The sequence below is a fragment of the Euprymna scolopes genome, chromosome 33, assembly GCF_053919585.1.
Source record: "Euprymna scolopes isolate OS-2025 chromosome 33, ASM5391958v1, whole genome shotgun sequence".
NCBI classification, from domain to species: Eukaryota; Metazoa; Mollusca; class Cephalopoda; order Sepiida; family Sepiolidae; genus Euprymna; species Euprymna scolopes.
This window is the reverse complement of record NC_136514.1, coordinates 72,480,851-72,552,939: the sequence shown is the minus strand read 5'-3', so window position 1 is coordinate 72,552,939 and position 72,089 is coordinate 72,480,851.

The window sequence follows — 72,089 nt, the reverse complement described above, 5'->3', positions numbered from 1 at the left end:
GAAACAACGGTTGTCAAAGAAACAACAACATATTTTGTCGGTTAATATGTTTATACGAATTTCAGGAAAGAAAAAGTAGTGAACCATTGTTCAAAATAGAACACAAAAGGGCCATCCAAATCTCGAAGAGAAAAAAACGTACAAGACATAAAGCGGAAGTAATTCTAGTCTGATGTTGCTAACTTATGACGTACCTTCTGCAATGATAAGGAGAAAGGGGTGGATATCCTTCAACCACAACCAAGTATTCTGCCATATTCGAATAGGTGAATTTCTATCCGAATATAGACGTTGAGTATATACAGGGTGTCCCAAAAGAAGCTGATGGGTAAAAAACATTCATAATTTTCTTAATTTTTATATTTTTCTGAAATTTTTTCAGATCATCTAGAGAATCCCTTCCAAGGTCATCATAAGTCGTTACACTACTGAGGAGCGGATATTTATCGTAGAATCGTATTTTTGGTTGAATTAGTCAATATCAGAAACTCAAAGAGAATTTCGACGAAACTTCAACACAAGAAATTCCCCTACTCACAATGCAATAAAAGCTATGGTGGCTCGATTTCATGAGCAAGGGTCTGTATGTGACCTCCCTATATCTGGTAGACCCAGTATGGCAAGAAGTGATGAGAATTTTCAGAGATTATCAGATAGTGTGGTCGAAGATCCATCTACAGCAGTAAGAAGGAGATCAAGTCAAATTGGGGTCTCTCGATCAGGTTCCAGCAGGACGGTGCAACGGCGCATACGGCACGAGAAATATTTAATCTGCTCCATGACATATTCAACAACCGAATAATTTCTCGTGGTTGTGAAATTAGCCACCTCACTCGCCAGATCTCACATGTGCAAATTCCTTCTTTAGGGGTTACTTTAATAAGCGGGTATACGCAAACAAACCAGCCACAATAAATGCCCTTAAAACAATATAGAGGAGGAAATTAGGAAACATTAATTGATGTACTGGACAATGGGTTGCAGAGAGCACAAGAGTGTGAAAATGAAAATGGTGAACATTTGAGTAACATCATTTTTCATAACTAAAATTAGACCTTGTGAAAAACATACCCTAGATTAAGTTGCGTAAATAAAATTAGAATAAGAAGATTATGATATTTTACTACATGTTAAAAAGACACGAAGAGACTCATCTACCTACACATGAAAATTGGTAAGCATAACTTAAATATTAAGGAAGTTAATCAAATTTAAAATCCGTCAGCTTCTTTCGGGACACCCGTATATTATTTAATTGGAATTCATAATTCAGATGAGTATTATTAATTAATTTATTTATTGCGGACGATTATCCTCATCTTTCTTAGTTGTTGTTTCACTGCGTATCGGCCAACTGTTCCCCGGGCCTTCGTCAGGTGGTAATCGCGACAGATAGGAACTCCGAATCTCATAACTAGAAAGGATACGGATGCTGGATCTCTACGGTTCCAGTTGAGAATTGTCAGAAGAATGCGGTTTCAATCCTACCCCAAGCCGGCCAGAGACTTACTTGGCCAAAGCATGGTGAGACGACATATATGGATGGCAGTAATTGCTGAGAATGCAGTTAGGAGATTCGAAGTTCCTATCCTGTCGCAGTTACCACGTGACGAAGGCCAGAGGTATAGTTGCCCGAAACGTTGTGAAACAATAACTAAGAAAGATTAGGTTAATAGTCCGCAAAAAATAAATTAATGAGACGTTGAGGTTTTATGATAAGGTGCAGAAACATATATGTAATTAGAGTTCGCTGTCCTTTGCACAATTTCTCTCTTGCAGACGTGATGTTGCTAGTCTCAGTCATTTATATATATATATATATATATATATATATATATGTGTGTGTGTGTGTGTGTGTGTGTGTGTGTGTGTGGCATGTTTTTTCATAATTGTCGTAACTATTTTCCGTTTCCTTTGTTTCATCTCGTTCGACTCGTTGGTCAAGTGATCAAATTGGTATATCTGATTCCTATTTTAGTCGTTTTTTTTTGTTGTTTTTTTTTTTAAGAACACCAAGTCTTTGGAACTTTCTTTCTGTCTATTTTTCTCCTGGCTATAGCCTTAGTGTTTTCAAGCTAGTACACATCTTCTTTTCTTTACAATGATTATATTTCGATCTTGTTAGCTTCTTATATCCAGTGGCTTGATATTTTGTCTGGAGCGATTATTATTAAAGAGTCGGAGGGAAGAGAAAAGGTATTTTCTATTAGAAATCACCACGATCCATGTAGGCAATCCTATATTTTTCTCTGTGTATTCGATATATAGTGGTTATAGCATTGTGCATGCATAATGGTTTCGGCTGTTTTGTTTTGCGACATATCAACCCTTTTTGGCTTACTTAATACCGAATCTGCTCATTTTGGTATTTTTTTTATGCTTCAAGTTACTTATATCTTCAAATATTTATTAATAGTGTTTTGTTTCGTCATTATGTAGATAAACACTGTTGCTTTTAGTTTTGCAGAACATGATTGAGTTTTTCAAAGGAAAACAAAAACAGTTTACAGGGAACACGAACTGGAATAGATACATTGAGAGCATTGCCAAGCATGCCGTGAAGAAGGTGGGCTCTCTACCGTGCTAGAAAACTATTTACGCCTGAAAGTATCCTGTACCTCTATAAGGCCACTATTCACCCATGTATGGAGTATTGTTGTCACATTTGGGCTGATGCATCTGCTACTGTACAGAGTTCAAAAGAGAGTCGCCAACCTGATAGGTCCTGAACTGTCATCTAGGCTTCAGCCTCTGTCCCATCGACGAAATGTTGCATTCCTCTGCCTGTTCTACAAGTATTTTAATGGGGAATGCTCTGAGGAACTACAAGTATTTGTATTCCCTCGATGTAAATACCACCGACAAACCCGAGAAGCAGCTAAATCCCACCCATTCACAGTAGAGTTGATAAGTCACATGTACCCATTCCCCTCCTCCCCCTTTTTTTTCAATGGAGAGTAGATAATACAGTGGATGTGTTATTGGCAGCTCCAGTAACTCTCGCTTCTCCTTTTTTGTCATTCAGTCCTCATTCAAATGAGTGATTTTTCTGACAAAGGGTAAGAAAAAGCTGCTTTAAAGGTCGGTAGTAGTTGATGAACAGTAGTCTGAGATGTCGGAAATTTTCTGTCTCTATGTCTATCCTTGTGGCCATGTCACTAGTAAGGGCGCTGGAGGTGAACGTTTTGTCTGGGCTGACGTTATCCGCCTGATAGTCAGGGACCCGAACCTTGGATTAACCACTAAGGAGGCTGTCCTATCAGCAGACGCAAAGTACTGGGACTGCTGTATTGTCATTTGGTGAATGGATTCTGGACCATGCAGTAGTCTCTGGTGGGGCCTTTCGATGCCATACTAGTGGGTAATTGTTACGGGTTTACCTTTTCATGTGCTACAAAAAAATTCCTGTCTTTTTCTCTCTTACTTTCCCTCTCTGTACTGCTCTAACCAAGTATGCCGACCTGTTCCACAAATCCCAAAACCTCAACATGAAATATCTCCAGAATAAAAACTCGATTAAACCTAGAACCCCATCTTTCAACGTAGACCCCTACAACCAGGCCTCCTTCTCCAACATCAGGGGTCTACATTCTAACCTTCCAGAGGTTGAAACCCAATTACAGGAGACGAAACCGGACATATTATTTCTAAGTGAAACTGGAATAGGGCCGACCACTTTCCTAGATGAGTTCATAATTAACGGATACTCTAACTTAACAGCTAAATCTGACCCCCAAGATCGCCATGGGCATGGAATATGTGCCTACATAAAAGATGGCTTCCCGTGTGGCAGGGATATCTCTAGAGAAGATCCTAATTTACCCTATATGTGCTTCAGGGTTGCACTTGCTTACACCACTGCGTTTATATTTGCCTTCTATCGGCCCCATAACAGCGGAGTTACTATCTTTAAGAGTATATCTGAGAAAATAGACCACATCCTGTCTGCACATCCCTCGGCTAACATCCACATCTGTGGTGACTTCAACGTCCATAACATGGAATGGCTGACCCATTCAAACAAGACAGACGATGAGGGGAGGTTTTGTCATGATTTTGCCATTGCTTATGACCTCACTCAGATGTTCGCGAACCCACCCGTGTGCCCGATACTACTGATCAATATGCAAGCTTCCGAGACCTTTTTCTCTCAACTTCCCCTGAGATATGTTCATGTTCTGTTCATTCTCCTCTAGGATCCTCCGACCACTCCGTCGTATCAGTTAAGATAAATATGAAATATAATAAGTCCCCAGACGTAGCCCTCCACCCTACTGTATACCGATACTCTATGGCTGACTGGGATAGCTTCCGTACATTCATATCTGATTTACCTCTGCACTCCATGTTTAAAAAGGATGTGTCATCTATAGTATCAGATCTGACCGAATGGTTAATTGTAGGCATAGACCAATTCATGCCATCTAAAAATTCCAACAAAAACCTAAAAGCCAGCCATGGTTCTCCCCAGAATGTGTTGCTGCTATCGCGCACAGAAATCACTTTTTCCATAACTACCAACGTAATAGATGTACTGAGACTAAAGCTGCTTTCAGGAACGCCAACAACCAATGTAAAAGAGTAATAAAGAATGCAAGAGAGCTATATGCCCAGGCTGTTAAATCCAAAATAGCTGATCAGCGGCTTGGTTCCCACCAGTTTTGGCAAATAACAAATAGGATCCTGAACAGAAGTGTGCGTTCTATCCCAACCATTATCAATGGACCAGAGGTCATCTCGTCAGAATCAGACAAGGCCAAACTATTTGCTAAGAACTTTGCAGCTAATTCTACCCTATGTGACGAAGGCCATCAACTCCCCATATTTCCTCCTATAACACAGAACACGCTAGGTAACATACACATATCTTGCTCTTATACTTACGAAACTGTTTAAAGTTGCCTTAAGGAGAAGTGCTTTCCGATTCCCTGGAAAACCTCATCAGTATGCCCTGTATTTAAGAATTCAGGTGATAAGTCATCTCCCTCTCAGTATAGACCAATAAGTCTCCTGTATGTTATGAGTAAGTTGCTGGAATCCATATTAAATAGAGAAATAGTAAACCACCTCAGCAGAAACGATCTTCTTAGTGACACAATATGGTTTCCGTTCTGCAAGATCTACCGCAGATGTGCTAACGGTTACATCTCACAGGATTAGTGAATCTCTTGAATAAAGTTTTTCTTTCTAGAGCAATTGTTCTTGACATATCACTACTGATGCAATTCTCTATCTATATAAAAGCCAAGTACGTCCAAGGATGGAATACTGCTATATCTGGGCAGGAGCTGCTAAAAACAACTATTCTTCCTAGACATAGTTCAAAATAGACTTCGTGGCTTAGTGGGGATGCCCTTTTCTCTACCCTGCAACCTCTCTCCCACAGAAGAGACGTTGCGAGCCTATCCTTGTTTTATCGTTATTTCCATGGCAGGTGCTCGTATGAACTCCAATCTCTGGTCCCCCCTCGCCAATCTTTCACGAAAAACACCCGTCTAGCTGAATCCACTGTGAAAAAATTTCCCCCACTCTTTATCTGTGCCTAAATCAAAACGTGGATTCCATAAACAAAGCTTCTTTCTTAGAACTGTACACCTGTGGCACTCTGTTCCGTCTGCCTGCTTCCCACCTGACTACAACTTGGATGTCTTCAAATCTAACGTAGACAAATTCCTAATGAACAGCCCCCTTAAGTAAACACTTCATCAAATCTCCATACTAACGTAATGTACTTGCAATAACCTTTATCCCTGAGTGGCTTCCGGGCCTTGATAAGTGGTTACCACCGTGTAAAAAAGTAGAGACCCCTAGGTGTAAGAAAGTTTTCTCCTCCAATAGTTTCTTCCCCAGAACTGTTAGGTTTTGGAACTTACTTCCTGGATTCTGCTTTCCCAGCTGTACTGACATGCAGAAGTTCAAGTGTAATGTGAACAAACATCTTGCTATTCATCTCCCTTCATAATATCCCTGCAACTCATGTCTCCGATAGGAACGTCCTACTTATAAGTGGCACTGTGCCTTGTTTGGGATGAATATTGAATTAAAAAAAATAACATGACTGTTTGGTGTATTTTATGTCAGGAAACAGATATCTTCAGATAGCTGTATCTGGTAACACCAGAGGAAATTTTTAAAAATAAACAAAAAAGAAGAAAGTATGGGGAAATAAAGGAGTGTGCGTAGCATTGTCTATGAAGATGATGTGGCATTGTCTATGATGAGAGCATGATGTTGTGCATGAATAGATGATAGTCATGAAAGGGGTTTCAAAATTATTCCTGTTTTTAAATTATGCCCTGATAATTTCTGACGTAGAAACCTATTTTTATTTTAATTGAAGGCATTTCATGCACTTTGATTTTTTAAACTCTCTTAACAACAACAATCATATCACACGTTTTTCTTCCATCCGCCCGGCTATTAACATCTTTTACAATTACATTACATTAAAAAACGACCCTGGTGTCTAACTCTGTCCCGTGGGGAGGCATTGTAAATAAGAACATCTTTTACAATTACACGTTTGACATGTACTCTTCATTTCTTTATTAGGTTTCTGATTTTGTTTTCATGAGGATTAGTAATTTATAGTTTTTGGGTTATTCGAACTACTGTTCAGCCTAGATTCTCATAGCATTCTGGTCTATATAACCTCCGATCTTCTGTAGGTGTACCTTGTAGAACTCGGGAATTTTTCTGTCAAACTAGGAAACGTGAACGGAATTTCAAACGGAACCTTCTATTTAATCCATATGAAGTATATGCTTCGTTGCATCAGCCATGACCGAGTAGAACTCGAAATTGTATTCCTTGTATCCCTGCACTAAAAAATTAACCTAATTTGTTTGAGAAGCATTTTTCCCGCCAATAAAGCAATGAAATTTTGATTGTTTGGATAATCAGCTCCACTTCGATACAAGTAATTTATAAACTAGTAATCCGATTAAGTTCAAAGTTTGACACTTGCTATTTGAAGATAAGTAATTAATAAAAAAGGAACACGTATCTTTTTATTCATGGTATTAACAGGCCCGGGTAGTATTGAAGTGTGTGAATTATTTGTATTAATGTAAAAAATTGGGTTAAATATCGTCTGCTTTTCATTCGCATATATTAATATTGAGACACTAGCAGTCCGCCCGCCCTTGTCTGGTCGTAAGATACGCTTAAATATGATATTTTAATTCATACAGATTTCGTATTTATTATTATGGAGACAATTCACTATCTATTATTATATTGAACCTAATATATAGTAGTGAGATATGGTTTCCGTTCTGATAGATCTATAGCAGACGTGCTCACAGTTATAGCTCAAAGGATTAGCGAATCTCTCAACGGAGGTTTCCTCTCAAGGGCAATTGCTCTTGATATATCAAAGGCCTTTCATAGAGTATGGCATAAAGGTCTATCATAATGGGATCCTTCTACCGCTCCAGTAGATACCTTCCTCCTGATGCAATTCTCTACCTATATAAAAGCCAGGTACGGCCAACTATGAAGTAATGTTGCCACATCTGGGCAGGAGTTGCTAGAAGCAGCTTATCCTGTCCTGAAAGAGTTCAAAATAGACTTCGTAGCTTAGTGAAGGATGCCCTTTTCACTTCCTTGCAATCTCTTTCCCACAGAAGAGACGTTGCGAGCCTGTCTTTGTTTTATCGTTATTTTCATGGCAAGTGCTCATCTGAACCTATGCCCCCCCTCGCCAAACTTTCACGAAAATACTCATCTAGCTAAAACCACTATCAATAATTTCCCACATTCTTTATCTGTGCTTAAACTTAAACGTAGATTCCATGAACAGAGTTTCTTTCTTAGAACTGAACACCTGTGAAACTCTTTTCCGATTGCCTGCTTTCCAGCTGACTACAATCAGATTGTCTTAAACTCCAAATTAAAAATGTTTGTAATGAACCGTCATCCTAAGAAACTCAATTTACAAAATTCCCATTACTTATGTTTACTACGTGATAATCACGTTGGCTAATGTATACCCATTACTCCCATCCTCGAGTGGCTTCTGAAGCTTAATAAGTAGCGATTCCTCTGTGAAAAAAGATCAAAAACTAAATATATAAATACATATATATATATATATATATAATATAAAGCTGAATGTCTTTGTGTGTGTGTGTGTGTGTGTGTGTGTGTGTGTGTGTGTGTGTGTGTGTGTGTGGTCACGAATAGGCTCCTATATGGTTGACTATTTAAAAAAAACTGATTACATATAATGATAGAAAATTTATCGAGACACATGACTGGGTATGTTTTATCCTGCAGAACGGTGGTTCATTAAAATTGTGGGGTCTGCGTTCGCACCTGGTCCAAAAAGTATAGAAATAAAAAAGTTAAAAATGAAAAAAAACATTTAAAAATGTTTTTTATACAGATTACATAAGAATACTTTGATAAGTATGTTTTAACTTAAATAGGGATGGTATAATAAAATTGTGCGGTCTGCGTTCGCGCCTGGCCTCTATAGAATGGAAATAGGCACACACTTTAATAAAGACTTTTCATATCTATCTGCGTAAGTATACTTTGATAATTGTGTTTCAGTTTGAAGAAATATGGTATAATAAAATTATTGGGTGTTCGTTTGCGCCTGACCTCCATAGAATGGAAATATGTCACATAGTTTAACAAGGTTTTTTTTAATATAGATCCACAAAATATTGTGATAAGTGTTTCAGTGTGAACAGGTATGGTATAATAAATTATGGGGCTTATCTATTTTATTTTTACTTTCATCATATTTTGCTTTGGTTTTGATACCTCCGAATTCGAAGCTATCACTTTACAACCCTTTCTTTTCATAACCTATCATACTTTAATAAATCAGAGTCCATTTTCTGTAGGCTGTTTTTGAACCCAGTCAACGACGGGTACTTTTTGCTAGTATATATATATATATATATATATATATATATATATATATATATATAATTCGGGTGCCATCAGTTTGAATCGAAACCAAAACATACAACTCTCAATCCTCATTCTTTAACTTTAGTCAATCACCCCCCCCCCACACACACACATATATATATATATATATATATATATATATATATATATATATATATATATATATATATATATTCACGGCTCACAGAATTTTATCATTATATAAATTATTAGCTGCATGGATAAAAACAAAACAATTTGATGACAACTAATTAAAATTTGAAACAGTGTCTATTTAAATTGAGACGCTAAAATATAAGAATCGACAACTGCAAACCGTTTGATTAAAAAGCAGTTAATTTTTCCATTTCAAATGTCGTTTTACCGATTAATAATTATTAAGATTACTTTTTCGGGTTTAGCTTTCTAGATTAGTTTTTGACACAGTTTCCTCTGCGCCTCTTTCTATATTTTCCAACAATCAATTGTGTATGTTTCATATTCCTTCATGAACGTCTAGTGAACAATATTTATTCAAAGTGATTACGTTATTTAATGTGCATAATAATAGCTAGTATATATATTCGGTTGGATTAGGTTTTTACTTACGATTACTGTGAAGAAGGAAGTTTATGTTAATTGGTCAGAAGTGACGTAATACATGGAAAACAAGGGAATGTTTAAGAACAGTTGTTATAAGATGTGCTAAAAACTTAGTAATATAAAATGTTTCCATGCTTCGCCACTCTCTTTCGCTTTATCTCTCTTCCCCTCTCTCTCACACACACTCTCTCTCTCTCTCTCTCGCTCGCTCTCTCTATCTGTATCTGTGCTTACCGCAGCATCATTCAATGTATTTTTATTTGTGGTCAGTATAATTTGTGTTTGTACGACCGAATTTCAAGTAGCTTCTTAACAACTCTTTTTGACAGATCAGAGACCCAATAATATTTATTTAGCCATTTCTTTGCCCGAATAATATTTCTCTCGCCAGAGGCACTGCTTTATTACAGCATGTAATTAGGATTTTGTTCTTATTGTGTTGAAAGTTGGAAAATGTAGTTGCGCTTACCTAACTGTCACTTATAAACTAATAATCCGAATGATGTAACAGAACGGTTATAAGCGCCTGTAAAGATATCAGCAGCAGCCGAAGGATGGATGGCTAGCGAAGCGATTAGCAGCAGCAGCCATTTGAGCATTATGCAAATTAGTAAATGTGCGTGGACTTGCGCCAGAAGAAAAAGAAAAAAAATGAGAGCACGTGGTCGAAGAGATGAAAAACCGGGCTAGATGGACCTGTGACCCAGTAACAGGGTTTTGTAAATCTTATGGCAGACGAAATGAACAGTAAAAAAATTGTTTGGAGAGTAACGCTAAAACAGAAAAAAAAAAGGCCGAGTTAACGTTATTTATTTTGTTTGTTTGATCGTTTGCGACGATACTGGACAGCGTGGGGGTTCGAGAGAGATTTAAACTGTAACAAACACGGTTTGAGTGTAACAGCCACGTTACGCGCAGATATAGTATTTATTGAGTGATTTGCTATGGATTGAATAAGGGAAACTGACTGCGTAAGAAAATTAGGTTTAAATATAGGAGACTATTATTATTATTATTATTATTATTATTATTATTATTATTATTAATAATAATAATAATAATAAGTAGAATGGATTATTGGAACACAATAGGTTGGAAAATATGAAAACATCTTTGACATTGACAATTTTTGTATGAGGTCAATCCACAGAAAATGGACGATCTGAATTAGATAGTTCAGCTAAGTGGGTCAGATAATTTATCATGAATTGGACAAATAAAATGATCTAAGAAAAAATCGAATTAAAACAAGCAAACATTGATGTATGGCCTTTTTTTCCTCGATTAGTTTCGCTTCATATCACAGACTCCGTAGATGTTAATTTGGCTTTTTAAACAACAAAGAAAACGACTAGTTTCGCTCTACAAATTCTCATCGAAAGATAATAAAACTCTTCTGTGTTTAATAAACGATAAATAAATGAGTGATTTTCTTGCAACTAATAAAATAATTTTCACTTTGTTTTCTAATTATTTTGTGATCAGAAACAACAGAGAAACAACCAAACAGAACTTACTCGTCGAGCGCTAAAAACTACAGTGTGTATATCATGAATCTGAGTTATCGGTTCAATTTCATAAAAAAAAGCAATCAGAATTTCTCACCATTGTGTGATTTTTTGAAGTCAATATGGCGTCGTATAACAACAGACGCCGATTCTATTTGCTGCAATGCGTATTATTTAGGTTAATCGAACTAATATTCTCCTCTTGTTTTTTTGCACATTTCGGCCGATACAATCTCCGAACTGATGTTACATTTTTTTTTCGAACACGTGTATGTTTATTCCAAACTTGGAATCTATATGCATTTTCATATATATATATATATATATATATATATATATATATATATATATATATATATATATATATATATATATATATATATATATACGTTTCTTATATGTCGTCTTTTGTCACTTTTTTTCGTCGTCTTTTGTCACTTTTTTGTACGGCACCTCAAATGTTCATTATGTATCTGCGTGCGTGTGACGTATGACAAAGAATTGTGACAAAGAATTAAGGTATCTTAATTCTTTGTCTTTTTTCTTCATTTTCAATGTTGCCTGACGCCATCGTTTGCTTTCGTCCAGTGATCGCTACATTCATTGTGTGGCCATTGATCGTCTCATCAGTTTAACTATGCAAACAAAACTTATTTTGCAGAAAGAAATACTTAGATATTTCTGAGATGATTGTAAGATTTTATTTCTGTGGAAAATTGAGTTACGCATGCGAGAGAGAGAGAGAGAGAGAGAGAGAGAGAGAGAGGGGTAGACCAAGTTCTTTTTGTTAATTAATAATTCGATTTATCATCTTACTGAAATACGTGACATATGAACATGTTCGGAGTAACATTTCGCACTTCGGATATTAAAAGTTTCCCTACAGAATTATCGTCGACGTATCTCGTACCTGCCAACCAAGGTTTATTTATATTTTTTCCAGTTCCATAGAACGTGACGTCATTACTTTTTCTCGTGTCTTGTTGTGTCTACTCCGTTAGACTTGTTGCACCTTGTCTGAAACTTACATGTTATCCATGTATGTTTTAATCTCTGGAAATGGATCTTGTTTCGAAAGTCCCGTGTCATCATACCCTACACCCACTGTGAATATGTCAAACTGACTTACGCACTATGGATATAATAGGTCCCTAATATGTATCAAAGAAACACCTAGATATTGTGTGAGTTTGTGCAGAATTGCCAGCAGATACCATATATATACGTATCCGTTTGCTAGTTGGAAGTATTGCGCGAGCCATCACACACAAAAAAGTATTGCGCGAGTTATCACACAAAAAACACACTAGAAATACTTGTTAGTCTTGTAATACATTGAACGGGACAGATGCCAGTAATTATAGGAACGATGTAAATAAGTTTGAAAAAATATTTATTAAAGAAAAAGGCTAGAATTGAACCCAGTAATCAAAAGTTAAAAGTTAATACATATTGCTATTTAGATGCGATCCCAGAAATTTAGTGAATTGCCATTATAGTAGAAATAATTATAAAACAAAGATATATCTGTTAAGAATAATCGACAATGAATTGAAGAATTTTCTTTCTGTTGCAAACGCGTGTGGAGACATGTGTAATATGTAGAAGTCACATGAGGGACTTTCACATGGTTGAACACGTGTTTGACGTCACAAAGAAAGATAGATTCAATATATTCAGTTAAGTCCCTTTCAGAAGCGAAAGAAAGGGGGACAAGACAATGCAATTCTGCAAGGCAATCGAATTTCTGATATAATCTCATCCATCTGGAAGAATAAAAGTTATTATGTAATAAGTAAATCTTTTTTGCTCGTTTGCCGTCCACTGGAAAAGGTAATGTGATTTTGTCTATCGTCTTGTAAATGAAACTTGCATGAAACACCCTCTAAAATAGTTAACTGTCTGTCCCCATCGTCGATAATATATCTCCCCTCTGTGTTAAAAGAAGAGTCTATTACTGTGAGAAATTAATCTCACAAACTCAATACTCACTGGCAGAGGCAAAAATAATTCCACAATTAAAAAACCATACCCTTACACTCAAATTTTATTCATTTATAACATCAAAGAAAGGTTATTGGTCCAGGTACAGTCCTTTCAAAACGGTGGCTCAGTTTTGCCTCTCAAGTTTGGAGCCAGTAGTTAACTCCTTTTGGTTAGAGTGGTAACGTGGTTTTCCTTCGAAAAGGTCCATGATAATTCATGGTGTCCTTGGCAAGATTTCTGGTGCCTTTAATTAGGTATAAATCGAGTCCCTTGTGACCCTAATTGAATTGAGAAAAGTTCAAACATTTAGTTGATATAAAGATGATGAAAATGTTCAAATGATGCCATCCTCTAATCGGGATATCTTCGGCACAATATGAAGGTGTCTCTGCTTGTAGAGATTTCAAGTCCTTTTTCACCTTTTTAGGTGACATAACATGAAGAAATTGTTGCGGCTTCATTCTCGATGAGACATTCTTCTTGAAGCCGACTTTTGATGAGTCTTGCTCTTGCCGGAGGTTTTCGCAGGCTGGAAAACAAATAGATGTTTACAAAAAAGTCGCCAAATAATTATCTTGGTCCATACAAATTAACCAATTACAAGCTGCCTACATGAAACATGGAAATGGCATTGTAACTGGAATTTCTCACATTACACGTATCTCTTCGCATTCATATCTCTCTTGAGAAGATTATAAAATCAACAAGAATTGTCATTACCGTCGTTGTCGTGGAATACTGTTATATAAATGTCTCATCCTCCGTTATATGTCCCCGATATACACACCCCACCGCACAACAATCTTACAAACGAATAATAAACACAAGAAATATTTTCTTTACAATAACAAGAATTGGTCGTGTTTATTTTTATATCGCTGATCGGCATCAGTAGAGAAATGATCAAACTTGTAAGTTTCTACCTAAATAAGAGTCAAAGTTTTCTTAAGGAGCGTAATCATGCTGATACACCGGTTCTTGTTAGATCACCGAAGTTAAGCACCGCTGGGCCTGGTCAGTACCAGATGGATGACCAATTTGAGAATTGCAGGTGTTGTATGTAGGAAGGCGACGACACCTTCATACAAAGGTTGCAAAAACTTAACGTCGTCATCTCTCCTAACGTGGATATACATGCGACTGGGGACTGCTTGTGAATTTCATACTTCCATCTTTGGAGGAAGCCGGGTAAACCTGGGTAGTGCCGTTTCCATTTTTTAAAAGAAGTACTACTGCCACATCTTTAGAAGCACCTCTCAGAGCATACGTTCTTGTCTTAAGAGGGTACAAAATCGACTTCGCAATCTGGAATTTCTTCCATTCTCTACAGCCTTTTTCTCACAAAAGAAATTTTGTTAGTCTCCTTTACTCTATCGTTATTATTATAGAAGATGCAACACTGAACTTTAATGTCTGGTTCCTCGTAAGACATTCACAACATAAACTCGTTTACCTACCACAACTGAAAATCATTTTCTTTTTTTTTTCCCTCGTGTACCTACTATCAAACAGGTATTTTTTAGCAAAGTGTATTTCCATAAACTAGCCATCTATGGAGCACGTTACCGCAAGGTTGCTTCTCTGGGGTCTATTACTTGGTTATCTTTAAATCTAATGCCAATAAACACAACTATCATAAACCATCCTCATAAGTAATCAAATCTTATTTATTTCATTCATCTGTTTCAGTCCTCTCATAATATTCTTCATTGTTCAACTGACAATCTATCAATCTCATTAATCCATACACTCAAGGGGTGTTTAGACTTCATGAGAGGTGATTCATTACTTAAAAAAGGGGTTGCATATTTGTTTTATTTACAGATAAATAGTATATTTCTGTGGTTAGCTTCCTAGCACATAAATGTGTGTTAGATAGTTGCTGCTGCTTAAATCCGTTAGTTTTTTTACACGTCAACGTGAAAGAGTAGAATAGTGTTATGGGAGCGTTACCTACCCATGAATGGACTCTTCCAAAAACTGAATTAAATTGTTTAATTCTTTCCCACTACAACAACTTAGACACCAGCGTCGGAAAGTGGGATTGAAAAGTCAGCGCCCAGAAGAGGGGAACTTTGACCTGTAAAAAGTGCCTGAATAGCCCCATCGGCATTCCCCGGAAAGGGTTCTTCAGGCGATTAGCTATAAACTATCCCCTTTCCAAAGCCAGGGAGGGTGAACCTCCTAGAACTGCGCAAAACTAAACTCCCACCTCAATAAAATACAGGGACCGGTTATCACAAGAATGATCTAATCTCTGTGGAGTTGGAATTCTCTATTGATAAAAATCCATAGAGAGCCAGGCACTCTCATGGAGTTAGAATTCTCTACCGATATCCGACTGACAAGTAAGTCTAATTTACGTTACCGCTTTTCTCTATAACTTTGTTCCCTTTTTTAAATATATCTGTAAACCCTATATCATATTCCGAGTTGTCTTTTCGTAGTCCACATCAAATAGATAGCATTGCTCCCACTGCATATATGACACAAAAGCGAAAAGTGGGGAGAGAGCCAAGCCATCCTCTAACAGAGGAGCACTTTGACCCTTTAAAAATTGCATGGGAAACCTCATCGGCATTCTTCGGTCGGAGTGTTTCAGGCAAGAGGCAGAAAACTCATTCATTATTTGAAATCCTTTCTTAATATTCTTCATCATTCAACTGAAAATCTTTGTATCACATTTATTATTTTTCTCGAGTGGTTTTCAAACCTTGATAAGTGGTGACTCATGACAAAAAAAAATGATTTCTAAAAATCATTTACAACTCGAGAATTTTATAGTCATAAAAGTGAAGACTTTCGGTGTATTTTTCTTTTTGTCAATTTCCGTCATTATGAATAGTACGATAATCTAGAAAAAATAAACGTTCTTGGTTTATTTTCTAACATGCGTTCCTTGAGCAACATCGTGCCTTTTCTGCCAAAACCAGAACAATCTTATGCATGAGATATTTCGAGAATAGTTTAACTAATAAACATTAAATCATTTTATTTGTACAGTGTTTTCTTTTTGACTGACGAATTGAAGAATTGTTTCAATGTTTGGCCTCAGATAATTCATCTCCATAACAATTCGTTTTCCTTTTATCAAAAATAAAATGAATTTCCCTGCCAATTTTGCTGAGTGGTTGAGTGGTTTTGACATCACCTTAATCACATTCCGATATTTATCGTCAAGAAGATCTTTCTTTTCAAAACTCTATATGTACACACACACACACACACACACGCACATAAACACGCACGCATATATATATATATTCCTGTGTGTGTATTTTTCTCTATCTCTCCCTCATATCTATCTAACTATCTATCTATATATATATATATATATATATATATATATATATATATATATAATGTGTGTGTGTGTGTGTGTGTGAGAGAGAGACAGTAATATATATATATATATATATATATATATATATATATACGTGTGTGTATCTCTCTCTATATATATACATATACATATATACAGTCCTGGTCAAAATCATAAGACCACTTAAGAAAGTAAGCGTTTACGCATATTATCGAATTTTTAGTCAAACAAATCGTTGAAACCATTGCCAAAAGGGAAAATATAATGGAAAAAAATGAAATCTGTTTCATTTGAAACCTTAACTCTGATCTAATAATTATTTAAAAAAAAAACATTTTTACCTGGTCAAAATGATAAGACCACTTTAATAAAATCGGTTAGTTTTGAAAAAATGAATACGAAAAGCTTTCTATGTTACTAAAAGCAACTTGTTAGAGGATAAAAACATCTTACTAAATTATAAATGACAAAAGGGAAAACATTATCAGAGTTTGAGAGAGGGAGGACCTTTGAGCGTAATAGGGGTGGACTCTCCCATAGATCCATTGCAAACTAAGTGAATCGTAGCAAAACGGCCATCACAATTTTTTTAAAGAAATCCAGATCAATATGGGCACAAAAGGTCCAGGTCGACCAAAAAAAATAACCCCATCACTGGCTCGTCGTATCAGAAAAAGTTAAAAAAAAAAAAACAAACTCCAGTATGAGCTCAAGTCGATTGAAAAGCCAAACAGCAGCAGAATTTAGTCCTAAAACCATCAGCAGGTATCTGAAAATGAATGGTTTCAATCATTTAAAGCGACTGCAGAAACCACGTCTTCTTCAACAGCAGAAAACTAACCGACTTAAATATGCTGCCAAATACCAGACTTGGGATGAAGAGAAGTGGGAAAATGTAATTTTCTCCGATGAGAAAAAGTTTAATCTAGATGGTCCAGATGGATTTCAACACTATTGGCATGATAAAAATTTGCCCAAAGAGACTTTTTCAACTCGGCATAGTGGAGGAGGGTTTTTAATGATCTGGGGTGATTTCTCGTCAGCTGGGACCCTAAAGTTGCATAGTAGTGAAAGGCCGGCAAACATCATTGAAGTACATTTCAATGCTTGAAAATGCTTCTATCAGGACTGAAGGTCCACGCCTGTGTGGAAGAAATTGGATTTTCCAGCAAGACAACGTTGCGATACACACTTCTCGACAAGCACGAGAATACTTCTCTTCAAATAATATAGAATTGTAAGATCATCCAGCATGTTCTCCGGACCTCAATCCCATTGAAAATCTTTGGGGATGGATGGCAAAAGAAGTGTTCAAGGATGGAACCCAGTATGATTCAATAAAGGAACTTTCTGATTCAGTTTTCAGTACATGGGATAAAATTCCTTCGCAACTGATAAAAAACTTAGTCGCAAGCATGCCGAAGAGAATTTTTTGAAGTAATTCGTAATAGTGGAGGCTATACTAAATACTGAGACCCTTTTTAGTAATTTATAATTGTTAGATAAATTATCAGTGGTCTTATCATTTTGACCAGGTGAAAATGTTTGTTTTTTAAAAAATAATTATTAGATCAGGGTTAAGGTTTCGAATGAAGCAGATTTCATTTTTTTCCATCATATTTTCCCTTTTGGCAATGGTTTCAACCATTTGTTTGATCAAAAATTCGATAATATGCGTAAACGCTTACTTTCTTAAGTGGTCTGATGATTTTGACCAGGACTGTATATATATATATATATATATATATATATATATATATATATATATATATATATATATATATATATATATATTCACACACTATGTGTCAATTGCTTTATTGCAGATTAGTAAAATATCAATATTTTACTAAATACACTTCACAACGAAATGAAAATTACATCACTAAAGGACTGTTTAAGGTAACTTATTTCCAAAATTTTTATTCAAATTCTTGCGATATTCACGTAGTTATGACATTTTATTCTTCATCAATGAATTTCCACTGTCCATCGCTGTACTGAGGGTCTCTAAAAATGTTTTTTTATGGCAGAAATACAATGTCTTATCTTGTGAACTTTAGTATTTATTATATTTTTTGTCAAGAAATAATAGACAAACGCATATTCTAGGTATGGCATCATATAAATTAATTGTTTATCGACATATCCACCATTTTTTTTAATTAAATAGCTTAAAACCATCTTTTGCCCTCCGAAGAAGACAATTTTTTTTTATCTTAAAAGGAGTTATGGCTCCAGCATCATCAACTATATTCATCCACAACCTTTGAAGTAAATTGGTCTTCTCCCTCATAAACTCCTCTTATTAATATTGACCAGATATATTCCATGGGGTTAATGTCTGGAGAACACGGTGATCGTTATGAGAGTTTCACCAACGAATCCCATAGATTCAAGGAAGGCGGCAGTCGCGCCATGCAGAATGGGATGATACATTGTCATGTATAAAAATCATCTGAAAGCGACTTGAAAATGGTAGGTCCTCTAGTCATATCGACATATAATTATAAACATTGCTGGTAAGCTTTACACCCTCTGGCACTCAGCATGGTCCAACCAACTTATCCCCAATGCTTCCCGCCCAAAACATGATGCCTTCACCTCCTTGTTGGCGATGAACTCTGTAACAGGTCGGAGTTCCATCAGGTTTCAAACTTAGGTGCATCGATCCGGACCGTCAAGAGTAGCATGGGCCTCATTCATAAATAGGACCTGTTGGAAATTAATTTTCATGTAATTCTGTGTTCCAGCCATTCGTTTTTCCCTACGTTGTTTGCTCAATGGAGGCCTTGAAAGAGGTTTGATGTTCCTTGCAGTCTCATTCAACACATTGTATCCGGCCTGGACCATGGAGCGATTCCAGCTTTTTCCAAAACGGAAGACCTGATACTGTTTGTGTTTCAGTTGACTTCTCTACGAATTTTCCGAATACCACGATCTGAAAGGTCTCTCCTGGTGCCCTTATTTTTCTGGATTTGGTGTTCGTTTTGTTCAAGAATGATGCCAATGTTCTTGTATCCCTTTCTAGCTCTGTGGCAAAATCTTTGATGGACAATTCTTCTGCTAGTCCAGCAACTGCCATTGGCTTTTCGATAACGTTTCATCGCCTGATTTTATGGCATTTTAAGAGATCTACAATAAAGATATGGGCAGTAAAATTTCCTTGATAATAAAATGTCATAAATTCGTGAATATAACATGAATTTGAAAAAAAATTTGGGACATAACTAACCTAAAGCAGCCCTTTGATAGTGACATTTTTGTTTGTTAGTAAAATATTGATATTTTACTAGTCTGCAACAAAGCGATTGACACAGTTTACACACACACACACATACACACAGACATATATATATATATATATATATGGGTTGGTGCAAAAATTTGACGTTATATATAAAAGCATTATTTTTGCATCAACCTTATATATATATATATATATATATATATACATATATATATATAAATATACACATATATACATATATATATATGTGTGTGTGTGTATATACTTGCGCATATGATACGTACAGACGTATTCTTACTATCATTACTCAAAAACACGTCTGTCAGAGACGCCCGATCGATTTGGATAAGAGTTTAAAGAGATTGTCAGTAAGATGGAAAACGCTAGATCGCATGGGCAAAATCTGATTAGACAAGTATTTACTAAAATTTGACAATTCACAGGAAAAATATAAATTCGGGTTTTGAAACGATTTATTTATAGATTATCTAACTCATTCATCTTCTAAACTTCTTTGGTCTATGTCGTGTATATATATATATATATATATATATATATATATATATTCAATTAATGCCAGCACCAGTAAATTCATAGCTCCGTTATAATATATAAATATTGATATTTACATCCACTTCAAGTTTACAGCGGGATTATATATATACACATATAAATATACATATGAATATGCATATATACATACATATATATACACATATATACATATATACATATATATACACATATATACATATATATATACACATATATACATATATATACATATATATGCATATATATACATATATACATATATACAGATATACATATATATACATATATATATATGCATATATATACATATATATATATGCATATATATACATATATATATATGCATATATATACATATATATATGCATATATATACATATATATATATATGCATATATATACATATATATACATATATATATGCATATATATACATATATATACATATATATACATATATATACAGATATATATACACATATATATACACATATATATACATATATATACATATATATGCATATATATAAATATATATGCATATATATACATATATATACATATATATATGCATATATATGCATATATATACATATATATATGCATATATATGCATATATATACACATATATATACACATATATATATACATATATATACACATATATATACATATATATACAGTGATGATCATATTTATTGTCACGGTAAAATAAAAGTTAAATTTTGTCTAATAAATTCTAAAAAAGGGATTGAATTAAAGAAAATAACAAAGTATATTATGTATTTCTAACTGGCCTTTCCGATGCAGCAATCGGATTTTAGAAAAAATAAATAACGAAGGAACAACAAGCATAATTGCAAAAAACCCTTGTTCAAAATTATTGGCACGGCTTTGTTTTTCTTTTAGTATCAGTATAATATCAATCAATTTCCGGTTTACGTGCTTTCTGAACTTTTTTATAGCCATATTATGCTTGTTTAACGCTAATTCAGTGAATAATTTTTTCAGATAATTTTTAGATAGCGATTTATTTAAACTATTATAAGTGACTAAATTATAATTTTCAATCGCCATGGTTAAAACTAAGGAACACAGCGAAGACGTCAGGAAGCTTGTTGTAGCATGCCATACCAATGGGGAGGGCTATGATAAGATTTCAAAGAAGCTAAACCTTCCCAAATCCACTGTTAGAGCCATAATAAACAAGTTCAAATCGCAAGGCCACGTTATGAGTTTAGAGGGTAGAGGGAGAAAAAGGATTCTTTCCCCAAGAGATGAACGGAAAATTGTTCGACAAGTAAAACAAAACCCAAGGATCTCTGTTGGGGAGATTGTTGATGAACAGAGCACCTCTGGAGTGAATGTATCTCGACATACAGTTGGTAGAGTTTTGAAGAGAGCTGGTTTAAAAGCATGTCGTCCGAGAAAGACTCCCTTATTGAAGCCTATGCACCTGAAAGCAAGGCTAGCCTTTGCAAAACGTCATATTGATAAAGATGTTGCATTCTGGAAACGTGTTCTATGGACTGACGAAACGAAAATAGAGTTATTTGGCCATAATAAAGTGTCTTATATTTACAGAAAATATGGCGAAGCTTTCCTGCCTAAGAACACCATACCCACAGTGAAGCACGGTGGAGGCAGTTTGATGTTTTGGGGATCCTTTGCTGCCTCTGGACCAGGGCGACTTGTTAAAGTCACAGGTAGCATAAAAAAGGAAGATTATGTTAAAATATTGTCTAATAAATTCTAAAAAAGGAATTAAATTAAAGAAAATAACAAAGTATATTATGTATTTTTAACTGGCCTTTCCGATGCAGCAATCGGATTTTAGAAAAAATAAATAACAAAGGAACAACAAACATAAAAGAAAAACAAAGCCGTGCCAATAATTTTGGACAAGGGTTTTTTGCAATTATGCTTGTTGTTCCTTCGTTATTTATTTTTTCTAAAATCCGATTGCTGCATCGGAAAGGCCAGTTAGAAATACATAATATACTTTGTTATTTTCTTTAATTCAATACCTTTTTTAGAATTTATTAGAAAAAAATTTAACTTTTATTTTACCGTGCCAATAAATATGATCATCACTGTATATATACATATATATACATATATATATACATATATATATATATATATATATATATATAAACACATATATATACATATATATACATATATATATGCATATATATATATATGCATATATATATATGCATATATATATATGCATATATATATATATGCATATATATATATGCATATATATATATGCATATATATATATATATATATGCATATATATATATATATATATATATATATATATACAATAGCAGAGATAGAGCCGAAATTGCCTGGATTTAATAGTAATCAACGATTTTGTACCAAAGTTCACACCTTATACAGCCTTCATCACTAGTGCATTTGAGATAATTTCTAACCAAACAAACAGAAAGACTCGGCATATAAAATCAACAGTAGGTTCTTTAATCTGACAGATGCGCATTCGAAATGACTTTTTCTGTATAGAGCACAACTTACCCATGGTACTTTAGTTTTTCATTTTAAACTTTAAGTCAAGCCATTATTACCACACAAGTATAAAGATCTAGTATATGAAAGGTTCTCTACAGTGCAATGTAAACTTCAATCTATTGTGGCCTGCGGAGAGGCATGTAAAGCTTCCTCCTGGTGCGCTGCGATAGGACTTTTACTATAGCAGGCAATCAATTGAAAAATGGGCGATTTCACCGATTTTGTGGTGAGAATATACGAGGGTTAAATATTCGTTGGTCCTCACTAAATCCCTGCTAGTATATATATATATATATATATATATATATATATATATATATATATATATATATATATATGCATACATATTCATATATATATACATTCATATATATTCATATATATATATACGTATATATATGAATATATATATATGAATATATATATACGTATATATATTCATATATATATATATTCATATGTATATATATTCATATATATATATATTCATATATATATATATTCATATATATATATATTCATATATATATATATATTCATATATATATATATATTCATATATATATATATATATTCATATATATACATATATATATATTCATATATATATATATATTCATATATATATATTCATATATATACGAGGGTAAATCAAAAAGTTTTAAGACAAGTGATATAAATTCAATCTAAATGAAAATAGAGCAACAAAACAAGGTTTAATTGCACTACTGATTACTTAACAACAAATTTGACAAGTTACAGCATTCTAAATCTTTTATTCTTTTTTTGTCAGATAATATTTTATAATATTAACTTTTTGACAGTCCAAAATGAGCCAATTTGAAGTTCGTGCAAACATTCAATTTCTATCAAAACTGGAATGGAAACCAGCGGAAATCATTAAAGCACTACAAAATGTTTATGGAGACTCGTCACCTTCTAGAGCTGTTGTTTATCGTTGGATCAGACGATTCAAGGATGGTAGGAATGATTTTCAAGAAGACCAAAGAGAAGGTAGGCCTTCAACATCAAAAAATGCTCAAAACATCGAGCTTGTCAGGAATCTTGTTGAAGAAGATCGGAGAATAACAGTGAATGAGATTGCTAAGGAGCTTGACATTTCATTTGGGTCAACCTTTTCAATTCTGAAAGAAGATCTTGGTCTGAGTAAGCTTTCTGCTTGTTGGGTGCCTAAAGCGTGGCAGCAGAATCAGTTGAATCTGAGATCAGATCTTTCATTGGCCATTCTGACTAGAATTGAAGCAAATGAGGCAAACTTTTTTGAACGGGTCATAACCGGTGATGAAACATGGATTTACCTGTACGATCCTGAAAGCAAAGTTCAGTCTAAACAATAGTTACCAAGAGGATCAGCAGGCCCTATCACGTTCAAAGCAGAAAGGTCAGCTCAAAAAATAATGGCAACTGTTTTTTGGGATAAAGATGGAATCGTTTTATTAGATTTTCTTGAAGGACAGAAAACTATCACCGCAAGCTATTACGAAGGAGTTTTGAGAAAGCTGAAGACTTCATTGGCTAAGAAACGACGAGGAAAGCTCGATCGTCAAATTCTGTTCCATCATGACAACGCTCCAGCACACACGGCCAAGACTGTAAGAACAATTTTACGCGAGTTTCGCTGGGAAATCCTTTCACACCCTCCCTATAGTCCTGATTTAGCCCCTAGTGATTTCTTCCTATTTCCAAAACTGAAGGAATATTTGGAAGGAATAAGATTTCAATCCATGAATGAAGCAAAGAAAGAGGTTGTGACCTGATTCACTAGACAAGTTCCAGAATTTTATGAAGAAGGAATTTATCGATGGAAACATCGCTTACAGAAGTGTATTAAGTTAGGCGGATCGTATGTAGAAAAATAAAGTTTTCAACTTCCATAAATAAAGTTTTTCTTCAATTTGTCTCAGAACTTTTTGATTTACCCTCGTATATGTTCATATATATATATATATATGTTCATACATATATATGTTCATATATATATATGAATATATATATATGAATATATATATGAATATATATATATATGAATATATATATATGAATATATATATGAATATATATATATATGAATATATATATATATGAATATATATATATGAATATATATATATATGAATATATATATGGATATATATATATGAATATATATATATGAATATATATATATATGAATATATATATATATGAATATATATATGGATATATATATATGAATATATATATATGAATATATATATATGAATATATATATATGAATATATATATATGAATATATATATATGAATATATATATATATGAATATATATATATATGAATATATATATATATGAATATATATATATGAATATATATATATATGAATATATATATATATGAATATATATATATGAATATATATATATGAATATATATATATGAATATATATATATATGAATATATATATATATGAATATATATATATGAATATATATATATGAATATATATATATGAATATATATATATGAATATATATATATATGAATATATATATATATGAATATATATATATATGAATATATATATATATGAATATATATATATATGAATATATATATATGAATATATATATATGAATATATATATATGAATATATATATATGAATATATATGAATATATATATATGAATATATATATATGAATATATATATATGAATATATATATATATATGAATATATATATATATAAATATATATATATATGAATATATATATATGTGAATATATATATATGAATATATATATATATGAATATATATATATATGAATATATATATATGAATATATATATATGAATATATATGTATGAATATATATATATGAATATATATATATGAATATATATGAATATATATATATGAATATATATATATGAATATATATATATGTGAATATATATATATGAATATATATATATATATGAATATATATGAATATATATATATATGAATATATATGAATATATATATATATATGAATATATATGAATATATATATGAATATATATATATCTATATATATGAATATATATATGAATATATATATATTAATATCTATATATGAATATATATATATTAATATATCTATATTAATTAATATACATGAATATATATATATTAATATATATATATGAATATATATATATTAATATATATATATATTCATATATATATATGAATATATATATTCATATGAATATATATATATTCATATATAGATTCATATATATATATATATATATATATCCTATATATATATATGTGAATATATATCCATATATATATATATGAATATATTATGATGATTGCAACGTCTGTTAAGATGAGTGCCACTCTCTCAGAAACATAAAGTCAATGAGACAAAAATGACTTTTTCTTTTAGTCCTAATGGTTAATTCACACGCTCAAGCAGGCATGACACTGAAGATCGTCATTGAGATCAATTATTACATGCTTCCAGCATTTCAAGCCTCCACGCGTCACAACTTTTCCACTGCCACAGGACCACTTTTATAGACAAATGCCTGATGGAGTATCTATACACAGATAATGTTACAGAGTCTTAGCTCTGTACGACAGCAAAGTCTCTCTCTCGGTTCAAAATGTTGAGATCCAGCAAGATCAAGATAGCCAGCAACAAGTTAAATTGCAGACCAGCTTAATGCGATTACTGGTCTCCCGCTTTATGGTTTTTTAAATCAGAGATTTGCTTCTCCTAAGAAGGTTGCCTTCACCACGGCTTACAGGAGTCCTCTCCACCCCAACACACACGGTGCTATTAGGCTGTTGACCCCGAAAAAGGGTTCATCCATATATATATATTCATGATGGGGATTTATGTATAGGAATATATATATCACAAGGCTTCATCCATATATATATTCAAGATGAATATATATATATGAATATATATATGAATATATATATATGAATATATATATCAATATATATATATAATATATATATGAATATATATATATGAATATGATTATGAATATATATATGTGAATATGAATATATGTATATGTGAATAGATATATGAATATATATATGAATATATATATATTGATATATATATGAATATATATATATGAATATATATATATATCAATATATATATGAATATATGTATATATATATGAATATATATATCAATATATATATATCAATATATATATCAATATATATATATATCAATATATATATATCAATATATATATATATATATATATCAATATATATATCAATATATATATATCAATATATATATATCAATATATATATATATATATCAATATATATATATATATATATATATATATATATATATATATATATACAAAACAGAGAAAACATCCATTAGTATAGAAGTATTGTTTCAAATTTTTAGTTTGCTCTGTACGAATTCGAGTAATGCCAGTCAACAAAGGAAACAGAAAAAAGTTTTAAACTTTAAACAATACGTGTTGTGTTTGCACACAAAATAATGAAAGCTCAATCCAACGTAAAACAGAAAAAAACTTTTCCAATAACCAGTGTGTCAAATAAGTACTGTCCTGGACCATAGAAGAGGTTCAGTCGAATTCAAATTCAATTTATACTGCTGTGACATCGTGAGATATTTTTTCTGGCGTAATATCTATTTATTAATGTAATAATATATTAACATAAATTAAGTTGACCACATTTTGAAGTTAGGATTATCGCAAAATCTTCCTCTTTTTTTTTAAAGAGTTGTAATGTTGAAAGGTTATCTTGCTCGTATCTAGATGATATTTGTGAGTAAAAAACCTCCACAGATTTACTTTAACTTTTAAACGATATATTCTTCGCATAAAAGCTAAAGAGAAAGCACTTAATAGCTTAATTTATTATAGTTAAAATCCTAAATTGAAAACTTATCTCACTCGTGTCTGAATGACAGTTGTAGAGAGATTTCACAAACTTAATAATGTCCTATTTCAAATCACAATATGAAAATTCATATTTCTCGTGTGGCGATTGGATATTCAACCGAATTATCCAAAAATATTGTTCAAGACTAATTAAATATTACAAAATCTTGTGTAAGCAGTTTTAAAAAGTAACTGTGTTGTAAATATCACGATTGATTTTTTAAATTGTCATGAATTGAAAAAGTAAGAAATGTCACGGACCACAACAGGAACGACGGAGAATGGCTAAGGAACTTTGCCACCCACGACACTCGTGATAAGAAAAAATAAGGAACTCGATTATTTATCACCATAACACTGGCGACGAGATTATTAAAGAACTTTAAACTGATGTCATCCACCACAGTGGTAACGGAGAATTATTAAATAACTTATTACACAAGAATCTTAAAAAGGATGCTAAAACATAGACGACACAGAACCATTTATCCTTATACTGATATAATCTTAAAAAGAACAAATTTAGAGAAACAATGGTGAAATTTCCCAACTTAAGTGCTAAGAATAGGCTTTATCGACAAACTTGAAAAAATCTTAAAGTTGGATTTTTTCTTACCTAATCTTCTCTTAAAGAAGAAGTCGGTGATTTATTTTTATTTCAACACTCCGTTAACTTTTAACAAAAAAGGAATACATTATGTCCTTTATATTAGAAGAAAAAGGAATCACCGTTGAAATAATAAACATTTATTTTACTGCTGACATAAGTTTAACCATAAAACCTTCACGAGAAAAGATTAAAAAAGTGATATTTTATGACGTAAAAAAGAAATTATTGCATACTTTCATTGCATTCTAACGTTAGCAGTGTAAGGTTATAATTTATAAAGCTGTAGCTCTAAAGACGCTTTTTGGTACCTGTGCATTTAAAGAACCAGACGTAACTCAGCATTTGCTCGGCTTTGACGTCAACAGCCGGATAAAACCGAGCGTTGCCGATAAAATAAAAACAACGCTACAATAACAAAACTGTAAAATGAAATTGTAAAATGTAGAAACATAAAAAAACTAAATAAGTAAAAAAGCAAAAACCGTTCATTTATGTTTTTATTTATTAGTATTTTGTTTTCTAAATTGTTTTCGGTTTGCAAAATAAATACATATAAAACAAGTTTTTTTTTTAAATAATAGTAATTTTTTTTTTCAGTTTTAACGAAACAAAAACATTGTTTTCATTTTATGAACCTTTTTTTTTTTTTTTTTTTTTTTTTTTTACACAGTGATCACCACTTATCAAGGCCCGGAAGCCACTCAGGGATAAGGGTTATTGCAAGTACATCACGTTAGTGAGGAGATTTTATGAAGTGTTTAATTAGGGGGGGGTTCATTAGGAATTTGTTAACATTAGACTTGAAGACATCCAAGTTGTAGTCCGGAGGGAAGCAGGCAGACGGAACAGAGTTCCACAGGCGTGCAGTTCTAAGAAAGAAGCTTTGCTCATGAAATCCGCGTTTTGATTTAGGCACAGATATAGAGTGGGGGAAATTTTTCACAGTGGATTCAGCTAGACGGGTGTTTTTCGTGAAAGTTTGGCGAGGGGGGACCAGGGATTGCAGTTCAGTCGAGCATCTGCCATGAAAATAACGATAAAACAAGGATAGGCTCGCAACGTCTCTTCTGTGGGAGAGAGGTTGCAGGGTAGAGAAAAGGGCATCCCCCACTAAACCACGAAGTCTATTTTGTACTCTGTCAAGGCATGATAGGCTGTTTTTGGCAGCTCCTGCCCAGATATGGCAACAGTATTCCATCCTTGGCCGTACTTGGCTTTTATATAGATAGAGAATTGCATCAGTAGTGAGATATCTTCTGGAGCGGTAGAAGGATCCCACCATCTTTCCTGCGACCTTGGCAACAGACTTGATGTACGTGTTCCATTTCAGATCAGGAGTAAAGGTCAAACCCAAAAGCTTGTCAAAACACGGGGCCTCACCCAGACGAGAGCCATCCATCACAATTGATGCCAGCTGGGGATCAGAGCGTTGATGATGTAAGGATAGGAGATTGGTTTTAGATGCATTAAAGGTAACTAGCCACATCTTCCCCCACTGAACCACGCGCTCGAGATCAGAGGAGAGAGAATCCGAGAGAACTTCGTCATTTACAGCCTTTGATGTGTTGCCGTAGATGGTCGTGTCATCAGCATAGATGTCAACGAATGATTTAAGTATGTGTTTAGGGAGGTCATTGATGTAGATCAGGAAGAGAGTTGGGCCGAGGATTGACCCCTGAGGGACTCCAGCATTTATATTGCAGGCCTCCGATTTTTGTCCATCTACCACTACTCTCATAAGCCTATCGGAGAGAAATGATTTAATGATTGAGAAAACATTTCCAGTTATACCTTTTTTTTTTGTTTTAGTTTTTAACGACCAAAAACTTTTTATTTGTTAAACACGTAATAAAAAGAAAAAAAAGCCTAAAAAAAAGACAATAAAAACATTTGGTGGGGGGCAGGAACAAGGATCCCCCTCTTTTTTGCCAGAAACAAGGATTTTTTTTACCCAGAATCCCTGTGTGATATATACAAATTTTTTTTCAGGAGGATATATTTTCCTCAGACTTTTGGAGGGCTTCAGACGACAAAGTAGACGGAGAAGAGGTAGCGATTGTGATAGGAAGCTCCTCCTTACCAACCGGGTAGCTTTCGGCTATATAGGTTAATATGGAGTCAAAAGGTTGTCAAACTTTTATCTCCACATAAACTAAATAAGATATGTGTCCAAAAGTTCCCGGTTGGTACCGCATTCTCGTTTATTTCGTTGCTTGGCTTCCTTCCACATTCGCTCCACATGATTTGTGATTGCCTGTGTTATGGGATCAACAAAATTCAGGCTGTGGTTCACCGTCAAATGGTGATATCCCTTTCCTCCCACTTTGTTATAAGCCTTCCAACGACCGTGGTCCCCGGCAAAATGCATTTTTTATTAGTGGAAGGAGGGTTTCCGCGTTCCTATTTCGTACAGTGACCAAGAACCCCTCCTTTTCGGCGGGGTCGTATCCGCCGAAGACCCAGACCGGTGTCAGAAGTCTGCCGACGTTGTGTATTCTGCGGTTAAAAACAGATTCGTCGATTTCTACCGTATGGCCTGGGCCTCCAATCTGCCGGGGATTCCTGAGAAAATAGTCCGTTCATATATCACGCAGGAAGTCCACAATTGTGTGGCGAGAACGTAACCCACATTCTCGATAGAGATTTTTTTGTCAAGGCCATCTCGAACGCCCATAAATATATTAGCTTTATGATACATGCGATAGTTAGTCTCGCTTTCTCGAAAAAGGTCCCAATCCTGATGGAGGTCCAACGGCGGCATTTTACATTTCGACACCGCCAACCGTACCCGTCGGAAAGGCTTGTTCTCTTGGCAAGTAAGCAATCCTGGCCGCAGTGGAAACACCTTTTCGCTTCTGCCAACAATTTCCGTTGCTGGCAAAAGTTTAGTACAGCCTCCCTGGAGTCTGGTGCTGGTTCGCAAGATTTGTAATATTCATATTTTTCGTCGCTTCTTTTTACAAAACTGTTTTTCACCTTCTTCAATTCAGCGTTTCTTACGTTTTAACACTCTTCCAATTGATAGCAAAATTCTCATCTGCTCGCTCGGTTTTATCCGGCTGTTGACGTCATACGTCGGACAAAGCTGAGCAAATGTTGAGTTACGTCTGGTTCGTTAAATGCACAAGTACCCAAAAATGATATTTGTAGGATCAATTTTTTTTTAACAAATAATAGTGAATAATTGTTTTTTTATGAAACGTCTTTTTTTTCCCAACTATTTACGTACAAAAAAAGAAAAAAAAATCGTAAGAAAAAGGAAAGGAGCAAAACTTTTTTTTATTATTTACGGGATCAACAAAATTAAGGCTGTGGTGGTTGATTCACCTCCCACTTTGCTCCAACAGTCTGATACGACCGTGCGTAGTCCCCGGTATAATGTATTTTCTTATTAGTGGAAGAAGGATTTCGGCATTCCTATTTGCTACATTAACAAAAAAAAAATAACTCGTTTTCGGCGGGGTCGGCGTATACACCGAGGACCCAGACCGGTGTTAGACGTCTGCCGACGGCGGTTGAAGAAGACAGACTCGTCGATTTCGACCGTATGGCCTGCTGGGCCTCCTGAGAAAGTAATCCCGGCATATTATATCTCGCAGGAAATTCTTCCAGTCCACAATTGTGGCGTGACCGCAACCCACATTCGCGCTGGAGATTCCTAGTCGCCGCCATCTCGAACGCCCATATCGGAATTCTCGTCTGCTGCTAGACGCGCGCGCACACGCATCGAGTTTAAACTAAGCGCGCATCATTTTGATTGGCTGATGACCATGTTTCGTCAGACAGCAGCAAAACCCGAGCTGTTGACGTCATGCGTCGGACAAAGCCGAGCAAATGCTGAGTTACGTCCGGTTCGTTAAATGCACAAGTACCCGCTTTTTAAACATGGAAGACTTCAAGTCAAGTTTGCTAGATTTGATTAAATATGAAATAAGTGAGGGGTTAATAAAGAAAGAAAAATTCAAAAAACTTCTGGTTCAACAACACCCAAAAGTCGAAGAAAACTATTGAAAAGACAACAGAAAAACGAAGAAAGACAGCCAAGAACAGATGAAAGACTATAGACACAACAGTAAAATGTTTAAAGAATTATTTTCATAAACATTGTCGAATATTGGGTCAAAATACCGAGAATGAAAATGATTTTTGCACAAAATAGTATTTCCAGTGTAAGTTACTATTTCACTTATTCTCTAGAATAAAACCTCTTCATATTTAAGAAAGTATGAAAATCTATATAAAATAGATTGTGAAAATCGGTAGACTCTAAAAAGGTTCATCTAATATTTCGAAAATTAGGAAATTCGTGGATAATATTCTACACTGAAACTAATGAATAGACGTTTACTGAAGTTGGTAAAATTTTAACAATTTAACTATTTTGCTTTAAAACTTCCAGATAAAGTAAAAATGTCTAAACGTAATAAGGAAAGACAATTAACGTTCGCATCAGTCGTAAATAAACACTGTGAAACGTTCTGAAACAACAAAACTGCCAAAATACAGGATCAAATTCAAAATAAGCATCAAACCAGAATCTAGATATATCAAAAAGCATTTCTCACATGAAAAGATACGTCAAAAATCACATTCCAGCTTTCCTTCAAAAAACAAGTCAAAGCAAAAAAAAATATGTTTTTATCATTCTCTTACAAATACAAATCACTTAAATACAAATGAGAAAAATTCAAACTTATTGTCGTCGTGAAGCGCTTTATTGGTTTAACATTTTCTCGTGCCGTTTTAAAACCTACTGAATTGTAAAAAAAGTTAAAATTCACATTGCAGAACGAATAAATGAAATAAACTCGGATTAAATTCGCAAGAACAGACGAACATGACGGCACAAATATGAAAAAAGCACATATTACGAATAAACATGCAAAAATACAATTCTACTCTCGCTCTGATTAGTACATAATCAATTTGCATACATGAAAAAGGTTGAATAACCAATAAAATTATCAGATTGTCGATTGGTACGAAAATTTAATTCGAGAGTGAAATTATTGCCAACATTAATTCGACGGAGTTTAGTAAAAAATTAAAATGTTTGTGTTAAGCAACGTCAACAATTTATTTGCCACAGACTGGATGAATCGGTTCAATTTTAGGGATTTATCGCTGAACACTTTTTACCAAGAAAATGCAAGTTAAAGAAAGTATAAGAAACGGAAATATGTACTGTGAAATCCCTTCGAAGTCAAGCTATAAAAAACAAAGACTTATTAAATAAAGCTCCTACAGCACATCAAGAAAGACGCTGAAAAGAATAAAGTAAATAATTAGAAAGAACACCGAGAAATAACACAGCTGCGACGAGAAGAATTAAAAAGTGGACAGGAAATGCATACTTTACGAACGGAGGGAACTTAAAAGAAACTTTTTGAAACGCCAGCAAGTGGTTGAAGCCTTCAGAAAATAAATATCAACTGGGGCTGCCGTATCAGTTTTAAATATTTCAGTTTCTTTTTGTGTGGATATAGAACTACAAAATTAACTGAAATTGAAATGTCATTCAGAAACTAATGAATGATATTACTGTTGATATTTGTTTTTGTTCATGACGAGTTTTTTTTGTGGGGGGGGATAGCGACAGAACCAACCATGTTCCCGACTAAGTTGGTCAGCACTAAGTTTTGGAGACTCTTTTTAACACAGGTGAGATTAAGGATGTTTTGTTTAGATGAAAACCAATAGTTCAATGCAATTGAATGGAGTAGGATATAGGATTTTGATTGTAGGTCTATATATATATATATATATATATATATATATATATATATATAAGCCCCCCCTCTTTGTGTTGAGCACTTTGTAAATATATTTTCGCCCGACGCGTATTTAAGCGATTAAGCGAAGCCCACTGTTTGTTTGTAAACAAACTGGCAGTTTGAGTACTGTGCGACGGGTAAATGCTAATTTAATAGGCATTTGAGGAGAAATATTTACGGGAACTGATTCTTGGTTCGATGGTTAGAGCTGCTGACTGTCAACACGATGGTTGTAGGTTCGATCCACGGCTGGGAAAAGGTGTATGTCTAGCCGCACTGATGAGCTGTGATACAACGAAACAGTACTGTATGTGGATGACTATATATATATATATATATATATATATATAGTTTACTTTCTAAATGCATGTCTTAACAAAAACAGAGGTGTATCTTATCCAGTAAATTAGTGCGCCCCTACCCCATATACTAACCTGGAAATGTCTACGGCTCTGCGCGGTAAATACAGCGCCTAGCGTTCCCAAATGGCCATCCATCTTGTATTGGTCAAACACATCGCTTAACTTCAGAGACCTAGCGAGAACCGGTGTGTCAACGTGATTGTGCCGTATATATTTGCTAATCTGGTAGTATATATAACAATGGAAAAATCGAAAATGGAAAGTTTACAACTATACACTTCCATCAAACGCATTCAAATTTGATTATTTACCGATTTGTATACTTTTAACGTTTTAAAATTATTTTAAAGATTTTTAGTTCAAAATAGGATTTACTTAAAAACTCTTTTCAAACTAACTAAAATAGACATGGCTATTAGCATTTTTCGTTACACTTCAATATACTGCAACTTATTTTCTAAACAGCAAGAATAACTTTAAATCCATTTCAGAATGATAGATTAATGCAGATCGGTAGAAAATCCAATTTAATGCATTTGGATATTAAATATAATTTTTTCAATTTCTTACTTATTAATTATAAGCTGAACGAAAAATATAGGGCGCTATATTTTTTTTTACTTTGTCTGAAACAGAGATATTGATGAAATCTCATTTTGAAATTAAATAAAGATAAAATAGTTTCAGAAGCTTGCAATGTCTACATATTATAACATTCTACTGCGTTTGGTAAAAGTTTTTTGTCATATATTTTGTGTATTTCCGACTTCTCGGCTTTTCACTATACTGAACGATTTCCAATTTGTGATACGTACAAATTTCCACGTAGATCGGGACGTAAGTAAGTAGACTTGCATGTAAGTAGGTATGACAATGAAAGTTTCGTTAATTTTTTCTCACGTTTTTCATCATGACATGCTTTCATTGTGTGCCAAGATCTTATGAAGGAAAAATAATATAGCACGCACGACAAAAACTGTTTTTCTGCTATCTTGTCAGCACACACACACACACACACACACATATATATATATATATATATATATATATATATATACTCCTATAAATTTGTTCTTTTGTGTATTGATATTCATATCAAAAACACATGTTTCTATTTATTTAAAAAGAAAATACAACTCCGTTATATATGGGTTCATCTGCAAAAAATCTAGCTAATTTGCGTGTTCTCTTAAAAATTCATTTCAATTAATTCCCTATTAGATTTTTTTTTCGGATTTCTTATGGGATGATCATCTTTAGTTAACTATAACGTGTAATTATATTCATGCATATATTCTACATGATTTATACTTGCGTTATATTTGTGTATAAAAGGTTATACTAAACACAAACCTTTTTCCATATATATTTATGTATGCGGCTGTATATTTGCTAGAAGACTTTTACCTACCAAGCTCCTCTGTCAGTTTTCGGTCTACAGACATAACACTTAATATATAGGGTATTCATATTTGGGGTTTAGCCGGGGGAAATCGTTGCAAAAGTGTGAAAATTAAAAATGGAATATGTCAGGTGAAGGTTGAATGATGGCATTACGAATACGCATACGTAACGCAATAGCAATTGGTCCATGTTTTAATTTTTAGCCTTGAAGCAAACATGTCTTCATTGCTCAGACATTAACGCCAAAGGAAAAAGTAAATCGTAAGCTAAACGTTTTGTTTCGATTCTTGGTGATTGCGCAGGAGACATTTTTGATTAACTTTGTATATCATAATTATATATTGGGTTAAATATAATATAAAAATAATTGCGAAATCTGCTTTAATTAAAATATCATTTTAAGCGTATTGTACAACCGGGCAATACCTGGAGGCATGCTAGTATTCACTGATTGATATGATACTTAAATGATTGATTTTTCGCTACGAAACAGATACTGTCAAGAATTGTAAATGTCAACTGAATTAAAGGAATAAATTATAAGATTGTCAACATCATGAACTTTGGAATATAGTTTTTTTATCATTTATTCACTACTAGCATGGGTACCCAGCGTTGCCTGGGTTGACATGAAGTTCCGTTTGAAACACACTTGTATACTAATCGTTTTCATCATGGGCAACGTGGATACTTCCACAATAAAAATAAAAGGACGGATGAAAACATGTAAATGTAATCGCCCCCAAAAAAGAAGAAGTATGTGGTACCATCTCCACCAGATATTTCGGCAGAAGGGCTACAAAGAGAAGAAACTATTCTCCGTATATTGAGCACTGAAAAGACCTTCCCCACCAAAAAAACTAATCAAAAATAAATCATTACAACTTTTGTTTCAATAAAAATAGCAGCGAGTGTCCGTGCGATCGCAAAAAAAAAAGATCTACCAAAAATTATTTCAATCCTGAACAAATGAAAGAGATGACATGACTGGTTGAACGCTTTCTGACCAAAAAGTGGGTGCTCATTTTACGTTAAATTGATACTGAAAAGTTATCCCCCACAGTAAAATGTTTTTTTTTTTCAAAATTTTTTTCTTTCATATTATATATAAAGACTGCTTAAACGTAATAGGCCCCCAAAAAGCAGGTCATTATTTTTTAAGGAGTTAAACGACGCTGAGTCACATCGTAAAAATTGACCATTTTTAATCTAAGATATTAAAAAAATTATAAAGAAAATCTGTTTTGCAGGCGATTAAACACACTTTCTATGGTATAATCATTATAATAAATTCTGGGCAACACCGATTTAATTTTATACACACACACACACAAAAAAGGATGATGGATTTTGCTCACATGGAAAATTGGCCCTGTGTCTGACTAACTCTGCCCTCGTGAGGATGCAAGTAAATGGGTTTCAATTATTTTTCTCGGTAAATATGACGAATCACTCCACCCTCGAAAATTCCTTTAAAATTACCTCTTTCATAGGTTTTCGGGGCACTAAACACGAAAATAACGCTTAAAATTAGGGCAAATGAGTGGGTGAATTTCTTCATATCCTATAAACTACTTGTTTCCTGGAATTTTTAACGTTAGTGGTAAATTTAGTAGATTTTCTGAGGGTGGAAAGAAAGTGCCCCCACCCCACCCCAAAAAATGGTGGCCACAAAGTGGGTGCTCATCTTACGTTTAATTATTACAGAAAAGTGATCCCCAACTTTTTTAAACTAACATTTTTTTTCATATCTTGGAAACTACTAGTTCGCCGTACTTTTAAACGTTATTTTCGTTTTCAGCGCCGAAAACCTAGAAAAGTTATAATTTGAAAGGAATTTTCGAGGGTGGAGTGATTCTTCATATTTACATTTTTCTTTAACATATAAAAAAGGTTGCTTAAAAATTAAGAATAAGCGAAAAAAAAATTTCCTCCGAATTAAAAATAAAATTTAATTAGTATAGTTAAAACAAAACTATTATGTCGAATAAGTTATATCATCGAGCTAATAATTTAAAAAGATTTAATTTAATGTGATATGCTAACAGCCGTACCTCAATCAATGTAGATGTGGTTTGAAGGATCCTATTTATAGAAATTATGTATGAAATGTAATATCTCCGTTGACAGAAGTATCCTATCATGTCCATTATATTTCTTAACCGGGAGAGGTGTACACACATATAGCTTTATATTTCTTTGGTCATTGGAGAGTAGATAATACAGTAGATGTGTTATCGGCAGCTCCAGTAACTCTCGCTTCACCTATTTTGTCATTCAGTCCTCATTCAATGAGTGATGTTTCTGACAAAGGGTGAAGAAAAAGCTGCTTAAAGGTCGGTACTACTTGGTGACCAGTAGTCTGAGATGTCGGATATTTTTCTGTCTTTGTCTGTCCTTGTTGCCATGTCACTAGTAAGGGTGCTGGAGGTAAACGTTTTGTCTGGGCTGACGTTATCCGCCTGATAGTCAGGGACCCGAACCTTAGATTAACCACTACGGAGGCTGTCCTATCAGCAGGCGCAAAGTACTGGGACTGCTGTATTGCCATTTGGTGAGTGGATCTGGACCATGCAGTAGTCTCTGGTGGGGCCTCTCGATGCCATACTAGTGGGTAATTGTTACGGCTTTACCTTTTCGTGTGCTACAAATAAAAAAAAAATTCCTGTCTTTTTCTCTCTTACTTTCCCTCTCTGTACTGCTCTAACCAAGTATGCCGACCTATTCCACAAATCTCAAAACCTCAACATGAAATATCTCCAGAATAAAAACTCGATTAAACCTAGAACCCCATCTTCCAGCATAGACCCCTACTACCAGGTCTCCTTCTCCAATATCAGGGGTCTACGTTCCAACCTTCCAGAGGTTGAAACCCAATTACAGGAGACGAAACCGGACATATTATTTCTATGTGAAACTGGAATAGGGCCGACCACTTCCCTAGATGAGTTCATAATTAATGGATACTCCAATTTAACAGCTAAATCTTACTCCCAAGATCGCCATGGGCATGGAATATGTGCCTACATAAAAGATGGCTTCCCATGTGGCAGGGATATCTCTAGAGAAGATCCTAATTTACCCTATATGTGCTTCAGGGTTGCACTTGCTAACACCACTGCATTTATATTTGCCCTCTATAGGCCCCACAACAGCGGAGTTACTATCTGTAAGAGCATATCTGAGAAAATAGACCACATACTGTCTTCACATCCCTCGGCTAACATCCACATCTGTGGTGATTCAACGTCCATAACGTGGAATGGCTGACCCATTCAAATAAGACAGATGATGAGGGGAGGTTTTGTCATGATTTTGCCATTGCTTATGACCTCACTCAGATTGGTCGCGAACCGACCCGTGTGCCCGATACACCCGGTCAATATGCAAGCCTCCTAGACCTTTTTCTCTCAACTTCCCCTGAGCTATGTTCATGTACCGTTCATTCTCCTTTAGGATCCTCCGACCACTCCGTCGTATCAGTTAAGATAAAAACGAAATGTAAGAAGCCATCAGACGTACCCCTCCACCGTACTGTATACCGATACTCTATGGCTGACTGGGATAGCTTCCGTACATTCATATCTGATTTACCTCTGCACTCCATGTTTAAAAAGGAAGTGTCCTCTATAGTATCAGATCTGACCGAATGGTTAATTGTAGACATAGACCAATTCATACCATCTAAAAAATTCCAACAAAAACCTAACAGCCAGCCATGGTTCTCCCCAGAATGTGCTGCTGCTATCGCGCACAGAAATCACTTTTTCCATAACTACCAACGTAATAGATGCACTGAGACTAAAGCTGCTTTCAGGACTGCCAGCAACCACTGTAAAAGAGTAATAAAAAATGCAAGAGAGCTATATGCCCAGTCTGTTAAATCCAAGGTAGCTGATCAGCGGCTTGATTCCCACCAGTTTTGGCAAATAACAAATAGGATCCTGAACAGAAGTGTGCGTTCTATCCCAACCATTATCAATGGACCAGAGGTTATCTCGTCAGCGTCAGACAAGGCCAAACTATTTGCAAAGAACTTTGTAGCTAATTCTACCCTATGCGACGAAGGCCATCAACTCCCCATATTTCCTCCTATAACACAGAACAAGCTAGGTAACATACAAATATCCGTGCAAGAGGTCGCCAAGCTAATAAAAAACCTAGATTCCAGTAAAGTAACTGGCCCTGATGGCATCCCAATTATAGTGTTAAAAAAGCTTCAACCAGAACTTGCTCCCATACTTACGAAACTATTTGAGCGCTGCCTTAAGGAGAAGTGCTTTCCGACCCCCTGGAAGACCTCATCAGTTTGCCCTGTATTTAAGAATTCAGGTGATAAGTCATCTCCCTCTCAATACAGACCAATAAGTCTACTCTGTGTTATGAGTAAGTTACTGGAATCAATATTAAATAGAGAAATAGTCAACCACCTCAGCAGGAATAACCTTCTTAGTAACACACAATATGGTTTCCGCTCTGCAAGATCTACCGCAGATGTGCTGACGGTTATATCCCACAGGATTAGTGAATCTCTTGACAAAGGCTTCCTTTCTAGGGCAATTGCTCTTGACATATCAAAGGCCTTTGACAAAGTATGGCATAAGGGTCTACTTCACAAGATTTCCAGCTACGGTATAACTGGAAATGTTTTCTCAATCATTAAATCATTTCTCTCCGATAGGCTCATAAGAGTAGTGGTAGATGGACAAAAATCGGAGGCCTGCAATATAAATGCTGGAGTCCCTCAGGGGTCAATCCTGGGCCCAACTCTCTTCCTGATCTACATCAATGACCTCCCTAAACACATACTTAAATCATTCGTTGACATCTATGCTGATGACACGACCATCTACGGCAACACATCAAAGGCTGTAAATGACGAAGTTCTCTCGGATTCTCTCTCCTCTGATCTCGAGCACGTGGTTCAGTGGGGGAAGATGTGGCTAGTTACCTTTAATGCATCCAAAACCAAACTCCTATCCTTACATCATCAACGCTCTGATCCCCAGCTGGCATCAATTGTGATGGATGGCTCTCGTCTGGGTGAGGCCCCGTGTTTTGACAAGCTTCTGGGTTTGACCTTTACTCCTGATCTGAAATGGAACACGTACATCAAGTCTGTTGCCAAGGTCGCTGGAAAGATGGTGGGATCCTTCTACCGCTCCAGAAGATATCTCACTACTGATGCAATTCTCTATCTATATAAAAGCCAAGTACGGCCAAGGATGGAATACTGTTGCCATATCTGGGCAGGAGCTGCCAAAAACAGCCTATCATGCCTTGACAGAGTACAAAATAGACTTCGTGGTTTAGTGGGGGATGCCCTTTTCTCTACCCTGCAACCCCTCCCCCACAGAAGAGACGTTGCGAGCCTATCCTTGTTTTATCGTTATTTTCATGGCAGGTGCTCGTCTGAACTCCAATCCCTGGTCCCCCCTCGCCAATCTTTCACGAAAAACACCCGTCTAGCTGAATCCACTGTGAAAAATTTCCCCCACTCTATATCTGTGCCTAAATCAAAACGCGGATTTCATGAGCAAAGCTTCTTTCTTAGAACTGCACGCCTGTGGAACTCTGTTCCGTCTGTCTGCTTCCCTCCGGACTACAACTTGGATGTCTTCAAGTCTAATGTTAACAAATTCCTAATGAACCGCCCCCCTAATTAAACACTTCATAAAATCTCCTCACTAACGTGATGTACTTGCAATAACCCTTATCCCTGAGTGGCTTCCGGGCCTTGATAAGTGGTGATCACTGTGTAAAAAAAAAAGAAAAAAAAAGGAGTTGTACACACATACACACACACACACATACACACACACACAAACGCTACTACTCTATATATATATAGATATTGCTCTGTAATTATATTCAGCTTCTTAAATAAGGATTGGTATATAATATAAGAAAATATATTTCCACAGAAATATATATATATATATATATATATATATATATATATATATATATATATATGCGTGTCTGTGTACATATATGTATATATATATCCATATATATATGCGTGTGTACATATATACATATATATGCGTGTGTGTCTGTGTATATACATACATATATATGCGTGCATATATATATATATACATTGTGAGAAATTTTCCACGTACAACCACTATATTGTTTTTGGCCGCCTACATGCTTTGTAAACCGGTCTGTCATTAATGCGTGAAATCTTGCTTGGCGCCAATTTGTATTCATGTATTATTTTTTTTTCAGTCTTAGAATGAACACGGGAAAAAGCAGACTCGCAACAGCGGCGCTCCGTCTAGAGTGCCAGTATTTTACCGTCTTGGACACCAAACAGTGGATGAACGGAGGATATTTCTCTAAATACAAAGACAACATAATTATTGAACTTATTCCAATGAGGATATTCTACTGTGTTCAGCATAATATATTTGATTATAGGAATTTATTCCTATTTCTTCCAGAGACTACGAGGTCCCAAAATATTCCGTATTGGACGCCAACATTCACACCGTGTTCACCATGTACAACATAGATCCTTCTAAAAGTAAACACCGACTAACATTCCCACGGAGGAATCAAACTAAAAGCTCCATGCGTATGGATAGCAAATTCAGCCACTGTTTTTGCAAAGGACTTACCGTGACCAAAGAACTTTCATTTCTGATACATTGTGAATAAAATTTGTGATTAAACGTATAGGTTTGTTTTTGGAATTTCATTCGGGAGGAAATTGGGCGTGTGAAAAGAAATTTCTCACACTCTCATTTTTATTGCAAAAACAGTGGCTGAATTTGCTATCCATACGCATGGATGTTGGCGCCCAATGCGGCATATTTTGGGACCTAATGGTCTCTGGAAGAAATAGATATAAATTCCTATAATCAAATATATTATGCCGAACACAGTAGAATATCCTCATTGGGTAGAATAAGTTCACCAATTACGCTGTCTCTGTATTTAAAGAAATGTCCTCCGTTCACCCACTGTTTGGTTTCCAAGAAGGTAAAATCCTGGCTCTCTAGACAGAGCGCCGCTGTTGTGAGTCTGTTGGTTAATGTAAAACATCTAGAATCATTATTTAATGCAAAACATCAAGAATCATTATTTAATGTAAAAAATCTAGAATAATTTTTAATGTAAAACATCCAGAATCATTATTTAATTAAATACATCTAGAATCATTTTAATGCAAAACATCTAGAATAATTTTTCATGCAAAACATCTAGAATAATTATTTAATGCAAAACATCTAGAATCATTATTTAATTCAAAACATCTAGAATCATTATTTAATGCAAAACATCTAGAATACATTTTTTAATGCAAAACATCTAGAATCATTGTTTAATGCAAAATATCAAGAATCATTATTTAATGCAAAACATCTAGAATCACTATTTAATGCAAAACATCTAGAATCATTATTTAATGCAAAATATCAGGAATCATTATTTAATGCAAAATATCAAGAATCATTATTTAATGTAAAACATCTAGAATCATTATTTAATGCAAAATATCAAGAATCATTATTTAATGTAAAACATCTAGAATCATTATTTAATGCAAAATATCAAGAATCATTATTTAATGTAAAACATCTAGAATCATTATTTAATGCAAAATATCAAGAATCATTATTTAATGTAAAACATCTAGAATCATTATTTAATGCAAAATATCAAGAATCATTATTTAATGTAAAACATCTAGAATCATTATTTAATGCAAAATATCAAGAATCATTATTTAATATAAAACATCTAGAATCATTATTTAATGCAAAATATCAAGAATCATTATTTAATGTAAAACATCTAGAATCATTATTTAATGTAAAATATCAAGAGTCATTATTTAATGTAAAACATCTAGAATCATTATTTAATGCAAAATATCAAGAATCATTATTTAATGTAAAACATCTAGAATCATTATTTAATTCAAAACATCTAGAATCATTATTTAATGCAAAATATCAAGAATAATTATTTAATGTAAAACATCTAGAATCATTATTTAATGCAAAATATCAAGAATCATTATTTAATTCAAAACATCTAGAATCATTATTTAATTCAAAACATCTAGAATCATTATTTAATGTAAAACATCTAGAATCATTATTTAATGTAAAACATCTAGAATCATTATTTAATTCAAAACATCTAGAATCATTATTTAATGAAAAACATCTAGAATCATTATTTAATGCAAAATATCAAGAATCATTATTTAATGAAAAACATCTAGAATCATTATTTAATTCAAAACATCTAGAATCATTATTTAATGCAAAATATCAAGAATCATTATTTAATGTAAAACATCTAGAATCATTATTTAATGCAAAATATCAAGAATCATTATTTAATTCAAAACATCTAGAATCATTATTTAATTCAAAACATCTAGAATCATTATTTAATGCAAAATATCAAGAATCATTATTTAATGTAAAACATCTAGAATCATTATTTAATGCAAAATATCAAGAATCATTATTTAATGTAAAACATCTAGAATCATTATTTAATGAAAAACATCTAGAATCATTATTTAATGTAAAACATCTAGAATCATTATTTAATGAAAAACATCTAGAATCATTATTTAATGAAAAACATCTAGAATCATTATTTAATGAAAAACATCTAGAATCATTATTTAATGCAAAATATCAAGAATCATTATTTAATGTAAAACATCTAGAATCATTATTTAATTCAAAACATCTAGAATCATTATTTAATGCAAAATATCAAGAATCATTATTTAATGTAAAACATCTAGAATCATTATTTAATGCAAAATATCAAGAATCATTATTTAATTCAAAACATCTAGAATCATTATTTAATTCAAAACATCTAGAATCATTATTTAATGCAAAATATCAAGAATCATTATTTAATGTAAAACATCTAGAATCATTATTTAATGCAAAATATCAAGAATCATTATTTAATGTAAAACATCTAGAATCATTATTTAATGCAAAATATCAAGAATCATTATTTAATGTAAAACATCTAGAATCATTATTTAATGCAAAATATCAAGAATCATTATTTAATGTAAAACATCTAGAATCATTATTTAATGCAAAATATCAAGAATCATTATTTAATGTAAAACATCTAGAATCATTATTTAATGCAAAATATCAAGAATCATTATTTAATGTAAAACATGTAGAATCATTATTTAATGCAAAATATCAAGAATCATTATTTAATGTAAAACATCTAGAATCATTATTTAATGCAAAATATCAAGAATCATTATTTAATGTAAAACATCTAGAATCATTATTTAATGCAAAATATCAAGAATCATTATTTAATGTAAAACATCTAGAATCATTATTTAATGTAAAACATCTAGAATCATTATTTAATGTAAAACATCTAGAATCATTATTGAATTCAAAACATCTAGAATCATTATTTAATGAAAAACATCTAGAATCATTATTTAATGATAAATATCAAGAATCATTATTTAATTCAAAACATCTAGAATCATTATTTAATTCAAAACATCTAGAATCATTATTTAATGCAAAATATCAAGAATCATTATTTAATGTAAAACATCTAGAATCATTATTTAATGCAAAATATCAAGAATCATTATTTAATTCAAAACATCTAGAATCATTATTTAATGCAAAATATCAAGAATCATTATTTAATGTAAAACATCTAGAATCATTATTTAATGCAAAATATCAAGAATCATTATTTAATGAAAAACATCTAGAATCATCATTTAATGAAAAACATCTAGAATCATTATTTAATGAAAAACATCTAGAATCATTATTTAATGAAAAACATCTAGAATCATTATTTAATGCAAAATATCAAGAATCATTATTTAATGTAAAACATCTAGAATCATTATTTAATTCAAAACATCTAGAATCATTATTTAATTCAAAACATCTAGAATCATTATTTAATGCAAAATATCAAGAATCATTATTTAATGTAAAACATCTAGAATCATTATTTAATGCAAAATATCAAGAATCATTATTTAATGTAAAACATCTAGAATCATTATTTAATGAAAAACATCTAGAATCATTATTTAATGAAAAACATCTAGAATCATTATTTAATGCTAAATATCAAGAATCATTATTTAATTCAAAACATCTAGAATCATTATTTAATTCAAAACATCTAGAATTATTATTTAATGCAAAATATCAAGAATCATTATTTAATGTAAAACATCTAGAATCATTATTTAATGCAAAATATATAGAATCATTATTTAATGTAAAACATCTAGAATCATTATTTAATGCAAAATATCAAGAATCATTATTTAATGTAAAACATCTAGAATCATTATTTAATGCAAAATATCAAGAATCATTATTTAATGTAAAACATCTAGAATCATTATTTAATGCAAAATATCAAGAATCATTATTTCATTCAAAATATCTAGAATCATTATTTAATTCAAAACATTTAGAATCATTATTTAATGCAAAATATCAAGAATCATTATTTAATGTAACACATCTAGAATCATTATTTAATGTAAAACATCTAGAATCATTATTTAATGTAACACATCTAGAATCATTATTTAATGTAAAACATCTAGAATCATTATTTAATGCAAAACATCTAGAATCATTATTTAATGTAAAACATCTAGAATCATTATTTAATGCAAAACATCTAGAATCATTATTTAATGTAACACATCTAGAATCATTATTTAATGTAAAACATCTAGAATCATTATTTAATGCAAAACATATAGAATCATTATTTAATGTAAAAAATCTAGAATAATTATTTAATGTAAAACATTTAGAAGCATTATTTAATGCAAAACATCTAGAATCATTATTTAATGTAAAAAATCTAGAATAATTATTTAATGTAAAACATCTAGAATAATTATTTAATTAAATACATCTAGAATCATTTTTAATGCGAAACATCTAGAATCATTATTTAATGCAAAACATCTAGAATCATTATTTAATGTAAAACATCTAGAATCATTATTTAATGCAAAACATCTAGAATCATTATTTAATGTAAAAAATCTAGAATCATTATTTAATGTAAAACATCTAGAATTATTATTTAATGCAAAACATCTAGAATCATTATTTAATGTAAAACATCTAGAACAATTATTTAATGTAAAACATCTAGAATCATTATTTAATTAAATACATCTAGAATAATTTTTAATGCGAAACATCTAGAATCATGATTAAATGCAAAACATCTAGAATCATTATTTAATTCAAAACATCTAGAATCATTATTTAATTCAAAACATCTAGAATCATTATTTAATTCAAAACATCTAGAATCATTATTTAATGCAAAAAATCTAGAATCATTATTTAATTCAAAACATCTAGAATCATTATTTAATGCAAAACATCTAGAATCATTATTTAATGTAAAAAATCTAGAATAATTATTTAATGTAAAACATCTAGAATAATTATTTAATTAAATACATCTAGAATCATTTTTAATGCAAAACATCTAGAATCATTATTATATATAAAACATCTAGAATCATTATTTAATGTAAAACATCTAGAATCATTATTTAATGCTAAACATCTAGAATAATTATTTAATGTAAACAATCTAGAATAATTATTTAATGTAAAACATCTAGAATTATTATTTAATGCAAAACATCTAGAATCATTATTTAATGTAAAACATCTAGAACAATTATTTAATGTAAAACATCTAGAATCATTATTTAATTAGATACATCTAGAATCATTTTTAATGCGAAACATCTAGAATCATTATTTAATGCAAAACATATAGAATCATTAATTAATGCAAAACATCTAGAATCATTATTTAATTCAGAACATCAAGATTCATTATTTAATTCAGAACATCTAGAATCATTATTTAATTCAGAACATCTAGAATCATTATTTAATTCAAAACATCTAGAATCATTATTTAATTCAAAACATCAAGATTCATTATTTAATTCAAAACATCTAGAATCATTATTTAATTCAGAACATCTAGAATCATTATTTAATTCAAAACATCTAGAATCATTATTTAATTCAAAACATCTAGAATCATTATTTAATTCAAAACATCAAGATTCATTATTTAATTCAAAACATCTAGAATCATTATTTAATTCAGAACATCTAGAATCATTATTTAATGCAAAACATATAGAATCATTATTTTATTCAAAACATCTAGAATCATTATTTAATTCAAAACATCTATAATAATTATTAAATTCAGAACATCAAGATTCATTATTTAATTCAAAAAATCTAGAATCATTATTTAATTCAGAACATGAAGATGCATTATTTAATTCAAAAAATCTAGAATCATTATTTAATTCAGAACATCTATAATCATTGTTTAATTCAGAACATCTAGAATCATTATTTAATGCAAAACATATAGAATCATTATTTAATGCAAAATATATAGAATCATTATTTAATGCAAAACATCAAGATTCATTATTTAATTCAAAACATCTAGAATCATTATTTAATTCAGAACATCTAGAATCATTATTTAATGCAAAACATATAGAATCATTATTTAATTCAAAACATTTAGAATCATTATTTAATGCAAAATATATAGAATCATTATTTAATGCAAAATATATAGAATCATTATTTAATGCAAAATATATAGAATCATTATTTAATGCAAAACATATACAATCATTTTTAATTCAAAATATATAGAATCAATATTTATTGCAAAATATATAGAATCATTATTTAATGCAAAACATATGGAATCATTTTATATGCAAAATATATAGAATCATTATTTAATGCAAAATATATAGAATCATTATTTAATGCAAAATATATAGAATCATTATTTAATGCAAAACATCTAGAATCATTATTTAATTCAAAACATCTAGAATCATTATTCAATTCATAACATCAAGATTCATTATTTAATTCAAAACATCTAGAATCATTTTTAATGCGAAACATCTATAATCATTATTTAATGCAAAACATCTAGAATCATTATTTAATGCAAAACATCTAGAATCATTATTTAATGCAAAACATATAGAATCATTATTTAATGCAAAATATATAGAATCATTATTTAATGCAAAATATATAGAATGATTATTTAATGCAAAATATATAGAATCATTATTTAATGCAAATCATATAGAATTATTATTTAATGCAAAACATATAGAATCATTATTTAATTCAAAACATTTAGAATCATTATTTAATGCAAAATATATAGAACCATTATTTAATGCAAAATATATAGAATCATTATTTAATGCACAATATATAGAATCATTATTTAATGCAAAACATCTAGAATCATTTTATATGCAAAATATATAGAATCATTATTTAATGCAAAATATATAGAATCATTATTTAATGCAAAACATCTAGAATCATTTTATATGCAAAATATATAGAATCATTATTTAATGCAAAATATATAGAATCATTATGTAATGCAAAATATATAGAATCATTATTTAATTCAAAACATATAGAATCATTATTTGATTCAAAACATATAGAATCATTATTTAATTCAGAATATATAGAATCATTATTTAATGCAAAGCATATAGAATCATTATTTAATGCAAAATATATAGAATCATTATTTAATTCAAAAATCTAGAATCATTTTTAATGCAAAATATATAGAATCATTATTTAATTCAGAACATATTGAATCATTTTTAATGCAAAATATATAGAATCATTATTAAATGCAAAACATATAGAATCATTATTTAATGTAAAAAATCTAGAATCATTATTTAATGCAAAATATATAGAATCATTATTTAATGCAAAATATATAGAATCATTATTTAATGTAAAAAAATATAGAATCATTTAATGCAAAATATATAAAATCATTATTTAATGCAAAACATATAGAATCATTATTTAATGCAAAATATATAGAATCATTATTTAATTCAAAACATATAGAATCATTTTAATGCAAAATATATAGAATCATTGTTTAATGCAAAATATATAGAATCATTATTTAATGCAAAATATATAGAATCATTATTTAATTCAAAACATATAGAATAATTTTAATGCAAAATATATAGAATCATTATTTAATGCAAAATATATAGAATCATTATTTAATGCAAAATATCTAGAATCATTATTTAATGCAAAATATATAGAATCATTATTTAATGCACAATATATAGAATCATTATTTAATGCAAAACATATAGAATCATTATTTAATGCAAAATATATAGTATCATTTTAATGCAAAATATATAGAATTATTATTTAATGCAAAACATATAGAATCATTATTTAATGCAAAATATATAGAATCATTATTTAATTCAAAATATATAGAATCATTATTTAATGCAAAATATATAGAATCATTTTAATGCAAAATATATAGAATCATTATTTAATGCAAAACATCTAGAATCATTATTTAATGCAAAATATATAGAATCATTATTTAATGCAAAATATATAGAATCATTTTAATGCAAAACATATAGAATCATTATTTAATGCAAAATATATAGAATCATTTTTAATGCAAAACATATAGAATCATTATTTAATTCAAAACATATGGAATCATTATTTAATGCAAAACATATAGAATCATTATTTAAAGCAAAATATATAGAATCATTATTTAATGCAAAATATCTAGAATCATTATTTAATGCAAAATATATAGAATCATTATTTAATGCAAAATATATAGAATCATTATTTTATGCAAAATATATAGAATCATTATTTAAAGCAAAATATATAGAATCATTATTTAATGCAAAATATATAGAATCATTATTTAATGCAAAATATATAGAATCATTATTTAATGCAAAATATATAGAATCATTATTTAATGCAAAACATATAGAATCATTATTTAATGCAAAATATATAGAATCATTATTTAATGCAAAATATATAGAATCATTTTAATGCAAAACATATAGAATCATTATTTAATTCAAAACATATAGAATCATTATTTAATGCAAAACATATAGAATCATTTTAATGCAAAACATATAGAATCATTATTTAATTCAAAACATATAGAATCATTATTTAATGCAATATATATAGAATCAATTTTTAATGCAAAATATATAGAATCATTATTTAATGCAAAATATATAGAATCATTTTAATGCAAAACATATAGAATCATTATTTAATTCAAAACATATAGAATCATTATTTAATGCAAAATATATAGAATCATTATTTAATGCAAAATATATAGAATCATTATTTAATGCAAAATATATAGAATCATTATTTAATTCAAAACATATAAAATCATTATTTAATGCAAAACATATAGAATCATTATTTAATTCAAAATATATAGAATCATTTAAATGCAAAACATATAGAATCATTTTAATGCAAAACATATAGAATCATTATTTAATTCAAAATATATAGAATCATTATTTAATGCAAAATATATAGAATCATTATTTAATGCAAAATATATAGAATCATTATTTAATGCAAAATATATAGAATCATTTTAATGCAAAACATATAGAATCATTATTTAATTCAAAACATATAGAATCATTATTTAATGCAAAACATATAGAATCATTATTTAATGCAAAACATATAGAATCATTATTTAATGCAAAATATATAGAATCATTTTAATGCAAAACATATAGAATCATTTTAATGCAAAACATATAGAATCATTTTAATGCAAAACATATAGAATCATTATTTAATTCAAAATATATAGAATCATTATTTAATGCAAAATATATAGAATCATTATTTAATGCAAAATATATAGAATCATTATTTAATGCAAAATATATAGAATCATTTTAATGCAAAACATATAGAATCATTATTTAATTCAAAACATATAGAATCATTATTTAATGCAAAACATATAGAATCATTATTTAATGCAAAATATATAGAATCATTTTAATGCAAAATATATAGAATCATTATTTAATGCAAAATATATAGAATCATTATTTAATGCAAAACATATAGAATCATTATTTAATGCAAAACATCTAGAATCATTTTTAATTCAAAACATATAGAATCATTATTTAATGCAAAATATATAGAATCATTATTTAATGCAAAATATATAGAATCATTATTTAATTCAAAACATATAGAATCATTATTTAATGCAAAACATATAGAATCATTATTTAATGCAAAACATATAGAATAATTATTTAATGCAAAATATATAGAACCATTATTTAATGCAAAATATATAGAATCATTATTTAATGCAAAATATATAGAATCATTATTTAATTCAAAACATATAGAATCATTATTTAATGCAAAACATATAGAATCATTATTTAATTCAAAATATATAGAATCATTATTTAATGCAAAACATTTAGAATCATTATTTAATTAAAAATATATAGAATCATTATTTAATGCAAAATATATAGAATCATTTTAATGCAAAACATATAGAATCATTTTAATGCAAAACATATAGAATCATTATTTAATTCAAAATATATAGAATCATTATTTAATGCAAAATATATAGAATCATTATTTAATGCAAAATATATAGAATCATTATTTAATGCAAAATATATAGAATCATTATTTAATTCAAAACATATAGAATCATTATTTAATTCAAAACATCTAGAATCATTATTTAATTTAAAATATATAGAATCATTATTTAATGCAAAACATTTAGAATCATTATTTAATTCAAAATATATAGAATCATTATTTAATGCAAAATATATAGAATCATTTTAATGCAAAACATATAGAATCATTTTAATGCAAAACATATAGAATCATTATTTAATTCAAAATATATAGAATCATTATTTAATGCAAAATATATAGAATCATTATTTAATGCAAAATATATAGAATCATTATTAAATGCAAAATATATAGAATCATTATTTAATTCAAAACATATAGAATCATTATTTAATGCAAAACAGTTAGAATCATTATTTAATTCAAAATATATAGAATCATTATTTAATGCAAAACATTTAGAATCATTATTTAATTCAAAATATATAGAATCATTATTTAATGCAAAATATATAGAATCATTTTAATGCAAAACATATAGAATCATTTTAATGCAAAACATATAGAATCATTATTTAATTCAAAATATATAGAATCATTATTTAATGCAAAATATATAGAATCATTATTTAATGCAAAATATATAGAATCATTATTTTATGCAAAACATCTAGAATCATTTTTAATGCAAAATATATAGAATCATTTTTAATGCAAAACATCTGGAATCATTATTTTATTCAAATCATCTAGAATCATTTTTAATGCAAACGCTCGTAAGATATAAATATATTTTAAATTCTTGATTTAAGATGAGCAGAATTTTTTTTTCTTAATTTGAACAGATTACTGATAAATATTTTTGTTTCCTTGAATCTGAAATGTAATTATTTCGTTACAATGTCTCACAATATATATATATATATATATATATATATATATATATATATATATATATATATATATATATATATAGTGCCTGCACAAAAAGAATTTTCTCACTTGTAATATTTTCAAAAACTGCAAATTTAAGCTAAATTTAATGTAGCTGTTTAGACAAGCTAAATCTCATTTGACGGACCTTTTATACGTCTATAATTCTGCCTGTTCATATTTGAATTTTAATTGAAATAGTCTACTGTTCATGTCAATTTAAAAAAATAACTTCAAATTGAGGAGGCAAAAAGAAAGGCCGCATCAAAAGATTCGCTTAAAACCATCTTAAATTATCGCCTCTAAATCAGTTAAAAATATCCACCAACAGGTAACAAAGCGTCTCTAATGGTAATTGCTGTTGTTTCAGGTTATACAACATAACATTTAGTCCATATGCCACGACTTTCTCTCGGTGATTGTCAGGAGATCATTAATCTCCATCTTTCTGGTTTATCCAATCGAGAAATCGGCCGCAGATTGAAATGTGATGAGAAAACGGTAGGAAAGACTGTGCAAAGCACCAAAACATCGCCAGTGTTCGTGATGCCTCTAAATCTGGTCGTACTAGATTGATTTCTAGTAAGGAAGACAATGCTGTCAAGATCCGCAGGCTAGAAAACAGATTTGAAACGGCTCCCCAAATCCAACAACACTGCAATCTTGTTAAAGAGTGCTCTCTTTCTACTCTCAACAACAGATTAAAGAAATTTAATTTGCAAGGATATGTTGCAAGACCCAAGGCAATGATTTCTGTAAAGAACACCGTCTGGACTTCTTCAGATACAATGAAGATCATGACTCTTCATATTGGTCAAAAGTGCTTTTTACCGACGAAAGCAAGTTCAATAGACTAGGCAGTGATGGTAGGCAGTACGTCCGTCGGAGGAAAGACGAAAAATTTAATGCTAGGTACTCAGTTTCAACGCTGCAAAGTGATGGAGGTTCAGTTTTGGTGTGGGGCATTATTAGTACAAATGGTTCAGAGCCTATAGTTCGCTATAATTCGATCGAGTTCATTAATATGTTGACTGAGCATTTTCTACCCTATTTTCTGTCGGAATTTAGATGATAATCTCATCTTCATGCAGGATAATGCTTCCATTCAAACAGATGGCAATATCAAGAGGTTCATGGAAGAGCATGATATTCCGTGTTTGGATTGGCCTGCACAATCTCCAGACCTCAATCCTACCGAAAACGTATGACATTACATCAAGTAACAGCTACGCAATGATAATATTTCAAATTTGGAAGAACTTTGGACAAAAATTAAAGAAAAGTGGGATGCCCTTTCCCCGGAATATTGCTGTAGTCTAATTCAAGAAATTCCCAAAATATTGCAGTCTGTCAAATTGCAGAAGAGCTATGCTACTAAATATTAACTAGTTTATTGTGTTCCTGTTGTATTTGTGTTGCATTAATGTCCTAAAGTTACATTTAAATAACAATTTTCAATGGTGCGGACTTTCTTTTTGTCTCCTCAATTTGAAGTTATTTATATAAATTGATGTGAACACTAGAATATTTCAATTAAAAATCAAATATGAACAGGTAAAATTATAGAAGAATAAAAGGCTTATCACATGAGATATAGTTTGTTTAAACAGTTCCATTAAGTTTAGCTTAAATTTGCAGTTTTTGAAAAAATTACAAGTACGGACTTTCTTTTTGCCGCCTGTATATATTGTCTCCCACCGCAGAAAAAGTGACAAAAATTCGAAAAGCAGAGGTATGAAACCAGAGCATAAGATTTATAAACGTCTGAGCATCTTTGTCGGTATAGTTCGATAAAAGTTCCTTGAGCGATTTGCAATTAACTAAATTCTGTTTTTGAACTTTTGAAATGAGGATTGGTTATTGGTATCATTTGGATTCTTCAGGCAACAGTTCTCATCTTGAGTGTCATTTTCATATTGTTTCAATCGATGTAACCTTCGATTTTCTTCAGGTGTATGTTATCGAACTCGGGAATCTGGACGGAATTTCGGACGGAAATAATTTAACCTTCAGCCTTCCAGAGAATATCAATTTTTACGGGTCCCTTCGGACAGTTTTAGTACGAATTTTGAAATCATAAAACGATTGTCACTTCCAGTTGTAAATATCCATATTTATTACTGATTAATTTTAATATATATTATTATATGTATAACTATATACTACTAGAACTGTCTGCACGGACCGTGATGAGTATTTGAAAAAACAATTGTAAAAGTAACATTCTCCTGAAGGTTGAAGTTCAGTGATCAGTGTTGGCGACTGAAAAATACAATTGCGAATTACTTAGAACCTCTATTCACCCATGGTCGACGGAACGAGAGCATGCTACCCACGTGAAGTAAATAAAGGGTTTCATTTGAAATTCCGTCCAGCTTGACAGGAACATTTTCGAGTTCGACAAGAAGGTCGGAGGTTACATCGACCGAACCGTTGCGAAAATGACACTCAAGGTGAGAACAGTAGTCTAAAGATCCAAATAATACAGCCTAAATTCTTCTCAAATAGAATCCATCCTCAAAGTGAGACGGTAAAGTCAGGAATGGGGAGCTAAGCTTGCACTGAATACCTCAGTAGATCCTGCCCCAGTGTTTATTTAACTACTCCGCAGGAGGTTAGACACAAGGTAAGGTGTGGTTTTCACTCGAGGAAGCGTATTTTAGTCTACAAAAATGCCTGAGCATCCCACGTTGGTATTTTCTAGTACGCGCCTCTTTTTATTAGGTGAGGCAGGTGGACATCCTAGGATTGAACAGTTCATACCTCAGCCTGACAGCAACAAAGCTATTGTCAGACAGCCTGTCGAAGACGTATCCTTGACTGCTAATAAACGCCAGAACTTTGTATTACGATCTTATTTTTCTAGGCTTGAAAGAGTATAATAATGTGGAAGAACTACACGTAAAAACAAAACCAATTGTTTTTTACTACGAAAATAATTTCCAACACAATTGATAATGTTTACGTGTTCATTTTTTTTATCGTTTATGTTTCAATTCATTTTTTGAAACATTAAGTAATTCATAAATTTATAACGTCTTCCTAAAATAATAATTATTTTGTTAAATAATGATTTAAACTCAATTCATAAGAAAGTCCAAATAGATCAATTGGTAGAATCTCACACTGGAAGCGTCACATTCGATTTTCAGATCAGAGTATTTGTTTTATTTGTTGGGAATGTAGTATTTTATCGATGCAGGATTCTCCATTTCTAAAAGCGGTTAAGTATCTGACATTTCGAAATTAAACACATTTCGCAACGTATTTTTTACATATATTATTTAATTTGAATTCATTATTGAGATGAGTATTATTTATTAATTTACTTTATTGCGGACTATTGTCCTCATCTTTTTTGACGAAGGCCAGAGGAATAGACGTGAAACAAAAACTAAAAAAAAGATGACACTAATAGTCTTCAATAAAAAAAAAATTGTGACTGAGGGACAGAAGGACAAAATCTCTATTTCACTCTGATGACCCGACATTTTTAGACGCCAGAACGAAATACCCCACAAGTGAAAATGGCTAGTAAACATGGTTAGATTCATGTCCACAAGGCTTGCTGTTTCTTCCAAACAACAATATCTTCTGTAGTTGGTTCACTTTAAAGCGAGTTTCTACTACTGATCTGTCAGCAAATATTCTATAGAGACATGGTTAATCTGTTGACTTTCAGATATATACTGAATAGTGACACTTTTAAAGACGTTAGAAAAACCATATCAAATCGTCGGACCAGCAATTCAGAGTTTATATTATGCACAAAATGAACATGTCCTCAATATCCACCGAAAAGGAAGGGAGTACTATGGATAAAAAAAAACTATCAGAAAATGACCCTGACAGACCAACGGATAACCAGTAAAGAACAACACACTTTTTCCATTGCTTCCAACGTAATAGATATATTGAGACTAAAGCCGCTTTCAGGACTGCCAGCAACCACTGTAAAAGAGTAATAAAGAACGCAAGAGAGTTGTATGTTCAGTTCGTCAAGTCCAAAGTAGCTGAGTAGTAGCTTGGTACCCACCAGTTTTGGCAAATAACAAACAGAATCCTGTACAGAAGCGTGTGCTCCATCCCAACTATTATCAATGGACCTGAGGTAATCTGGTCAGCATCAGACAAAGCCAAACTCTTTGCCAAGAACTTTTCAGCTAATTCTGCCCTTTGTGATCAAGGCCGCCAACCTCCAATATTTTCTCCTGTATTAGAAAAGACGCTATGTGATATACATATATATGTACGTGATGTTGCCAAGCTAATCAAAAACCTTGATTCCAGTAAAGCAACTGGCTCTGACGATATTCCAATTATAGCACTCAAAACACTTCAACCAGAACTAGCGCCCATACGGACAAAACTGTTTAAACGTTGTCTTAAGGAGAATTGCTTCCCATCGCCCTGGAAAATCTCATCAGTATGCCCTGTATTTAAGAATTCAGGTGATCGCTCATCTCCCTCTCAGTACAGGCCAATAAGTCTCATGTGCGCCATGAGTAAGTTGCTGGAATCTGTGTTAAATAGAGAAGTAATCAACCATCTCAGTAAAATTAACCTTCTTAGTGACACAAAATATGGTTTCCGTTCTGCTAGATCTACAGCAGATGTGCTTACAGTTATATCTCATATGATTAGCGAATCTCTCGACGGAGGCTACTTTTCTAGGGAAAAATGCTCTTGGCATAGCAAAGGCCTTTGATAGAGTATGGCATAAAAGTTTACTTCACAAGATCTCCAGCTACGGTATAGCTGGAAATGTCTTCTCAATTATTAAATCATTTCTCTCTGATAGGTTCATAAAAGTAGTGGTTGATGGGCAGAAATCAGAAGCTCAATTCTCCTCCTTATCTACATTAATGATCTTCTAAATCATATCCTTACATCATTCATAGACATTTATGCTGGTGACACTACTATCTATGGTAGCACATCTAAGACCGTAAACGACCAAGTTCTCTCTGATTCTCTCTCCTCTGATCTTGAGCAAGTGGTACAATGGGGAAAGAGATCGCTGGTTACTTTTAATGCATCTAAAACCAAGCTTTTATCTTTACATCATCAACGCTCTGATCCCCATCTGGCATCAATTGAAATGAATGGCTCTCGTCTTGGGGAAGCCTCATGTTTTGATAAGCTTCTGGGCTTGACCTTCACTCCTGATCTTAAATGCAACACATGCATTAAATCCGTTGCCAAGGTCGCTGAAAAAATGGTGGGATCCTTCTTTCGATCCAGTAGATATCTCCCAGCTGATGCAATTCTCTATCTATATAAGAACCAGGTACATTCAAGGATGGAATACTGTTGCCACATTTGCGCAGAAGCTGTTAGAAAGGACTTATCCTGTTTTGATAGAGTTCAAAATAGACTCCATAGCCTCGTGGGGGGGTGACCTTTTCTCTTCCCTGCAACCTCTTTCTCGCAGAAGAGATTCTGCGAGTTTGTCTCTGCTTTATCGTTATTTTCATTACAAGTTCTCGGCTGAGCTCTAATCTATGATCCCCCTCGCCAAATTTTCACAAGAAACACCCGTCTAGCAGAAAACATTACCACTAATTTCCCCCACTCTTTATCAGTGCCTAAACCTAAGCGTAGATTCCATGAGCAAAGCTTCTTTCTTTAGAACTGCACGCCTATGGAACTGTCTTCCGTTTTCCTGCTTTCCAGCTGACTACAATATAATTGTCTTCAAGTCTAACGTAAACAAGTTTTTGATGAGCCGTTCAATATAAGGTAACAAATTTACCGACTTTCCATTACTAACGATTACTATATTGTCCAATTTCTACTGTACACTCTTTAACCCTTATCCTCGAGTGGCATCTTGGCCTTGATATGTGGCGATGCACGGAATTCCCGTCCGTCTGTGGAAGAAAATTCAACTTCCCAAACGAAACACTGAAACAAAATGAGATGCGTTACTCATCTAATAATACAAAACACAATGCAGATGATATCTTCATAATTAGGCCACTGGCTGAAAACACACAGAACAAAATTTCCATTGATAAATATGATCAGCGGATGTGCATTTCATTGTATAGTGAACAAGGGGTCGACCAAAACACCAGTAAAGAAAAAGAAACGATAAAAAGATGATAGATCTGTGCGCATGAAATAATATTTATTTTTATTTTCATGTATTTTTTTTTGTATTAATTACATATCTATTTATATTTTCGTTTTCACACAATAATGATATGAGACGCTAAGCTGTTGAACCACGGAAAACTTTCATTAAACGTCCGCTTTTTGATTATATTGAACAGTTCATTTTATTTAATTGCAATTCAGTTAATGGGACCTCACATCAGAGACAGAAAAGCTATTGAGACGGAGGCCCCGAAACGATTCGTATTCTCTCCTGATAACCTAACATTATCTGGAGGCCGGAATGAAATATTTCGCAAGTAAAAACAGTCGATAAAGTCAATTCCACTGTTAATTCCAAACAATATCTTCTTTTAGTCGTTCTATTTATAGCAAGTTTCTGCTAATGTTCAAATAGCAAATCGCATTCTATTTATATGAAGTATACACTGTAAAACATTTCCACGGTTAATCTGTATAATCTGTTATGCTAAGATTTAATTGGGACCTTGGGTACTATAACTAATAGTTTAAAGTAATAAAAAGGGAATTTAATAAGTAAGTAATTTACTGGGGGAACCATCATAGTAATCAACGATTTGTTTCTTTGTGTAACCTTATATATATATATATATATATATATATATATATATATATATATATATATATATATATATATATATATATATATATATATATATGGCATATTTCATTAAATAAAATAGATGTTTTTTGTCTATTAATTCTATTTTCAAACCTTTCCAACTTCCGATTAACAGCGTTAACTTCTAGCTGGAACTGGCTGATATAATCACTATATTTATAAAAAAAATCCGAGTACTTTACAATCCTTCAGGATTCATCGTAAGGGATAACTGAATCGTACTGGTTTTAAACAGTTTATAAAGTTTTTTTTCTCTTCATTGGTTAATTATTTTATTTATCTTTTTCCCATTGGTTAAAATTCATAGTATCCTGAAATGTTTGCAAAGCTATTAAAATAAAGAACTCTACAAACACTTCAGGATATTATTACTATTGCAAAAGTTTATTTTATTAATAGTTTTTTTTAGATTGTATTAGTATTGCTTCTAGTCTTTGGAATTTTCGTTTATTATTGATTTTTTTCATATATATATATATATATATATATATATATATATATATATAAATATATATAAAAGCAAACATGTGTGTGGACACTAGGAACAGTTTTGATTGGCTAATCTAATAATCAAAATCCTTATAAACGATCAATCCAATCGTCTTAATTTCAGCATCAAATGAAAGACAATAATTTATTGTTAATCTTGGGGGGGGGGTAATTTTTTTTTTCTAAGTGAATATTTACAAAAATAAAATTATACGAAACTGCCCCCCAAAAGGCCTTGTATATACAAAAATTGCCATTTGCATCCAGATCTACATCTGGTTTCTAGAGCAACACACCCGCACGCACATACACACTTTTTAAACCTAAATCATAACCACGCCTCATTTTTTTTAAAAAATAGTTGTTAATTATCTCTCAAGATGGAGATATTTTGTATCTCTGGGTATATTAGATGATCTGTTTAAATTTTAAAATGCAAATATTTCCTGTTTTCCTAGGTGAACTGCTAAAAATATAATTATACGAAACTAACCAAAGCACATTGAAAATGCGAAAACTTCTGTTTTAAAGCTTACGTAAAATTTCATGCAATAACAACTTCTTTGAAAAAATTGATTTCTTTTTTTTCTTAACATTTTCCTTGTGGGGGGTTAATTCGATGATTGTTTAAAACATGGTATTATTTAGTAGAAGCACAAGAACACTTTGAACGTTATAACAAAAAAAAACAGACATAGATTACTTTAACCTTGATATGAATTGTAGCCACCCCCACCCCCAATTACTTTTCCATTTCTTTCTTTCTTCTTATTACTTTTCTATTTACAAATTCAACACTATCTTGTATATTAAAAAGTATTATCAGCTTTCTTTTTTGCATTTACGGACCATATTTTGTTATATTTATGTTAAGATATTTTCTATTTACATCTTTTTATTACTGACTGCTAGCTTAAATTATTTATGAATTTAAGAAATATTATTTTTAATTTTGGACTTCTTTTGTATTTATTTTTTTCATTTTAAATGTTTTTTAAATGGCGTTTTTAATGAAAAGATTATCGCAAAATTTCAAACAATAACAATTCTTCAAAAAACATTCTCTTTTTTTCATTTTTTCTATGAACTAAAAAGTAGTTTTAAGAAAATAATTTTCATCTGCTTGGTATTTTTCAAAAGATTTTAAAAATATTTGTGTACAGTAAGAAATAATTTGTTATAGGTTATGGTCAGCCAATATTCTGCGAGGAATTTATTAATATTTTCGTCTATTTTTGCATTACTTTCATTACGCTTACATTATAGCTGTTAATTTTGAGAACATTCCTATCAATTAGGCCAAAAAAGAGAAGGTCATCGATAAGTGCGTCGATGCATCGACTAATGGAAAGAAGGCGCATGGCGCAACAATCAACAATTACTGTGCCCTACGAATCAGCAGAACAGCCAGGGGATGCTAGAGTCGTATTTGTTGAAAATGGTCGTTTGGGTCATTCGGCTGGGAGTGGTTCTTCCTTCATTGCAGATTCGGATGCAATTGGTGATAATTAAAATTGCCTGGGCCTTCGACAAATAGTTTCTCAATCGCAGCATTAGACGGTGCACTGCACGCCAATCTCCCCATTTACCCAAATGAAAAGAGTAAACTCCAGGATGTTTCTCAAGCTTCAATGGACGAAGACCCAAGAGAAAGTTATTTGGAAAGACATGCTTCAAATTCGGCTGAAGAGCAACGAAAGAATCGTCTTAAGAGAAAGGCATTAAGTCAGTCTGCTGCTGCGCTTCCGAAACCGAAGAACAACGAGACAGATATTTAAGGAGAAATGCTTCAGACATGTCCACTGCACGCGCTTCAGAAAATGTAGAGCAACGAGACAGGCAGATGGAGGGTCAGATACAATATAGAGCCAAATTGGAAGGACATTCAAGAATAAGAAAGCCACGCTGGTCTTTAAAAGCATTCAACTATATTCCCTCTAACTAAGCTGAACACCCTGACATAAAAATAGACTCTATGTATAAGGAATGCTTCCATTGTCTCGCGAAAAGATGGCCAAGTGAGCCAGCAGGAATATGCTGTTCAAATGGCAAGGTGAAACTCTCACTTCTTGAAGAACCTCCACAACCGCTACTACGCTTGCTCACTGGTTAAAATCCTGAATCAAGAAACTTCATGAAAGAAATAAGGCCCTACAATTGCGCTTTTAAGATGACGTCTTTCGGATCCAGTTACCAATATGAAGTAGGGTTTATGCTAACATTCAAAGTACAGGGACAGGTCTACCATCTGATTGGATCTCTTTAGCCAACTGAAAATGAAAAAAAATGGTGTCAAAGTTAAAAATATTTCATTTTTACATTTTCTACCAAATTACTATGCAAATTTGGAGTGTAAAGCCTCGAAATTTGAGATACAGGGTAATCGGATGTAAGGAAAATTTTTTTATTGGCTTTGACCCAGAAAATAACTGCTAAAGGGTCCAGATCATCACCCGGGCAATGCCGGGTCGATATGCTAGTATATATATATATATATATATATATATATATATATATATATATATATATATATATATATATATATATAGTAATTTATAAAATATATATGGCGACTAAGCTACACTGAATATTCTGCGTTTCATCCACTGTAGGATTCGTCAGGCTTATGCGCGAATTTTGTGGTTGCTTCTTGTTTTTATATATGTTGAGGATTTCTAGTTAGCCAATCAGATTTCTAGTATCCACCGCGCCCCCTCCTATCAGCCAATGGGCATGCATTTTATCGAACAAAGGATCTGTTTTAGAACTAGGTTAGTGGTTTAAGGTAGATCTTTTCCCTCCTTTTTAAAAAAAATTTTTTTTATATATATGAATATACCTATGTGTACACACACATGCACACACATATACATATATATATATACATATATGTGTGATCGTTTATGCATATTCATGTTTATTTAATTTATTTATTTGTTTGTTTTCTATTGTTATTGTTAGTTTTAAAGCTATTTTGTATCGCTATCCTAGAGTGAGTTTTATTTTGTGAACACAGTTGTTTGCTATTTCTCGTCTACAGTTTAATAGATTTTGAGGTTCTTTAAAGTACAGGATAGCAAATTTTTCATGGAGGCATAATTTACATGGGTCGTCTAAGTGTCTGCATGTGGTAGCTTGTCTCATTATTTTCCATTCGACTACCGGCAAATGTCCGCTTTCTTTGAGTTCCCAGTATTTATTCGCTAGTGTTGTTTTTATACGGTGTTTTTTTTATTTTTAAAGGTACTTTTGTGGTCATAGTATCGGGTTTTAAAATCTAAGGAAGTCCTGCCTATGTAATATTTCTTGTTATTCGGGTTTTCTTTCGCAAATATTGCTGCTTGATAAACTACACTTTTTGTTAGGCATTTATTTTGGACTGGGTAAATTGTGCGGTGTCTACAATTGCATTTATCTTGCTCGTTATTATTATTATTATTATTATTATTATTATTATTATTATTATTATTATTATTATTTATGGTATGGTTGTTCTTGTTCGTAAAATTACGGGACGCGCACGTGTGTAATATTTTGCCTATTTTTTGATATCTTGCTTTATTTCGATTTTTATTATTTCTATTAATTCGATATATCCACCCGGAAACATTGCCAATATATAGATAGTGAGCAAGTGACCATAGTTGTTTTCTTTAATAGGTGAATATAGGTCGAGGTTATGATGATCTCCGGTTGTCTTTCCACTCATCTTTGGTGTCGGAGAATTAGAAATTAAAATTGAAAAACCAAACAACAACAACAAAAAAAATAATAAATAAAAACTTGTCACCCGTTCAGCCGAAAGGGGGAAAAAAGGGAAACTGAGTGACAATTATCTACAATGAATATAAAAAACAAAAAACAATTAATATAAACAAAAAACAGTAATTTTCAGAGAAATTGTAAGAGTTATGTCCCTTTGATTTTAATCATTACCTGCGATGATTAAGCAATAGTAATGATAAAATTCAGTGTTAAATTAAAATTAAGAATAATAAAGCAAAAATAAACGAGTCATCGTTTTCGATAGAAAGAAAAGCAACACAAGCTCTTAGGCTGGAACGGGCAATGTTGTGGAATAGTGAATAATAAGGCTAAATAAATATATATTTTTAAGTATAAACGTGGCAGTTCTGCATTTTAGCTTTCTTTGGTTTTCATTTTCGAAGAGTTCGATTCGCAATAAGTGGAGACGATTCACAAAATTCTTTTCGTAAATCTACAAGTTTTTTGTTACTCTATATCTATGCTTGAAATTAAACGAAAATTCCATGAGCAAAGTTTCTTTCTTAAAACTCTCCGTCTGTGTAACACAATATTATCTGATTACTTTCCAGTCGTTTTGAAGTGGCCTTTAGACATTGATAAGCGGTAACACCGTCGTAAATAACTAAATAAAAATGATGGCCTCAGTTCACCAGCAATAAACCAACCACCCTTGTCGAATGAGAAGAAGCCAATGCAGTCCCTTAGGACGGAACGGGCAATATTGCGGAAGAGTAAATTAGCCAAATTCGAGTGTGTGGTGTTAGCTGTGACATGTAAACATGTGTGTGTGTTCGATGACGTGTGCGTTCGATGACGTGTGCATTGCCAGGGAAAAAAGTTAATCGCGTGTGATTGACATGAGGTGACCTCGGGTTCACTTGTGCTTGGTAAACGCGTGTGTATCCCGGCGGTCCATTTAATCAGGTGGTCTTTTAGGGTGGTCCGGGTGATATAAACAATTTAAAACAAAAATCGATTGCTGAGCTGATCGAAACGAGGAATAGAACCGTCATAATGTAAGGATCATATTAGTTTGGAAATAGGCCAGCAAAAATTAAGTAAAATAAAAAAAGGGAGCACGTCAGCATGTTAGCTTTCTTTTTTAGTTTTAATTTTTGTAGAGTTCGATTCGAGATAGGTGGAGACAATCAAGAAATTTTCTCTGAAAATGGCGTAACCTTTTAAATAAAATCTTCATTATTAATTTATTTATTGCGGACTTTTATCCTCATCTTACTTAGTTGTTGTTTCATGACGTTTCGGCCAACTATTCCTTTGGCCTTCGTCAGGTGGTAACTGCGACAGGATATATATATATATATATATATATATATATATATCATATTATATTTTTAAAATAATATATATGCCGCTCCCCATGTGGAGGTAGCAAATTGGTTAAAGTTAAAATTATTCCCAACTCGCATTTAGGTCAAAAATGCACTTTCGTAAATAATTGAATTCCTTCAAGAGGTATCGCAAAAACATATAATATCTATCTATCTATCTATACTCCTATAAATTCGTTTTTCTTTTGTGTGTATTGATATTTATATTAAAAACCCTCTTTTCTATTTATTTAAAAAGAAAATACAATTTTCTTATATATGGATTGTGGAAATGCATTCATTAGCAAAAGATCTAGCTAATTTGCATATTCTTTTAAACATCCATTTTAATTAATTCCCTATTAGTTTTTTTCGGTTTTCTTATAGGATGATCATCTAGAGTTAACTATTACATGTAATTATATTCATGCAGATATTCTACATGATTTATACTTGCATAATATTTGCATAAAATCTTTACAATAACCAAAAAAATTGTTTCCATATATTTTTATTTAAGCTATTAGTCTATCTATCTATATATCTATAAAAGTGAACGTGTCTGTCTGTCTGTGTATCTGTCTGTGTGTCTGTCTGTGTACATTTCTCTACGCAATAACTCTGTCAATTTTTAATCTACAGACTCGAAATTTGATATACAGGGTACTGAGATTTGGGAAAATCGATGTAATCGGTTTTCAGCCAGAAATTTGGCTGATAATGGGTCAAGGTTCAACGATTTGACCTTTGAGAACTCTACCAAACTCCTCCGACAATTTTGGGTCCAAACACTTGAACTTTTAGATATAGGTTCCTTGGACATGGATCTAACTTAATAACTTTATTTGAGCCCAAAACAATAAATGTTAAGGGGTCATAATAGGGGTCAAATTTTTAAAAATTGACCTTTTTTTTTGCTCAACATACACCTCCAAGCACCCGGACAATACCGGGCACCCATGGTAGTATATATATATATATATATATATATATATATATATATATATATATATATATACCATTCGGTACGGATCCGACCATGTAAGATCAGATAATGAATAAACGTGTTTATAAAACCAAAAAATCCAACTTTGATCGTCCTTCGGGGCCCGTGGCGCAGTTGATAGAGACGTTGAGTCTCTACGGCTCCAAGTAAGAATTGTCTGAAGATAGCGGTTTCAATCCTACTCAAAGAGGCTTACTCAGCCAAAACGTGGTGAGACGACAACAACTATGGACGGCAGTAATTACTGAGAATGCAATTAGGAGATTCGGAGTTCCTATCCCGTTGCGGTTACCACCTGACGAAGGCCCGAGGAATAGTTAACCGAAACGTCGTGAAACAACAACTAAGAAAGATGAGGATAATAGTCCGCAATAAATAAATAATACTCATGTCAATAATGGATTCCAATTATATAATAAAATGTTCTAATTTATTTCGAAATGTTCATTCATTACAAAAACTGTATTCAAAATAAAAAAAAAGATTCAACAAAGATATTTGGACTAGTGACTGTTTGAAATCTGTATAATTATAAAACCGTCCGACCGCCCTTGCTTGCATCTTGTCTATCAAAACACTGTTGTCATGGAAACCAACTTGTAGTTAATAAAATTCACACTCCTTTCCACAGTCCAACCATATACAGTACAAATAGACTTTAGATTTGCTTAACTTTTACACATAGTTTAAACCATTGTGTTATGTTTTGATTTCGGTTTCGATTATAGCTGATAGCACTAAAATCATATTTTTGAACTTTTGAAACCATGAATATATTTTAGGTATAATATAATTTGAAATATTTGACTCTATAATAATAAATACGAAATCTGTATATATTAAAATATCATATGTAAGCGTATTTTACGATCGGAAAACGCCAGGGTCTCTTGCTAATTATTTATAAATCTTTATTTATCTTGAAACTATTTGTTGTTTTAATTTATTTTGAATACTTTAGGATGGATGGGGGCTGCTAAAACAAACAAAAAAACTTGTTCGTTAAACGAAAAATAAACATGTAATAAATGTTCAGTAATTAATGCTTCATGTTGTGTTTTTTGTAAATCTGTATTGATGTGTTTGCTTTGATTTATTGAAAACTTTCGTAAAAAATGTTCCGTAAATTTCGTAATTTACCCCAACTTAAATTCCTCCAAAAGTGAAAACGAAAGAAAACTAAAATGTTTTCCATATCTGCGCGAATTTGTTCTGCAGAAAACACAAAAACTAAGCAACTTTAACAGACGCAAGCACGAACTCCTAGAGCGCAAAGAAATAAGCAACATCCATTCATTATTTAGCTCATCTGCAGGAAGTTTGACACAAATGCATATATGGATTTTATGAAAAGGTTTCTGTGGAAAAAACTAGATTTGAACTAGGCACATTTGTTACCCGAAGAAGACTACAAGGAGTGTTCACCGGTACATAATGGCAGTTCTAAGTGGTTCCGATTTCGGGACACCCAAAGAAGTTCAGCAGCTTGGCCTTGATCGTCCATACGATGACAGGGTTTGATGCGCGATTTTGGTTATTCTTTTTCCACGAGTAATGCGAAAAGTAGAAGAAAAAAACACACAAATAAAAACAATTCAAAGTCTTCAGGGAAATAGGTGTAGCGCCCGCCCCTCGCTGTGTTTTTTAAGATCCGCGGGTCACAACTTGTTCCCTGGAGTAGATGCCCTTCCGATCGCTGTCTGCTGAACGAGCTGAATAAGTCAAGTGGGTTGTTCAGCCTGGTAGCTAAGTTATAAATTCCGTAGACAATAAATAAAACTCCTGTCGTCCGTTCTTTGTTTTGACAAAAATTATATTACCACATAAAACTTCTAAATTACTATGTCCTGTATTATACAGTTGAATTCATTTTTCGAATTCAGAATTATTTTTTCAACAACACAATTATTTACAATTGAATGTAGCAGTTAGTTTTCAAAAAATCTGAATTCGACGAACATTTCTCTCTTTCTCTCTCTCTCTCTCTCTCTCTCTCTCTCTCTCTCTCTTTCTTTTAGTATTCCCGTCGACCTGATGGTCAGTGAGAGTGGGGTGAGCGGGCGGGGTAGGGAAAGAGATTTAGGCAGCTGGTAGCTTGTTCAAAAACTAGCAAAATTTGCTCGTCTCCATGCTTTTGTACCAGGGTAACGGGGTGGGTCTGACAAACCAGAGTGTTTTGCCCCGCCCAACCAATCAAGAATCACAAAGTAAAATTCCCTTCTTCATCGATTGCTCACTGCCCACATTAGACAGTCATGCAATTTTCTAACGACAAGTTTCTCACGCTGAGCCAGTTCTGATCCATGATCCCAAAGGTCATCCCATCTTTCAGAGAACCCAAAACAACAACCATCGCTGAACTATTCATCGCTGAACTAATGTTTCGTTAGTGAAATTTTTATTATCTGAATTTTATTATCGTTCCCAAATCAGTCTGGAATCGTCCGGCGTCCTTCTATATCAATAGACATTCTAATCAAGTTTTTCTTTAATTAGTACTGTAAGGTTCGCTCTAGCAAGGTGTTTGGTTACACATGATTTTATTTCGTGTCGTGTAACCACTTAACCAACGTTATCCACCAAGATTACACCCCTTTCAAGAATTAAGACGTCTTTTTTAATGAGATCAATTTATAACGGCCAGGTTTCACTCAAAGGGAAAATCAACTAGATCGAATGCTTTTTACAACCAACTTCGAATAATTATGCTGGCTGTTCTAGAAAGGGGTCTGTTCACCTTTGTTTTGAAGGCGTTCAAATAGTAGTCTGCGAGGAAGCAATACCGTGGCATTGTGTTCGACGGACGGGAAGCTCTTACGAGGAAGCCCTATTCGTAGAAACTTCGTACGACGCTAGGCGCACTGAGGTAGAAAACAAAGCTTTTCTTTATTTTGGGAAAATACGAGTTCTTGCTCTGGATGTCTTGCCCGGAGGAATCAAAGTTTTGAACTCAATTAAGCATCTGTTATGGAAATAACAACAGATTAGAGAGAGACTAGTAAATTCTCTTCTGTGATAAAAGGGACTGTAAAGATCGGAAGGGGTCACGATTGAGAAATTAGTCGAATTCATTTTATATTTACTCACTCGTGTGTGACATATTTGCTGTAAAACAATTTAATATTTTATTTCAAAGGTATAAATTTGAAGGACTTTAATTTCACTCACTCCGATTGACCAGTAAAATATGTCACAGCCTATATTTCTTGTGGTTTCTTGGTCTTACCGGATTTCAGGACAAGAATCCATCTGGTCTGGTGGAGTATCCAAGTAATAATAGCTGTTAATACAGACAACATCACATGAAAAAATACACTATTCATCATCTAAGCTAGTTTGGTGTAACCATACCGATGAGTTTCGGCTATGTTATTTTTAACATTTGGTAAAGGTTTAATTATAGGGTAAATATTCTAACTCTAGGTTATCCTGACATTATTTTCCATATTTTAAACTGTGGAAAAACACAGACGGTTAGATTCTGTGCAGGGTGTTAGTTGATTTTTTTGTCCCCCGACAAAAGGAGGGTGCACCTGTAAATTTACCCTTGTCCGTTTGTCCGTTCATCTGTCCGCACTTTTCTCAATAACTACACCCTGGAATTTTTTTAACATTTGTACAAACATTAAACATGGTATGAGTAAAAAAGTAATAGAACGGCGTAAAGTAAAGTAACAGAAATTGATTATTATAAAAAATTGATGCCTTGGATTTTTATATAATTTTTTGAAAAGTTCTAACTGATTTCTATATAATTTTGTTTGTCTGTACTTCGAGGTAACTCCATTTTTGGGACTATTTTACCATAGTTATCCAAACTTTTCTGTGTATGTCTATTTAGCAGTTTTGTAAGGTGCTAAACCCAAAAAAATAAATATGTTAAGGCCTTGGAAACTTTTCGGACTAAATGGTGGGGGGAATGACAAACTTAATCATTTCTTTTTTTTTGTATGGTGCGTTGGAATTTTATAAAACATCCTGCAAATTTGATTTCCTGATTTCTATATAATTTTGTTTGTCTATACTTCGCGATAACTCTTTTAGTACAAATAAAAACACTCCATTTTTGGGACTATTTTACCACATTTGTCCAAAATTTTTCTGCGTATGTCTATTTAGCAGTTTTGCAGAGTGCTAAACTCAAATTTAAATATGTTAAGGCTTGGGGACTTTGGGGGCTAAATGGGGGGAGGCAAACGATGGAGGTATTCATTTCTTTTTTTTTTTTGCATGGTGTAGAACTCAAATTTACATATGTTTAGGCCTTAAACTGCACGGTTTGTTCATTTTCACCAGGATTTGACGTCCTCTGGGAAATTTTGGAGCTAAATGCTGAACTTAGTCACTTTTTATGTCTCGTTCACTGTGCTCTTACGGGGGACCATGCATGCTTCACTTGTTTTTTTTTGTTGTTATTTTTTTTTTTTTGCATTTAATTTTAAAGCATATTAACCGTTTTCGGGTTATATAACGTCGTATCCGATCATTTTCGAAAAAGTTTTAGGCCTCAAGTTTTTTATGTCTTCAAATATTTATTTATAGTATTTAGTTTGGTTGTTTTGTAAGGGAAAGTTGTTTTTGTTTGTGGTTTTGTATAACGTATTTTTACACAAAGGTAGTAAATCAATAATAACACCAATACTTGATTTATTTGGAGCCAAGAAGCCAGTATCTTCATACAGCCTGATCTGATAACATAAACTTACAGAGAACATTTAGACACTCTATGATAATACCTTGTAGGCATTTTTTTTTTAAATTTAATAGAAATATATAAACATATAAACTGTGCCATGTAAATATTTAGAATTGATTAAGATAAACTCCTTGATTTGTATACTCCAATGACTCAAGTATGCATGTTAGGGACTTCATGTAAGTCGCAATTGAATTAGCTAGTGTAAATTGTAACAAGGTCCACGTTTAGTGAATGTAATGATAACCTGAATTCACAAACAGAATCGTACTCATAGACAGGTGAGGTAAAGTTGAGTCAGATGGCAACAGGTCAAACGGTAGACACAGCAGAAGTCGAAGGATGACGAATGACGTCACGTTTTTTGAGCCGAGAGAAAATTAAGGTTTTCAAATCAGTCTATCCGTGGAAGCAGTGTTAATGAGACACCGCCAATAACATAGAAAACTCGTTAATCTAACCGAAAGGATATCTCGCCGTCTGTGTGCGTCTCTCATTTCAATAAGTTAGAAAAATAAGTTAAGAGGTAAATAATTGGGTAAGAGAATATTGATCGCCTTCTCCTTTTTTTTTTTTTTTTTTTTTTTTTACAAAGGCATCACCACATTATCAAGGCCCAGAGGCCACTCAAGGATAAGGGTTAAAGAGTGTACAGTAGAAGTTGGTCAATATAGTAATCATTAGTAATGAA